The sequence below is a fragment of the Salvelinus namaycush genome, chromosome 36, assembly GCF_016432855.1.
Source record: "Salvelinus namaycush isolate Seneca chromosome 36, SaNama_1.0, whole genome shotgun sequence".
Lineage (NCBI taxonomy): Eukaryota > Metazoa > Chordata > Actinopteri > Salmoniformes > Salmonidae > Salvelinus > Salvelinus namaycush.
Window position 1 is genome coordinate 14,976,706 of NC_052342.1, and position 71,554 is coordinate 15,048,259.

At 41.5% G+C, this 71,554-nt stretch overlaps 5 protein-coding genes and 1 pseudogene across 8 annotated transcripts; 4 read left to right on the forward strand and 2 right to left on the reverse strand.

Moving 5' to 3' along the window:
• Window positions 1–854: 854 nt before the first annotated feature.
• LOC120030635 (RNA-binding protein 4B-like) lies at window positions 855–13,161 on the forward strand. 3 transcript variants are annotated; one of them, XM_038976070.1, is made up of 7 exons: window positions 855–933; window positions 7,599–8,026; window positions 8,148–8,797; window positions 8,939–10,545; window positions 12,200–12,483; window positions 12,700–12,886; window positions 13,016–13,161. In XM_038976070.1, exons 2-3 carry the CDS (start codon window positions 7,618–7,620, stop codon window positions 8,771–8,773), a joined length of 1,035 nt encoding a protein of 344 aa, XP_038831998.1. In that variant the 5' UTR covers window positions 855–933; window positions 7,599–7,617; the 3' UTR covers window positions 8,774–8,797; window positions 8,939–10,545; window positions 12,200–12,483; window positions 12,700–12,886; window positions 13,016–13,161. The 3 variants fall into 3 exon arrangements, with proteins under 3 accessions (XP_038831998.1, XP_038831997.1, XP_038831999.1); XM_038976069.1 differs by having other exon boundaries at window positions 12,700–13,161; XM_038976071.1 differs by lacking the exon at window positions 855–933 and adding an exon at window positions 1,575–1,863 and having other exon boundaries at window positions 12,700–13,161.
• A 191-nt stretch (window positions 13,162–13,352) lies between these two features.
• Window positions 13,353–28,294, reverse strand: tifa (TRAF interacting protein with forkhead associated domain). Of its 2 annotated transcripts, XM_038976073.1 has the most exons (3): window positions 27,855–28,294; window positions 26,600–27,272; window positions 13,353–13,727 (listed from the first exon to the last, which is right to left on the reverse strand). In XM_038976073.1, exon 2 carries the CDS (start codon window positions 27,205–27,207, stop codon window positions 26,605–26,607), a length of 603 nt encoding a protein of 200 aa, XP_038832001.1. In that variant the 5' UTR covers window positions 27,208–27,272; window positions 27,855–28,294; the 3' UTR covers window positions 13,353–13,727; window positions 26,600–26,604. The 2 variants fall into 2 exon arrangements, with proteins under 2 accessions (XP_038832001.1, XP_038832000.1); XM_038976072.1 differs by lacking the exon at window positions 13,353–13,727 and having other exon boundaries at window positions 26,225–27,272; window positions 27,855–28,281.
• On the forward strand, window positions 17,744–22,527 carry LOC120030634 (RNA-binding protein 4B-like). Its single transcript, XM_038976067.1, has 4 exons — window positions 17,744–18,301; window positions 18,778–19,210; window positions 19,323–19,990; window positions 20,442–22,527. Exons 2-3 carry the CDS (start codon window positions 18,802–18,804, stop codon window positions 19,961–19,963), a joined length of 1,050 nt encoding a protein of 349 aa, XP_038831995.1. The 5' UTR covers window positions 17,744–18,301; window positions 18,778–18,801; the 3' UTR covers window positions 19,964–19,990; window positions 20,442–22,527.
• Window positions 28,107–31,559, forward strand: LOC120030636 (annotated as a pseudogene).
• Window positions 31,560–40,904: 9,345 nt separating this feature from the next.
• Window positions 40,905–46,923, forward strand: LOC120030317 (RNA-binding protein 4B-like). The gene is made up of 4 exons (XM_038975676.1): window positions 40,905–40,988; window positions 42,560–42,992; window positions 43,103–43,764; window positions 44,231–46,923. Exons 2-3 carry the CDS (start codon window positions 42,584–42,586, stop codon window positions 43,735–43,737), a joined length of 1,044 nt encoding a protein of 347 aa, XP_038831604.1. The 5' UTR covers window positions 40,905–40,988; window positions 42,560–42,583; the 3' UTR covers window positions 43,738–43,764; window positions 44,231–46,923.
• Window positions 46,924–56,462: 9,539 nt separating this feature from the next.
• LOC120030578 lies at window positions 56,463–61,127 on the reverse strand. The gene is made up of 6 exons (XM_038976001.1): window positions 61,037–61,127; window positions 60,568–60,915; window positions 59,599–59,949; window positions 57,770–57,874; window positions 56,868–56,923; window positions 56,463–56,618 (listed from the first exon to the last, which is right to left on the reverse strand). The coding sequence occupies exons 1-6, from the start codon at window positions 61,125–61,127 to the stop codon at window positions 56,463–56,465; spliced, it is 1,107 nt and encodes a 368-aa protein (XP_038831929.1).
• Window positions 61,128–71,554: the final 10,427 nt, after the last annotated feature.

Below are 71,554 nucleotides of genomic sequence, written 5' to 3' on the forward strand. Positions count from 1 at the left end.
TAATTATGATGATTTTGGGAAACCGCTCAGTGATTTAATGACACTCATACGAAGGCTCTAACAATGAACTAAGCCTTAAGATGCTTTTGGGAAACTGGGCCCAGGTCATTTAATGCTTAACATTTTGGGGGATGAATAAGATATTTCTTACTGATCTCTACAGCTTCCATCCAAAAACAAATCCTATCAAATTATGTCAACACATACTGGAGAAGTTACTGACTAGCTGCAAAAAGGCAAACCCCATTTCTGCCTGAAATGTTTGAAAGAGGAGTTGGACCGTTTTTCGTGCCCAAAGATTACCATTAAAGCTAATTTCCTGCAATAAAGAAATAATTGGGGGGGGGGGTGGGTGAATCGACCTGTTCTGAATATTGGGGGAGACATGTGTTGCCTATGCTTTATATAATATGAGTGTAAATAATACAATGTTTTAACTTCAATTGTCTGAAAATGTATTATTTGTGTGTACGTATACCGAGATGTGTGAGCAATTATATTGGTTAGCACTGAGCAGAACATGAGTTTAAAAAGAAGAGCAAAATTCAGTGACTTAGGTTAACACTGGTGGCCCAATTCTGATATTTTTTTCGCTAATAGGTCTGTTGACCAATCAGATCAGCTCTGAGAAAAAGAGCTGATGTGAAAATATCTGATGTGACTGGTCAAAAGACCAATTAGTGTAAAAAAGATCAGAATTGGTCTGTCTGTGTTAACACAGCCCTGGCTTCCTGAAGATTTATTTGAAAACCAGTTTGTTGTGATTTTGTTAAATTCATTTCGTTTTACCAGTTTCTCTAATCAAACTACTTGTTTACCAGTGAATACAGACAAGGCCATTCAATCAAACCTGTTAGTGGGCGGGCCATGTCGCATTCGGTCAGAAAACTGACGTGAGGTGATATTTTGTTTCGTCGTCATCCTAGTAGTAAGGTGAGTTTGTTAGCTAATGAATGTTGCCACGGTAATGTATTCGTTATTTCGAAGTGTTTTATGTAAAAATAACTAGTTGAATTTGCTTTACATGAATTTGACATTCGTATTTGTGTCGTTATTGAGCTATCGCATGGCTAGCTAATGTTAGAGTAGTAGATTTGCTAGCTAACATTAGCCGCATAGCGGTGGATGCTGTCATGGAGTGAAGTCTTGGCTTTTTTTCGGTATTCCATAACTAGCCAGCTAACCGCTCCACTTTCGTCCGGCTTTACTACTTTGCTTGCTAGACAACAGCTTATCCGGCTTTAGAAATGTGTTGAACTTGCACATTGAACAAAGTTTGTTGGCTAGGTAGCATTTGGTAACGGTTGGGCCAGTTAGACTACGTTAGTTTGCTAATCTGGCGCACAAGATGGCGGTCAATGCAGATAATTTGTTTTGGTAGTTGAAGGAATTATTGGATTTCTTTACCCAATTATGACCATTGGATTATTTCTACGGTCATAAAACCCCGTATGAATATGGCTTAGTTTATTTACCAACGTAATTGATTACTTTTTGCAAGTTACTCACCTCTAAAATTAAGTTTGCGACAACACTTGATAAGCTAGCTAGCTCAAAAACGTACTTGTCGAATTTACATGGAAACTGCCACGACCAGAAGGAAAGAAATGGGAGAGATCGTCAGATGGACAATTAACCACAAAAGATAGTAGGATTTTGGGTACTCCTCTTCAGAATGTAACTGTGGGGGAAAATACTGCAATGGGTGATGAAAATGTGGTGAGCACGGACAACAATGCTCACAACTTGCGCCCCTCCAGAGTGATCATCGTTGGGAAAGAAATGCGGCCAAATCAGAACATTTGAGTGAGAGCCAGAGTCTTAACTCGAACAGAACTGTCAATCCAAAAAACTGATTACCAGGTGAAAAGCAGCCTTTTATTATAAAAATGTACACACACACTTGAATGAGAAAAGGCTGACCTGAGAACTGGTAAACTAAACACTAACTATAGGTCAATAACTGCTTATTGTAAAATCTACACAATGTCTCCCACAAGAACACTTTGGTAACTTTATGACCAATATATATACACTGCTCAAAAAAATAAAGGGAACACTTAAACAACACAATGTAACTCCAAGTCAATCACACTTCTGTGAAATGAAACTGTCCACTTAGGAAGCAACACTGATTGACAATACATTTCACATGCTGTTGTGCAAATGGAATAGACAACAGGTGGAAATTATAGGCAATTAGCAAGACACCCCCAATAAAGGAGTGGTTCTGCAGGTGGTGACAACAGACCACTTCTCAGTTCCTATGCTTCCTGGCTGATGTTTTGGTCACTTTTGAATGCTGGCGGTGCTTTCACTCTAGTGGTAGCATGAGACGGAGTCTACAACCCACACAAGTGGCTCAGGTAGTGCAGCTCATCCAGGATGGCACATCAATGCGAGCTGTGGCAAGAAGGTTTGCTGTGTCTGTCCGCGTAGTGTCCAGAGCATGGAGGCGCTACCAGGAGACAGGCCAGTACATCAGGAGACGTGGAGGAGGCCGTAGGAGGGCAACAACCCAGCACCAGGACCGCTACCTCTGCCTTTGTGCAAGGAGGAGCAGGTGGAGCACTGCCAGAGCCCTGCAAAATGACCTCCAGCAGGCCACAAATGTGCATGTGTCTGCTCAAACGGTCAGAAACAGACTCCATGAGGGTGGTATGAGGGCCCGGTATCCACAGGTGGGAGTTGTGCTTACAGCCCAACACCGTGCAGGATGTTTGGCATTTGCCAGAGAACACCAAGATTGGCAAATTCGCCACTGGCGCCCTGTGCTCTTCACAGATGAAAGCAGGTTCATACTGAGCACATGTGACAGACGTGACAGAGTCTGGAGACGCCGTGGAGAACGTTCTGCTGCCTGCAACATCCTCCAGCATGACCGGTTTGGCGGTGGGTCAGTCATGGTGTGGGGTGGCATTTCTTTGGGGGGCCGCACAGCCCTCCATGTGCTCGCCAGAGGTAGCCTGACTGCCATTAGGTACCGAGATGAGATCCTCAGACCCCTTGTGAGACCATATGCTGGTGCGGTTGGCCCTGGGTTCCTCCTAATGCAAGACAATGCTAGACCTCATGTGGCTGGAGTGTGTCAGCAGTTCCTGCAAGAGGAAGGCATTGATGCTATGGACTGGCCCGCCCGTTCCCCAGACCTGAATCCAATTGAGCACATCTGGGACATCATGTCTCGCTCCATCCACCAACGCCACGTTGCACCACAGACTGTCCAGGAGTTGGCGGATGCTTTAGTCCAGGTCTGGGAGGAGATCCCTCAGGAGACCATCCGCCACCTCATCAGGAGCATGCCCAGGCGTTGTAGGGAGGTCATACAGGCACGTGGAGGCCACACACACTACTGAGCCTCATTTTGACTTGTTTTAAGGACATTACATCAAAGTTGGATCAGCCTGTAGTGTGGTTTTCCACTTTAATTTTGAGTGTGACTCCAAATCCAGACCTCCATGGGTTGATAAATTTGATTTCCATTGATCATTTTTGTGTGATTTTGCTGTCAGCACATTCAACTATGTAATGAAAAAAGTATTTAATAAGAATATTTCATTCATTCAGATCTAGGATGTGTTATTTTAGTGTTCCCTTTATTTTTTTGAGCAGTGTATATATATATATATATATATATATATATATATATATATATATATATAATAAAACAAATGTAGGTTAATAATGGGATGGAAATCCTTTTGAGTTACATATCCTTAGGAAAAGCTTATATTAGCATAACAAGGTTGTTGGTTGAAGATTTTCTTTATCTCTTTGTTCAGTTAATTTCAGGGGTATTCGTAATTTACTCAAGCGTAAGGCTATTTTCCTGTATTGCAAACAGTTTAATGCAGACTTACTTTTTTACAAGAGACTCATGCTTGTTCTTCCGATCGATCTTTTTGGAAAAATCTATGGGGTAATGATATCTGGTTATCATATGGCAACAACCACTCTGCTGGTGTAGCAATTTTAAGAGGTGCATTTAAAGGGAAGGTCATAAGTCGTAAGACTCACCACTCTGGACGTTGGTTAATTTTAACATTACATTTCCACAGTGAAATATTTTTATTAGGGAATATTTATACATCCAACGACAAACAAAACAGGATATTAATTCAAGATTTTGAAGAAGAAATTAATAGAGTTATAGGTGTATTTCAGCATATCAAAATTCTTAGCTGGAGATTTTAATTCTGTATCTAATGTGATGATTGACAGATATCCCCTCCCAACAGATCCAGCATAGTTAGTCCTGAGTTTAATAATCTATGTCTTGTTCTTGGATTAGTCTCTATTTGGAGATCCAAATATCCTGATAAAAAGGACTTCACTTGGAGTAACAAGGACATGTCCAGACAGTCAAGAATTGACTTCTGGTTGATTTCTAATTCATTAGATAATTCTGTAGTCAAGGTATCAATTGAACCATCTATTCTTACTGATCATAAAGTTATATTCTTATCTTTAAATATGAATGGATCTGAAGTTAAACCTAATCGGAGTTATTGGAAACTCAATAGTAGACTGTTGGAAGATGATAATTTCAAGATGGATGCCAAAGATGTTATACAAGACAATTGGAGGAAAGGCCAACTATTTTAAGTCTTATGGGAAAGATTGGGAATTAATGAAGTATGAATTAAGACACACAGCCATGAAGAGAGGTTAAAAAAAAAAATGCTGAACTTAAAAGATTTAGGGAAGATAAACTTAAGGAAATAATTTCTCCTATCTCTATGGAGGACCTTGATGAAGAAGGAAAGGGTCAGTTATTCTCTTTACAACTAGAAATGGACCGAATGTATGAAGAGCGCAAAGGGGGCATTTGTAAGATCAAGAAGGAGATGGTTGGAGGAAGGTGAAAAAAATACTTTTACAATTTAGAAAGAAAAAATTCTGAATTTACATCTATTCATAAGCTCAATATAGATGGCAAAGAAAATGAAAACCCCAAAGAGATTTCAGAATTCTATGGTAACCTGTCCTACTAGTGACATATCTGCCTTTCTAGACTCTGTCAAAGACTGTGAAAAATTAATAGATGAAGACTTCCCAAATTCTTGATGAAATTATTTCTATCATTGAAAAAAAAAAAATTATCAGCAAGTTTTAAAAAAAAATAAAAATTAAAAAATCTCCAGGGAATGATGGCATTATCAGTGAAATCTATAAATATTTTCAGGAGGATATTATTGAATTTATATTTAATGTTTTTAGGAGGCAATTGATTTAGGGGTCCTGCCTGTTTCTATGACACAAGGCCTAATTTCTGTAATACCCAAACCAAACAAAGATTCTATGATGTTAGAAAATTGAAGACCAATCACATTAATGAACAATGATGGAAAGCTACTTGCATCCATCTTTGCAGAAAGACTTAAAGGTCTTGACCAAATAATTGACGATACCCAGTATGGTTTTATGAAGGGCAGACATGTATGTAATAATATTCGACTAGTATTGGTCTTGATAGACTACAATGAGCACATTATGGAAGATGGCTTTATTTTATTTGTTGACTTTTACAAGGCTTTTGATACAGTTTAACATTATTTTCTTTTTGAGACTCTTTGAATTTTTTTGGTTTTGGTCAATATTTTCAAAGTGTAATTAAGACACTACAATAATATTAACACCTCTGTTAAATTACTCCATGGAACTTCACAAAGATTCGACATTAGATGTAGAATTTAACAAGGATGCCCAATTTCTTATTTTATTGGTCACAAGTTATGGCACTTCATATAAATAAGGATAGTTTTAGGGGTATTCAGATACAAGACAAAGAGAAAATGTTCACAATTGGCTGACGACACCACAATTTTTTTGAAAGATCATAAGAAGTCAAAGCTATTGAGTGTATTAATGCCTTCACACATGTATCATCTCTGAATATTAGGAAATATGAATTATTTGCGTTGAAAAGATGTGACTAAAACTCAGTATGTAATATCCCTGTAGAAGATGTGATCACATATCTTGGTATTAGTTATCAAAGATAAGAAAGAAAGGGCCAACTTAAATTTCTCTCCTATTGTAGAGAGAATTGGAGAGAGATTTAACTTCTGGTTATTAAGAGATATTTCTTTATCTGGACGTGTACTTTAATCAAAATCTGAACGTCTGTCCAGATTAGTTTATACCTCCCTTGCCTTGGATGTTCCTCTGTCAGTAACTAAAATGGTTGATACTAAATTATTTAACTTCATATGGAGGAATAAACCTCATTATTTAAGAAAAGCGGTAATATGTAGCACCCAAGGTGAGGGAGGGTTGAATGCTCTGGATTTTAAGACCTCTAATATAATATTTCAGATTAAATGGATACAAAACTATTTAAGAAATAAGGATTGCATCTGGAATATCATCCCTAATTTAATATTCCAATAAATTGGTTGTCTACAATTCTTACTCAAATGCAACTTTGATATGGGTAAAATCCCTATTAAGCTTGCAAACTTTCATAAACAAGTACTTCTAACTTGGAACCTCATGTACAAACACAACTTTCCCCTCATAGGTATACAATCTGGAATAATAAAGACATAGGTTAAACAATTATTGAATAATGATGGACAACTATATGATTATCCAGAATTTATTAGAACACACAATGTTACATTCACTCCCGAGGAGTATGAAATTGTTGTTAGAGCTGTCCCTAAAGGTGCTATTCTTCTTTTAGGAGAATATAACAATACTCCAAGTGCAACTGTTGATGATTTTGTAGCCTCAATACAATTAAAAGGAATTGACATTTTATATAAAAAATGTAATAACATGTATATAAGGAAACTGTCAATATGTTACTATTCCCTCTGCTAAAATGTACTGGAATGCAGCCCTAGGACAAGTGAACTGGAATGCAGCCCTAGGACAAGTGAACTGGAACAAAGTTTCATTGTTATCTGGTAAATATTGTATATCTAATAAGGTGAAAGAAGTATCATACAAACTCATTCATAGAATCTGCCCTGTAAAGACATTTATTATACACAGATTTAAAATAGCTATTGATAACATATGTGTATTTTGTGATTGTGACCCAGAGACTCTTGACCATTTATTTTGGGACTGCTCTTATGTCAGAAGATTTTGGTGTGAGTTAGAAGATTTTATTTTAAAATAAACAACTTTTAATGTTAATTTGAAAGACTCTGATATTATGTTTTATTTTTAACCAAATGATATGGACCCTGATTTAACTTTCATTGTTAATTTGTTTATCTTTTATGGAAGATTCTTTGTCCATAAAATGAAGTGGGCTGAGAACAAAACCCTCTTCACATTATTTAAGATAGAATTGAAATATTATTTTGAAATGATCAGTAAATGTAAAAGAAATACGCACCATAAAAGTATTTAACAAATTGAAAATTAATCTTGATATGTAATACATATGTTAGGTTTATGTACTCTTGTTTGTATATTAGTTTTTTTGTATTTGTGTTAATAAAAAAAAATGTTAAACTACGTTAGCTTGCTAACTTTAGGTAACGTCTAACGTTAATCATTTCCTTTCACGTTTGCCCACTCTCACCATCATGACTTAATTTGCAGCTAACTGGTATATTGACATGCCTCTCCTCTCACAGGCTCTGCGTTGACACAAATATGGTGAAGATCTTTATTGGAAACCTCCCTAACGAGGTCGAGAAGGATGAGATCGAGGCTCTGTTTACTCAACATGGCGCAGTGACAGAATGTGCGAAGTTCAAAAACTATGCCTTCGTCCACATGGATGACCGTAAGTCTGCCACCAAAGCCATCCGCAGCCTGCACCTCTTAAAGCTTCACGGCAGGCCAATCAATGTGGAGCCAAGCAGGGGAAAGAACCAGGGTCCGGTGAAACTTCACGTGACTAACGTGGAGAAAGGCGATGAAGATGCAATCCGCACCTTGTTTGAGGAGTATGGCATAGTTACAGAATGTGCTGTTGTCAAAAACTTTGCTTTTGTCCACATGTCCAACTCCGATGAGGCCATGGATGCCATAGAGGGATTAGACAACTCTGAATACCAAGGTTAGAAACAAAGACCCTCATTTAATATTCACTATTAAACTGTTGGGAAGTCCCAATGTTAAATATGGACTATAGTTTTGTGTGTCACTGTCTGACTGGTAATCATTGTTTTCCTCTTTAGGCAGACATCTTCACGTTCAGATATCAAAAAGACGTCCCAGACGGGAGGAAGAGGATTACGGCCCCCCACCAAATAGTGGTGCATACTGGCCAGCACCTCATGGCTACCCTGCAGACAGGGGGCAGCCGGAACCCCCTCATTACAGAGGTCGCATGTCAGGGGGGTACCCTGGCCTCCCTTCACCCCCTTCCCCTAGACGAGCCCCATACCCCCCAGAGCGTGCTTATGAGTGCGAGAGGGAAAGCTACGCGGTGGTGGATTACTATGAGAAGTACAGAGCTCGCCCTGCCCCTTACGGTGGCTTCTCAGGCTATGGAGATGAGAGACGCGTTGGCTCCATACCCCCACCACCACCCCCTTCTGCCATGGTTAGGGCGCGCCTTGCGGCCTCTCTCGACCGGTATGAGCGTCACCTCCCCCCACCTCTGTCCTCCTCCTACGCCCGTGACCGCAGTCCCATCAGGAGACCCTCTCCTCCCTCCATGCCCCGCATGGGTAACGGCTACTCTTATGAGTGCTTCCGGCTCTCTCCTCTGTCCAGGCCTGCAATGTACAACCTATCACGTACCAGGGACCCCTACGCTGACAGGGTCCCTCCACTGCCTCCTGCACGCTACTCTTACTGAACGCACACTGGTATTTGACTGAAGGTGAGATATCAGAGACAGGGAATTGAGCAATGTCAAATCGTAATATGCCTTTATAAAGAATGCAGGACATTTTTCTGAACCTGAGCGCGTTCATCCATGAGTACAATGCGCTTTGACTTGTGTGGTTTGCTCTCTTTCCAGGTTTAAATTATCCGCCAAGATCGTCGTTGTCTCCTGATGCATGTGGCGCTATACCCCCTTTCGCCTGTGGCGGATTGCGTTGCGTTCACCTGCGACTTACTGGAAGACACTATTGCTTGCGGTCACTCCATACTTTAAAAAAAACGCTTTATGTCTTCGGTTTCGTCCTCTTGCTTGAATTTAACTTTTTTTTTTTTCTGCTTGATTTTGTTTGACATTTAACTTTTTGGGGCATAGGAGGAAGGCAGTTACTATTATTTATTTTTTTGCATTTCTTAGGTGTTAGTCTATTTTATTTGATGCCCTACAGCTAAGGGCTCTGTATAGGCCTAATTCTTTCCTTCATAGTGTAATGTTAATGGATGAACCTAAACTGTGACATTTATGAATGGAATATTTGAATAATAGTTAAAGCAATTTATGTAATTTTGGTAAACCTGAATGTTGCGAAGTTTGTCGATGTCTTTCAGATACTTAAAGCTGTATCTAGCTACAGTTTGAGAAATAAACCACACAATAACGTGTTAAGTATAACTTCGCTTTAATTGGTTTGGTCTTGGCTGTGGGTGGTACTTACCGGTATTCAAGACGTTTTGCGACGCAACTGTCGGCATAGTGATTTAACTTAACTACCAATGTAGATTTGATTTGTTAGACATTTTTTGCTAAATGATATGCCGATTTTTATACCAAGATACCCCAAAGCTGCGTTTATGTATCATTTTCTTTTCTTTACAGATGACATTTTGATTTCAGAGCATTTAAATAAACTGATTTGAACTATATCGCACTTTGAACTTTCCCCATCTTTCCTCGTTATTGTAGACCCTTCATGACAATACTCTTTGTAGTCAGGGGAAGCCAATATGCATCAGCACTAAATTAATCTATGCCATTTCAGTCCATTCTACTGAAAATACGTTTTAGTGTTTAGTTATTTTCAAAGTAGTGGGGGAAATTACCTACTTTATACATTTGCCATCGCAAAGTTCAAAATGTAGTCTCTTGTGATCTCTGAAAGCGCTTAATTGCTCAATGACGCTTCCCATCTCTCAACCACTAGATGCCCTACCATGTTCTTCACCGTCACTCTCTTAAATATATTTAATGTTTTGGCTTTTGCTCTTGCATTTATGACAATATTAGCCCTGGTGTTCTTAGCACCTGCTTTTTGTAGGTTGTTAGAACCATGATCTGTGGATAGGTGTTGTGGACATACTGTACTGTAGGAGACTGCTGTTCTGAGGTAAGTAAGCCTGGGTGTCTTATACTGTCCAATGAGGATATGTGGAGGTAATGTTACATTAATTGATCATTTATACAGAAGTATTTGTAAGATGCTCTGGATAAGAGCGTCTGCTAAATGACTTAAATGTAAATGTAAGTATCATTTATCAAATGTAACAGTGGATTACATGTTTTAAGAACATTCTGCCAATCCTCCTCCCCTACTTTAAATCCCATTTGACATACTTTGCCCATGCTTAGTATCTTATTTTTGTATCCTTTTCAATCCAACTGATCCCAGTCTTGTTTCTCCCGTCCTCTAGGCCTCGTGTTCTTTCCTTGCACAAGAGGTTGGTACTGAAGTGGAATTCTGCTCAAAGGTATTGTGAAATGATTTTAAGTGGAATTGTGAAATTATGTAGGTGTCGATAATTATACTAAATGTAGAATTTATTTTTAATTGTATGGACACATTTTCCCCTGCTTAGTAGACCCTTTATAATTAAACTTGTCTCCATCCTATTTCTCCCATCTTTTCCCCTCTAGGCCAATTTAAAGGCAATGCTACCAAATACTAATTGAGTGTATGTAAACTTCTGACCCACTGGGAATGTGATGAAAGAAATAAAAGCTGAAATATATAATTCTCTCAACTATTATTCAAACATTTCACATTCTTAAAATGAAATGGTGATCCTAACTGACCTAAAACAGGGAATTTTAACTAGGATTAAATGTCAGGAATTGTGAAACTGAGTTTAAATGTATTTGGCTAAGGTGTATGTAAACTTCCGACTTCAACTCTGTACATATCAGACATAGAAATACTTGAAGATAGCCCTACGGGACCATGGATTGTGCTGTTGTGAGCTTATTGGTCATGCTCCTGTCTGGGGTGTGGCATAGTGTTTCTCCTTCTGAAGCCACATTGGTTGAGTGTGGCACTGGGAAGACTTGTACTGTGGCCCTACTCAGCCTTAACCCTGCCACTCTGGTCTGCCCTGGTTCTTCCCTACACCCTTTGATCAAGTGGACCTTCCAGGGAATCTAGGACACAGGCTACAGCTCATCTCCAATAGTGATCCAGACCAGTAGAGCCACCACCAGTCTGCTGACACCACCAACTGTGAAAGAGTGGATCTCCCCTAGTGTTACCTGCTGTGGACTTGGAGCACTCCGAAACCAACAGGCAAAGGTTTGGCTTGAGTCTGCAGAGAGCTCCAAACAGGCAAAGAAGGAACATCAATCTATGGAGGGCTCTGTGACTATACTCCAATATCCAATACGGAGCTCTGGTCAGGATAGAACCAGGGGGTGTGTACAGGTTTTTCAATCATCCCTTATGGTGGCCAGCCAGACTCGCCCTCAGGCTCCTGCCTCCGCCTTTGAGACACCGGACTTACCTCGCATCTAAACTCAGCATTCTCCCCAGTGAACCTCCTGCCTCTCTTTCTGCCCATGCGCAACCCTTAACCCCTGACCACATCAGGCCAGCGACCGTCTGGCAGTTTTCGACTGATAATGACCTCCAGTCACGCCTCAGAGGTGGAGAGCATAACCTTGTCTTCACTGACACCTGGGTTCATGACTCTGGACTCCATACCTGCCAGGTGGGGGATGTGACCCTGGCTCAGTTTGAGGTGCAGGATGTTTAGTGAAGTGCAGATATCCCACGCATCCCACCACGGGCAATTGCCCAGGGAGAACTTAAGTGAGGCTGGGGAAGGTGTTCACAGTATGGGGTGTGTGGCAGGGTTGAAATTGCTGTGGGGAACTTGGAGAGAGGATTGGGTGAGTGTAGTTACATTGGAGACAAATCCTTACTTCTATTTAAGGAAAATTTTCACACTGTCCCATTGCCATTAATGCATGACAAAGTGAAAGTTTGACCTGTGGGAGTAGAGATTTGCCTCAGATGCAAGAGCAGCAGACAGGTTTAAGTTTCCTTACATTTCTCTATCTGTAACAGTGAGAGGTGTGGTGTCATTACAGCCACTAGAAGTGCTGTTTCCTAACTTCCTTTGTTCTACTTAGGTTTTGCTATGTACACGTCCTCAATGTGAGCACAGAAGAGGGGATCCCGGGTGCGGCCCTTCAGTCTGGGGTGGTTCAGAGACGTCTAGAGAAATTACAAGGTTTCTCCATTGTCCTGGGCCAAGAGGTCATCATAGAAACATGTCGCCAGGACTGTCCGACCTCTCGTCTGCATGACTATGATGATATTCCCACTCCACGGATCCTCCATCAGTCACTCCTGAAGCCTGTTGACATCACAGCCTCCTTGCTGTGCTGCTGTGTCCCTCTGTTTCTGTGTACAGGTGAGCTGATGCCCGTTTCCACTTCAGGGGCTCTTTAAGCTCACAATAAGCGACCTACTACACACCAATCAGTCGACACATTTATGGATGATTCATGTATGTTATCAAAGTATAACTGGATATTTCAGATCCAACTACCAGTCTAACAATGTTACTACATTGCAGTATTGGTTTTAATATCTTTTATATTCTTTCTATTGACCTCCCTGCCCACAGCCCTGTATACTGGGAACGAGATGCACTGCCTCTAACCCAGCTGGACCCTCTCCAGAAGAACAGCTCCCACTCTCTGGATATCTCATATGGGAGAAACGGCTACCTCATCCACCAGGCCTCTCTGTCCGACTCTGGAGTCTACCGCTGTTTCCAGGAGGGGCGGCTGAGAGGGGGTTACTTCCTGCAGGTAGATGAGCACAAACGCATTCAGGTCCAGGCCCAAGTCGTGCTGGGCCATACTGGCTTCAGAGCTCGTTGCCCTGTCTCTCTTCTCCTTCTATGCCTTAATAGTTCTATTTCTGGTTAAATTTGCCAGGCAAGAGTGGAAGAGGAGTTGATAGTCACCTAGGGATAGGGGACCTCGCCAATGTCTTCACCAACTACAAGTCCTTTCATTTGAAGTTACTATGGCCTATTGTGATTCAGCTAGGCACACAATGAATAAATATGATTGTGAGAAGATATGAGCAATTGAATTTTACATTGTTTGACTGGCTAACTAACTTCAGCTCCAAGATAGAGAAATTAGGGGTCATATCTCACATGCAGGTAGACTAAAACATATACATGTATAGACAGTTTTTCAGAATGTGCCTTTTGTCCTCACAGGTAAAATTTGTTGCTTGTACTTGCCAAAGCCTTTAACGCGATCATCAAATAAAACAGTTTATTAAAATCAACATTTACTAAACGGTGACAAAACAATATCCTTCCCCCACCCTAACCTCGTCCTTCATTGAATTCTGATACTTGCTCTTATTTGGGTATCATGAAAAAGGGTCATATTCACAAGCTTTAGTTTCACATTTTATAAAATAACGTAACATTCTGAATAATACTTGAGGAGTGGGTTATAAGGTAGAATATAAAAACATTTGAGGTACTGATAGCTTGGCGCCACATACAGTCAACATTTTGATTTAAGCTTTCAGAATGTTTAACATCAGCATTTTTCAAGAAAACTGCTTCTAGTTAAAGAGAAAATAATACAATATAATCAAAACAATATGGCTGTTATTGTAGTAAAACTAATCTATGACAAACTCAATGCACGATTGCCTCACTGGGTCCTCAGCCTGGTGCTTGTGTCCAGAGGCAACATGCGGTAACGAGCCCTGGAAGCCTGCTGGGGGTGGTAGAGCTGGATCTGGAGGCATGTCATCAGCTCCTCTGTTTCCACAGTGTGAGACACCTCCATGGTGGATCTTATGATGGCTGATGCAATTGAAGGGATGTTGTCTTTCACTTTCTGGTTCACTTGGTCTAAGAGAAAAACAGAGGAATATTCAATTGATTACTTTTCGTTATTCTGGCACTAAATAAAATAATACTAGACAAGAACAGCGCAGATAGGATGTCAGTGATGGAATGAAAAACAATTATTTCATAGGGACAATGTTCAGGGTATTTCCTTAAAGCAGTACCAAATTAAGGTGCTTTTGAAATTTGCTTTAACATTTTTTGTTATTTTATGAGACATGTCAGAATTGCATCATTCCACACACTCCGCCTCGGTCAGCATTTCTTCAGACGTCCATTGGTTGAAAGTCATTCCACTGTGCTTTGAATGTAGCCTTTTTCATAGAGGTGTTCATGTTACATATCATAATCTGCAAATGTCGTAAACACTAACAAGACTAGCTTAATTTAAGATTTTACTGATAACTAAACCATTCTGAATGTTCACTTCCAAAGTTTCTATATCTATCTTACCTGTAAAGTTGGGTAAGCTGACCGAGGTAAAGACAGATTCAGGTTGGATATTTGACGGATATTCACCTGTAGTTTTCCTTACGTCCACCAACAGCAGTTGGGGACCGTCAACATGGTGACAAGTCAAATTTTTCAAATTTCAATAGCTCTTTAACCATTACTAATAAAACGTTCAAAACTGGTTCTCGCTAACCCGATGGCAGGGACGCACATTGTGCACACTGTTTTGTCGATTTACATCTCACACTATTTTAAATGATAGAAATAGAATTTCAATAGCTCCTTGGTCATGTGACCTACTGACTTCAAACAGGGTTGAGAATGTACACTCAGTGGCCCTACACATTGCACATCCTTTAGTTAGTCGAATTTCTCACACGTTTTTAAATTCATTTAAAAAAATGCAATGTTTCAAATTTCAATTTCTCCTTGGTAATGTGACCTACTGACCTCAAACAAGGTTCAGAATGTCCACTGACTACCCTTATATATTGCACACTCTGTAGTTTGTCCATTTTCATCTCACACAATTTTACATTAATTTTATAAACATTCTAATTTCAATAGATCTTTGGTCACTCACACATTAACTTGGGCCTTTTCCCTGGGCCTTCCTGACCTCCAGGCAGGCACCCATTGACCTGGTGACCTCTGACTCCTGGCCTCTAGGCCTACACTCCCTGCCTCCCCTCTCCCTGGGCCTGAGAGTATATAGCTTACTCCCTGGAACTACAGACCTCCAGGCCTCCACACCCACTTTCCCTCCCCGGTCAACACCCCTCTCACTTGGCCTTAGAGTGTAGCTTACTCCCTGGAATTACTAAGATGTCTCCAGTCCTGCTGTCAGGAACCACGTGCACAGAGCCTGTAAAGGGTTACCAGTTGGATGTGGTTCCTGACAGCTGGACTGTAGACATCTCATTTGAAACAGGCTCTGTGCACTTGGTAACCCGCCCGCTTTTTTTCTGCTCACAGACCAAGTCCCCATTCCAACCTCCGGCCTGAGTGCCGCCCCCGAGTCCGGCCTCCCCTGCTTGGACTCGGAGTGCCCCCCGCCTTGGAGGTGTCCTTGTGCACCTAAAACAAGCTCTGTGCACCTGGTGACCCGCCCGCTTTTATCCGCTCAGAGACTAAGTATCCAACCCAACCTCCACAGCCTGAGTTCTGCCCCCAGCCCCTGAGTCTGGCCGCCCCTGCTCGGAGTCTGAGTGCCCCCCGCCTTGGGAGGCACTCACCTGCCAGAAGAGGCTATCCCGGTGGCCGAGGCCTCCCACTTATTCTACACCTCATGTCTCTTCACAGTGCCAGACTAGAGTTAAGCTCAACAGGGTCTTTCCCTGCTGATTCTGTCAAGCCCGTTCCCTTGGCTGTGGTTTCGCTAGATAGTAGGTAGGGACTGTGGGAATCTCGTTCATCCATTCATGCGCGTCACTAATTAGATGACGAGGCATTTTAAATATGCTACCTCGACTCTTAAATATGTCCTGCCGTTTACCCCTGCTTCATCGAATTTTCTCACTTTGACATGAGGGGATCACAGCCACCCCGAAGGTGGTTTGAGTGCGACCGCGAAGGGTAGCATGCTACAGTCATATCATCAAATTAACATCCATTCGAGTCACGCCCGGTGGTATCATCAGAGGCTTTTGTCTTACAAACTGGACAACAGTCGCCGCTACTAACCTTAATTAAGCGGACTTTAACACCCAATCGACATCAAGAGCCAGTGCAATACTTAAAGGCTTGAGAACCAAATACCCCTCGCAGTATCTATCGGCACCATTGACCGGGTGTCGGAAGAAGCAACAGAAAATAATCATCCCCTTTCAATAATTTGCTTTCCCAGTCAGCCCTCCTGGACAGAGGCATAGGAACCACCTTTACCAGCGCTTCATTGATATTCCTCACTTTGACATGAGGGGGTCAGTCACCCCACGGGTGATTTGAGTGCCACCGCGACAGGTGGGAACACTCCTTTTTGAATTTCATCAAGTTGACATTCAGTGATCGGTGCCCAGTGGGAACCTAGGCTTCTTCTGTCCGTTTTATGGTTCCGCAGCAAATCAATGGGCGTGGATGGTACTACCCACATCAGATGTAGGCCGCCCTCCCCAGACAAATTCCCCGGCCCAACCGACCCTGCCATTAAAGCCAATCCTTATCCCGAAGTTACAGATCTTTTTTGCCAACTTCCCTTACCTCTACATTGTTATGTGCCAAAGGCTGTTCACCTTGGGAGACCTGCTGCGGATATGGGTACGGCCCGGCATGAGATTTACACTCTCCCCCCGGATTTAAGGGCCTCACCGGACGATGCCGAAACCGCTATGATTTCCAGGGCCCCTCTCTCGGGGCGAACCCATTCCAGGGTGCCCTGCCCTTCACAAAGAAAAGAGAACTCTCCCCAGGGCTCCCGCCAGCTTCTCCGGCATCGTTCACATTACCGCACTGGATACCTCGCGGTGCTCATCTCTGCCAGTCCATGGACATTCTGAAATTTAAAAGTTAGTAAAATCATGTGAGATAAATGGACAAACTAAAGGGTGTGCAATAAGGGTAGTCAGTGGACATTCGGAACCTTGTTTGAAGTCAGTAGGTCACATGACCAAGTAGCAATCGAAATTTGAATGTAAAAAAGTGTCCTTTTGTTTACGCTCCCTAACTAATTCAACTAGGAATACAAAATGCTGCTCACATTTCCACATGTTTATTAGCTTTGGAAAGAAAATTTGTCAATTGTGAAAATAAGACCTGTGCAATGTTGTGCGCAAGTTTTCCAACATGACACTTACTTGGTGTCTGTGGCTCAAGTGGATTGAGGTTTGAAAGCGCTAATATCCAACTTGAAATGGTCTTTATCTCGGTGGTAAGAATAATTGTTTTGCCCGCAGCGTCTCAAAAGGTCAGGCTCCAGTAAAATTGTGTCCGACGATTGACCTGCTTTGTCTACTTGAACGGGTACAGCGAATTGTCTACTGACACGCCAAGTTGTGTGCCAACTATAACGAGTGTTGGAGGAAACTGGACAGCAAAACAACGGTAAGAGGACGATCGTTACGTCAGCAGCACCCCCAGTGGCAGTGACTGCTGCTTGCCTTGATCCTGTGATGGGAAATTATGTAATTTCCAAATAGCAGTAGATGCTTCGGGAACGTTTGTTTTATGCTTTTACCTTTTGAAGGCTCCCTGCAACTTCCTTGCGCTTTTCAGTAACAGGCGGGCTCATATGTCTATTTTATGACCGTGTGAGTACAGTCTTTAAAGACGCGGTATCAATTAAACCAAATAATTCTGTAATTTTAAAAAGTGTCAAATAATCTGTTTTGGGAAAGGAGAGTTTACTTCAATCGACTGCCATCTAATCAGCATGCCAAAAAAATCAGAAGCATGCCAAAAAAATCAGAAGCAGTGAAACTCGGTTGCATGCAACACATAGCCCGACAGATAATGGTGATAAAGTTTTTTATTTATTTTTTAAACGTGTTTGTGTTAAATAAAATACGGATAACAGGCAAGCTAATATAAGTAATACCATCTGAATTAGTTGGTTCGAGTAGTATAATCATATGTACCTAGCTAGGATAATAAACAACCCTACAAGCTATTTAGTTTGTTACATTGTAGCTAACTAATTCATGTTACAGACAGGTAGGTGGTCCCTATCGCTTGCCTACTCGTGTGTTGGCTACATTGTAACAACTTGAAGTGTCATTGGTGGTCTGAATTACTCAAATAAACGTAGAAGTTGTTCCATTGGTCCATTCCCAGGCTAATCAATGAACGGTTGTCTAACCAATCAGCTGTGTTGACGCATCTCAGTAGGCGCGCTTCTTTAGCACGCCGGTGTAGCCATTTTTTTCACAACCGTGAAGCAGCTAACTGATTTGAGGTAAGCGTTCCATTCAATCTTTCTTGGTCAATAGAAAATAAATAGCTACTGCTAGAATATTTGAAATTGACGCGAGGTATGAACTCTGTCTACCCGTATTGAGGAATATTCTGTTATGCAATAATCTTTTGGAGTACCGTTTCTCGAACGGGTACGCGCGTATTGGGGTGGCAAGCTAGCTAAATTAGCTAGGTAATGTAGCTAGACAACGAGATGTACAATATTCGACGCCGTTTTCTATACATTTTCATTTTTGCTTCTATAAAATTTGGACATGATCATGTTGCTGAAATAATAAACGTATCGAGGTTTTAAAACGATCGGTTTCTGTCGAAAGTGGTAACTAAGTAGCTAACATTCTACTAGATTACTAGCCCCCATGCTTGATGCCGATAACAAGTGCACCACTGTACTTAGTTTACATGACAATTTCGCTAGTTCGCATAGTCTCATTGAGCTTTCCCCCCTCACATCAGGCTTTCTACAACACTGCTTCAAGGATGGTCAAGATCTTCATTGGGAACCTCCCTCGGGAGGCAGACAAGGATGAAATTCAGGTGTTGTTCTCCCAGTACGGTGCCGTCACAGAATGCGCCATCGTCAAGAATTTTGCTTTCGTCCACATGGATGACCGTAAGTCTGCCACCAAAGCCATCCGCAGCCTGCACCTCTACAAGCTGCATGGCACGGCGATAAATGTCGAGGCTAGTCGCGGGAAGAACCAGGGAGCCGTCAAACTCCACGTGACAAACGTGGAGAAAGGCAACGATGATGAGCTCCGCACTCTGTTCGAGGAGTATGGCACAGTCTCTGAATGTGCTATTGTCAAAAACTTTGCGTTTGTGCACATGGACAACTCCGACGAGGCTATGGATGCCATCAAGGGATTAGACAACATTGAATTCCAGGGTAAGATTTTTTTTTTTTTGCTTATGATCTTTGAGAAGGTTAGACATTTAGAAATGTGGCTACTACTGGTCTTCCACCTAATCATGTTCTTTGGCATTTATTTCCCTAATAGGGAAACGTATCCATGTTCAGATATCCAAGAGCCGTCCCAGGTACGAGGAGGAAGAAGACTATCCACCACCCCCACCTGAGAGGGGTGGTTACTGGCCCCCCCGTGGCTACCCCGGGGAGAGGCATGATCCTCCACCCCCTAGCTATCTAAGAGGTCGACAGCCACCCCCTCATCACGGGTACCCTGCCCCCCCTCCACCACCCCCTCCCCCTCGACGAGCCCCTTACCCAGAGCGTGCTTATGAGCGCGAGAGGCAGAGCTATGCCGTGGTGGATTACTATGAGAAATACAGGGCTCGTCCTGCCCCTTACGGCATAATGTCCTATGATGAGAGGCGTGTAGGCTCCTTACCCCCTCCTCCCCCGCCCCCCTCTTCCATGGTCAGGGAGCGCTTCATGACCTCTGGCCTCGATCCATATGAGCGTCGCCCCCTCCCTCCCCCCCCCTCTGCGTACTACGCCAGGGACCGCAGTCCCATTCGGAGGGCCCCTCCTCCCCCCATGCCCCCCGCCGGTAACGGTTACTCCTATGAGCGTTCCCGACTCTCTCCCATCTCTCGGCCCGCGATGTACAACCTACCCCGTACCAGGGACCCCTACGCCGACAGGTTGCCACCGCCGCCAGCGGCTCGCTATTACTAAGCAGCGTACACCGGCGTTTGACTCAAGGTGAGAATAGGCCTGCGCTACAAACATTCTAATGGGAAATGGGAGGTGAAGTAGTACCTATCCTCTGTATGGAGGGTCCAAGGTCACTTGATGCGCTCTTTAGAGGGGCTTCATGCCTCAGTTCTGAGAGGAATGGTGTGACAGTCGCTCTTCGCTAAACCTCCAGATTAACTGAAATGCTTGAACTGGGAGAAAAAGCATGTGTAAGAGAGCTCTGCGAAAAATCGTAATTCTTAATCATCTCGTTGGTATATAAGCAATGATTGAGCTAAACATAAATCATGTATTGGTAAAAGTGAGGAACTCATGTAGAGTATTAATTTGACCATGTAGATTGAAGTTGCTGATGAGAATAGAACGATGAATGTAGATTGTTTATAAGTGAAACACGTGTTCGCTGCGGGTGTAACGGGCGGTTGACGTGTGTGTGTGTGGTTTGCTCTCTTTCCAGGTTTAAATATTTCAACAAGATCTGCGTCGTCGTCTCCTGATGCACACAGCAATTTACCCCCCTCGTCTGTGGCTGAGCGCGTTTCGTTCTCAGGAGGAATTGTAATGCATGCCCTCTCGTCATTTAAAACCCTTTTATTGTATTGTTTCCTCTTCTTTCTTTTTTTTTGCATTGTTTTAGTATTGTGCTTTAGCTATGTTTTTAGTCTCAGGCTCCCAGAAGCCATTTAGTTGTGCGTTTTTATTTTATGTTAACATTATTTTTGTCCTCTTGATATACTGTAACGTGTCATGATACAAACTTTTTGCTCTAAAATCTCATTTCTGAAATTTAATGATTGAAAGCTGCAACACGTTATTACGAAAAGGATGTTAATAATCGTGATTTGAATATCAACACGTGTTTCCTTTGAACAACCATGCTGGTTTAAATTTAAATCTATCGTCTGAAATGATGCAAAGTTATGGATTATGAAAAGGTAGTGCTCTGCGACAATGTACAACAGCATAATAAACCACTTCGATGGATTAGTTGGTTAATTTGTTTATGGTGGCGAGTTACACTAAGGTGGATAACGTTCTTATTTGTAATCAGGACATGATTTTAATAAAACTGAATTGTACAGGAATTTCAATAATTTTTTGGGGGATCTCTTGTTAAATCATATCGCGGATTCTTAATCTTATGATTCAATGGCGAATGATCAGTTGCTTCTCAATATACTTTACCCATTTTGAAGGGGGTTAAATGCTTGATAAAATATCAAATAACGTTATCTGTGTCCCCTCGACTTCAAGCGCTCAATCACAATTGAACTATACCGATCTGCCCCTTCACTGCCCATCAATTTATTTCAGTGTCATGGGTTTGATTGGGCTTTATTGTTATATCCCCAGTTCTCGCCATAATACACTCACTCTGGAAGCGTCTCTGGAGAGATGTTCTTGGCACCGCCTGCAGGAACCTAACCAGGTAAGATGGGAGTTGGGATCAGTTGTATGAAACTTGGGTTTAAAGATGTGATTCATTTAGGTACACAGGAGTCAGGAAAATGACACGACGTCTCTGCTTGGCATGGACACGTAATATAAATGCTTAACCTTTCCATACTAAAAATCTATATGGCTGCGTTTAGACAGGCAGCCCAATTACCCCCCCCCCCCCCCCCCCCCCACTAATTGGTCATTTGACTTTCTTTTTTTCTTTTTTAGATCTTTTTCAAAGCTGAATGATAGTGTAAAAAAAAAATGCGATTGTGCTGCCTGTATATTTTGCAGCCAAACGTCTTTTAAAGGGGCAGTCTTGGATTCTGCAACATTTTGGGATATTTAGATATAGGCTTAACCATTGAATCTCGAAGAATATAAGTTAAATGCCTGATGACCTTTAACTGTCCCACCTAAAAACACAAGTTCATCAGAGCTCCAAATATGAATCTGTTACTCCATTGTTTAAGTAATCTAATTGTGAACAAACTATAGCTTTAAAACATTGTCAAAACTATCATTTTGAGCTCATGTATGGTCAGTCCATCTATCAAAAGCTCAGTCTATGAATTTCAGAGTGGTTAGTCATCTACAGTTCTCCAGCCTCAGCTCTTAACCAAACAAGTGGCTGGGTCTTTGTTTTGAATACCAGATTGCCCTTTTAAATATAAACATGATCTTGGTTGTGGAAATGTTGTTAGGTGTCATTGTCAGGGGAAGATTTATTTTATAGATAATTCCATCCATAAGCAAGTAGGGACACAGTCTTAAGGTCAGCAGATACATATTGTTGTGGGGTTTATTCATTTAGTGTGCACAAGCAAAACATTTTGCTGTGAAAACAAGCATTTTCTAAATGGACAAGTTAATGCAGTCCCCCTCTGTTTTGGCTGTTTGGTTCCTAGTGAATGCACCCCTGTTTGAAGGTCTAGGCCACTGGTAAGTTAGAAAAGTAGAATTCATTAAGCATTCATATGTATTGTAACCCATACTGTAAATGGTTGTATTGGTTTGTATAGCTGTACTACTGAAATACTTGGTTTTATAAGAGTCCCCCGAATGTCTTTGTGTCATTTCCTAATAAAATATTTCAAACTGAACTTGTTTGTTCTAGGCTTTTGGGCGTTGTAACTGAGATTTGGTTGGGGGGGGCACCTAGTGGCCATCTTTCTTTGGGGTGGAGATTAAAAACATACAAAGTTAATTTCCTGCTATACTACACATTTTGGCATGGGGTATAGAGAAAATGTTCGTTTTAAGGAGTTTTCTGCAGTTCTACACATTTTGCAATGTTGATATCTGAGTGAGAGCAACTAATACAATCAACGAGGGGCCCCCTGGAGGTCAGGACCCCTGGGCATGTGCCCGATCAGTATTTTGGCCGTGAATATCACTAGCTAGATTAATTGTTAGCAGACATGGCTAATTGAGTGACTGATGCACAAAACTGTTTGAATTTACACCTTGTGTATTCTAACGCTCATAAGTAAATTGAGACCCTGACAGTTCCTAGCTGCTGGGGCCCCTAAGTGACTGATTATGCCTGGAGCCGGCCGTGCACCTAAGACTACAGATCACGTATAAATTCTGTTTTGGGGGGGGGGGGGTAGATTTAACTCTTTCTATAAACCCACATATAGCCATCATATGACTGGTGATGAGGTCATTTGGGTGTGGCTGTTCCTTTTGTGGACGCCTAATGCCCTATGCTGGGTAGTTGGTGTGTACATACAGATCAAAGAAGTCTAGGCATACAGTGCCTTAAATTATTCACACCCCTTTACTTTTTCCTCTTTTTGATGTTACAAATTGGGATTGAAATTAATTACATTTTTCATCAATCTACTTACAATTTTCTTCCACTTGGACAAATTATTTTAACATTTGAAAACGAAAACCCTAATATCTTGATTAGTCTGAGGGTTGAATACTTATCTATACATGTTAAAATCACATTTGGCAGTGATAACTGCTGTGAAACTTTCTGGGTAAGTCTAAGAACTTTCCACACCTGGATTTTGCAACATTTACCCATTATTATTTTCAAAATTCTTCAAGCTCTGTCAATTTGGATGTTGATCATTGCTAGACAACCATTTTCAGGTCTTGCCATAGATTTTCAAGCAGATGTAGGTCACAATTGTAACTCGGCCACCCCAGTGTAAATTTGGCCTTGTTTTAGGTTACTGTCCTGCTGAAAGGTTAATTAATCTCCCAGTGTCTGGTTGAAAGCAGACTAAACCAGGTTTTCTCCTAGGATTTTGCCTGTGCTTAGCTTCTGTTCCTTTTCATCCTGGAAAAACTCCCCAGTCCTTGACAATTACAAGCATACCCATAACATGATGCAGCCACCACTATGCTCAAATATGGAGAGTGGTACTCAGTAATGTGTTGTATTGGATTTGCCCCAAACACGACTATTTAGGATATAAAGTTAATTGATTTGGCACATTTTTTTGCTGTGTTACTTCACTAATGCACGTTTTGGAATACTTTTTATTCTGTACAGGCTCCCTTTTCACTCTGTCAATTAGGTTATTATTATGGAGTAGCTACAATGTTGATCCATCAACTGTTTTAAAGTCACCATTGGCCTCATGGTGAAATCCCTGATAGGTTTCCTTCCTTTCTGGCAACTGAGTTAGGAAGGATGCCTGTATCTTTGTAGTGACTGGGTGTATTGATACACCGTCCAAAATTTAATTAATAACTCCACCATGCTCAAAGGGACATTCATTATCTGCTTTTTTAATTTTTACCCATCTACCAATAGGTGCTCTTTGCGAGACATTTGAAAACCTTCCTGGTCTTTGGTTGAATCTGTTTGAAATTCACTGCTCGACTTACGGACCTTACAGATAATGTTATGTGTGCGGTACAGAGATGAGGTAGTCATTCAAAATTCATGTTAAACACTATTATTAGGAGTCCATACAACTTATTGTGACTTGTTAAGCACATTTTATACTCCTGAACTTATTTGCTTGCGATAACAATGGGGTTAAATACTTATTGACTCAAGACATTTCAGCTTTTCATTTTTAATGAATTTGTAAACATAAAAAAAAAAAAAACTAAATCAACTGACATTATGGGGAACTGTGCAGGCCAGTGACAACATCTACATTTTATTCCATTTTAAATTCAGGCACTAAAAACAAAATGTGGAAAAAGCCAAGGGGTGTGAATACATTCTAAAGGCACTGTGGCACAGGATGGTATGTGCTTCTCAAAACCACCACAATGATCCCACCCTTGCCCAATAAAAAGTAATCTAAAATATGTGTATTTCAAAAGATTATAAAAAATGTTAGCAGAATGTATTAGATAATAGCCAGAAAGTATTAGTGAAGGTGCTGGAGGCCAAAGGGAAAAACTGAAGAAACAGGAAAAAGTCTCAGCATACTTCCAGTCAGATGCAAATTCCTTTAGTTGTGGCTTAGCTTTCGGTCAGTCGACCTTCATCAGCGCATATCTCCCAAACAATAGTGGGACAGATAAGTACACACAGTGAGCCAGAGATAATGACAGACACCTGTGGTAATCTAAAGTACCTGATAGGGCCACTAGATGATATATCAGATGGAACAGAAAATATTAAATCATTTTCTAGTTTTGTTCTTGTAGAAAAACAAGTGTTAGTGTAAGGAACCCTTACTCTCAAAAAGAGAGCAATACACTGGGAAAGTGCCCAAAAAATGAAGAAAATGTACACTATATACAGTGCCTTCAGGAAGGAGTCACACACCTTGACATATTCCATATTTTGTTGTGTTACAGCCTGAATTCAAAATGGATTAAATATATTTTTTTTCTCATCCATCTACACACAATGGCCCATAATGACAGAGAGAAAACATCCTTTGATCATCCTTGAGATATCGTTACATCGTGATTGGAGTTCACCTGTGGCCATTACAATTGTTTGACATAATTTACAAAGAAACACCTGTCTATATAAGGTCCCACAGTTGACAGTGAAGATCTGAGCAGAAACTATACCAAGGTGTCCAAGGAATTGTCCGTAGATCTACAAGATATTTCTGGGGAAGGGTATAAAACAATTTCTAGTGTTGAAAGTTTCCAAGAGCACCGTGGTCTCCACTATATTGGCGATAAGTGAAACATGCTCTCTTACAGGTTGATCCTGTTAAAGTGTGGGATCCTGTTACGACGCTTGCTTCAGCTCCTCCAGTGAGACAGCTGACTGAAGGGGAGCGTAAAGTATTTGTACGAGCTCTGTTTCGTTGTTGTCTGGCAAGACGATCGGAGGAGCGTGAGAGGTCTGCCACCACGTTATCCCTCCCCGGAGTGAACTTCAGCTGATAGTCATACTGTCTGAGGCAGTCGGCCCATCTGTTAAACCTGAAGTGGCTTGTGGCCAGTTCTGAATGCCGACAGTAGCGTAGTGAGGGACTGGTGGTTGGTTCGAAACGTGAACAGCCGGCCATATAAGTAGAGGTGCCACATTTCGCACGTCCAGACACAGGCCAGTGCTTCTCGTTCACCCACAGAGTACCGTTGTTTAGTGGGGCTTAGGGCTCTTGAGGCGAAGGCGACGGGCCTCTCAATGCCACTCTGCAGCTGTGAGAGGACAGCTCCTAGTGCTCCATCTGAGGCATCACAGGTGACAATGGTGAGGCAGATGGGGTCAAAGTGAGCAAATTGGGCTCATATCTTATCTCACATGCAGGTAGACTAAAACATATACAGGTATAGCCAGTTTTTCAGAATGTGCCTTTGTTCCTCACAGGTAACATTTGTTGCTTGTACTTGCCAAAGCCTTTAACGCGATCATCAAATAAAACAGTTTATTAAAATCAACATTTACAAAACGGTGACAAAACAATATCCTTCCCCCACCCTAACCTCGTCCTTCATTGAATTCTGATACTTGCTCTTATTTGGGTATCATGAAAAAGGGTCATATTCACAAGCTTTAGTTTCACATTTTATAAAATAACGTAACATTCTGAATAATACTTGAGGAGTGGGTTATAAGGTAGAATATAAAAACATTTGAGGTACTGATAGCTTGGCGCCACATACAGTCAACATTTTGATTTAAGCTTTCAGAATGTTTAACATCAGCATTTTTAAAGAAAACTGCTTCTAGTTAAAGAGAAAATAATACAATATAATCAAAACAATATGGCTGTTATTGTAGTAAAACTATTTTATGAAAGAAGCGCACTGCCTGATTGGTACATGATTGTCTCATCCATCTCCATTGGCCCTTGGCTCATGAGTGGTGGGATGCCATTGGTTGAAAGGTCTGAGCCCGTGTCCATGACGGGCACCATATTTGGCACGACCATGCCCATCTCTCTGGAAGGGGGTACTGCCAGCACCCGAAACTCCACCTCAAAGCTCCCCTTCGCCTCTCCATTCTCACGGCGTATCAGCATCTCGTATTCCCCGAACCGGATCAAGGCCTTACCCGGCAGCTCTGCCCTCTCCAGGAACCCCAACTCAAACCCATTGACAGTCACACGTCCCTTCTGGCTCAGGTTCTGCACAGAAAATAGCATGTCCGGGCTGTTGGAGGTGCGGTAGGCCTGCAAGGACAGCTGCTTGCGGGAGACACGGGGGTCGGCCAGCACGAAGGTGCAGGCCTGGGCATCCCGGCCCAGCTTCACTGGGTCCTCGGCCTGGAGCTTGTGTCTGGTGTCCAGAGGCAACATGCGGTACAGAGCCCTGGAAGCCTGCTGGGGGTGGTAGAGCTGGATCTGGAGGCATGTCATCAGCTCCTCTGTTTCCACGGTGTGAGACACCTCCATGGTGGATCTTATGATGGCTGATGCAATTGAAGGGATGTTGTCTTTCACTTTCTGGTTCACTTGGTCTAAGAGAAAAACAGAGAGGAATATTCAAATTGATTACCTTGTGTTATTCTGGCACTAAATAAGTCTCATTACTAGACAGAGAATAACAGCTCAGATAGAGGGTGATGGAATGGAAAACACTTAATTATATTGCTCTAATCGATAGGAAGAATGTTCAGCGTATTTCCATGAAGCAGTACAAAATCTCAAGGTGCTTTCGATATTTGTTCTAACATTTTTAGTTCTTAGAATTGTGTCAGAATTGCATCATCATTCCACACCCTCAGCCTGTCAGCATTTCCTCTAAAACGTTCACTGACTTAAAGTAATTCCACTGTGATATGAATGTAGCCTTTTTCAAGTATACACAGGGAAACAGCTTAGGATAGACTGCTTTTTCATAAAAGTTAAAGTCTATTTTCATCAGAGAGGTGAAGAACATGTTAGATATATAATCTGCAAATATCTTCCACACTTATGTTTTTCTGAAGTACTAATAACAATACTAGGCTTGTATAACATTTGAATGAGAATCACATATCATGACATTCGTTCAAACAAAACCATTCTGAATGTTCACTTCCAAACTTGCTATATTTTACCTGTAAAGTTGGGTAGGCTGTAGGATAATTTATTTTGCTCGTAGCGTCTCGAAAGATCAGGCTACATTATACAGTAGGCTGTCTCCAACGGTTGACTTGCTTTGTTTACTAGAACCAGTACAACTGTTGTCTATTGGCGCACAAAGTGTTGCGCAAACTATAACGGGTATCGGAGGATACTGCCAGGACAAAAACAAACAGGCAGGGGGTGATCATGACGTCAGCCAGAACCAGCAGCACCATACATAGCACCACCAGTGGCAGTGAACTGCTGCTAGTCATGATCCGGTTATAGCTCGATGTTTAGGGAACGTCTGATTATGCTTTCACCTTGGCAGGTTCTATACAACTTCCTTACGATTTTCAGTAACAGGCAGGTTTATAGGGCTACTTTATGACCATGTGAGTGCAGTCGACAAAGGAGCAGTATCAATTAAACCAACTAGCTTCTTATCTGTGATGAAATTGCATGCCAAATTAACTGTTCTGGGAAAGGGGGGCTATTGTCAATCATCGACTGCCATCTGTAATCAGCATGCCAAAACCCTGAAGCAGTAAAACGAATCTTGGTTGCCTGCGACACATAGCTCTACAGATCATGGTGATAATAAAGTGAAGAAAAATGTATCTATATGTGTTCAATAAAATACGTATACCAAGCAAGCTAGTATAAGTCATGCCATTCGAAGTAGTTGGTACGAATAGTAGCATAATCATAATATTATGTACCTAGCTAGGCTAATAAACAACCTCAACTTGCCTAAGCAGTTTCAAGCTATTCACTGTTTGTTCATGTGACTGATGGTCGGTATTACGAGCCTACTCTCGGCGTTAGTAACGCTGTAACAACGTAAAATGTCATTGGTCAATTCACAGGCTAATCAAAGAACAATGGTTGTCTAACCAATCGGCTAGCATAACGCATCTCAGCAGGCGGGGTTTTTCCGTTCTTATAACGCGATGTAGACCTTTTTTTATACGAAAGTGACGTATCTAACGTTAACCGATTGAGGTAAGTGTACTATTCAATATTTCTGGTCGAGAACATCTTTAAATAACTGCTGTACTAAAACATTTGAAATTGACTCTTGCGCACGCGATGCGAGCGGTGTAGTCAGCCTGTTAGGCATGTAGCTAGAAAAAATATATACAATATTCTAGGCGTTTTATATGAATGTTTGTTTTTGGTTGCATGAAAGTTGGTTTGCTTTGACATTATCATGTTGCTGAAATAACCTCATCTGCGTTTTCGAAGTTTGAAAACGACCTGTTTCTGGCAAAAGTGGTTAGCTAGCATTCTAGATGGCTAGCCGACTTGATGCCAGACATAAGTGCACTGCACTTTGTCATGTAAACTAGCTCGCTAGCTAGTCAGAGTTTTGCTACTTGTACATGTTAGCTATTTCATAATATGGTTAGTTAGCTATCTTGTCAAGTTTGACATACATATCCAGTCAGTCATTAAGTAGTTTTAGAGGTTTTTAGTAAATGGGCCAACAACATTGTCTGGTTAAGTGGCCCTGGGGAGGGGGGTTGTGCCTCAGTCACATCATTTATCTTTCCCCCCTCTCACCAAAGGTTTTCTACAACACTGCTTCAAGGATGGTCAAGATCTTCATTGGGAATGTCCCTCGGGAGGCAGACAAGGATGAAATTCAGGCGTTGTTCTCCCAGTACGGTGCCGTCACAGAATGCGCCATCGTCAAGAATTTTGCTTTCGTCCACATGGATGACCGTAAGTCTGCCACCAAAGCCATCCGCAGCCTGTACCTCAACAAGCTGCATGGCGATAAACGTCGAGGCTAGTCGCGGGAAGAACCAGGGAGCCGTCAAACTCCACGTGACAAACTTGGAGAAAGGCAACAACGATGAACTCCGCACTTCGTTCGAGGAGTATGGCACAGTCTCTGAATGTGCTATTGTCAAAAACTTTGCGTTTGTGCACATGGACAACTCCGACGAGGCTATGTCATCAAGGGATTAGACAAGGTTGAATTCCAGGGTAAGATTTTTTTTATTTTTTTTTTAAGGTTATGCTCTTTGAGAAGGTTACACATTTAGAAATGTGGCTACTACTGGTCTTCCACCTAATCTTGTTCTTTGGTATTTCTCTTCCTAATAGGGAAACGTATCCATGTTCAGATATCAAAGAGCCGTCCCAGGTAGGAGGAGGAAGAAGACTACCCCCCCACCTCAAAGCGGGGGATACTGGCCAAGGGAGAGGCATGACCCTCCACCCCCTAGCTATCTAAGAGGTCGTCACCATCCCCTCATCACGGGTATCCTGTCCCCCCTCCACCCCCCCTACACGAGCCCCTTAACCAGAGCGTGCTTATGAGTGCGAGAGGCAGAGCTATGCCGTGGTGGATTACTATGAGAAATACAGGGCTCGCCCTGCCCTTTGCGGCATAATGTCCTATGATGAGAGGTGTGTTGGCTCCTTACCCCCGCCCCCCTCTTCCATGGTCAGGGAGCGCTTCATGACCTCTGGCCTCGATCCATATGAGCGTCTCCGCCACCCTCCTCCCCTGTCTGCGTACTACGCCAGGGACCTCGGTCCCATTCGGAGGGCCCCTCCTCACCCCATGCCCCCCGCCGGTAACGGTTACTCCTACGAGCGTTCCCGACTCTCTCCCATCTCTCAGCCCGAGATGTACAACTAGCCCCGTATCAGAGACCCCTATGCTGACAGGTTGCCACCGGCCTGCTATTACTAAGCAGTGTACACCGGCGTTTGACTCAAGGTGAGAGTAGGCCTGCGCTACAAACATTCTAATGGGAGGTGAAGTAGTACCTATCCTCTATATGGAGGGTCCAAGGTCACTTGATGCGCTCTTTAGAGGGGCTTCATGCCTCAGTTCTGAGAGGAATGGTCTGACAGTCGCTCTTCGCTAAACCTCCAGATTAACTGAAATGCTTGAACTGGGAGAAAAAGCATGTGTAAGAGAGCTCTGCGAAAAATCGTAATTCTTAATCCTCTCGTTGGCACTGCTGGTTTGTAGGCAATGATTGAGCTAAACATAAATCATGTATTAGCAAAAGTGAGGAACTGATGTAGAGTATTAATTTGACCATTTAGATTGAAGTGTCTCACAAGTTGCTGATGAGAATGGAACGATGAATGTAAATTGTTTATAAATGAAACACGTGTTCGCTGCGGGTGTAATGGGCAGTTGACTTGTGTGTGGTTCGCCCTCTTTCCAGGTTTATTTATTTCAACAAGATTTGCGTCCTCGTCACAGCCATCGTATCCTGATGCGCACAGCGTTCATCTGTGGCTGATGATCTGTGGCGCGTTTCATTCTCAGGAGGAATTGTAATGCTTAACTTCTCGTCATCAAACACTTTTATTACACTTGTATTGTTTTGGCCTCTTTTGGTTTGTATTGTGCTTTGGCTACCTTTTTAGTCTCTGGCTCCCAGAAGCCTTTGAGCCGTGCATATTTATTTTATGTTCCAATATTTTGTCTTGATATACTGTAATGTGTCATGATATAAACTTTTGCTGATAAGTCACATTTCTTAAATTTGATGAATGGAAGCATCAACACGTTTGGATGTTACAAGTAGGATGTTACTATTAGCAAATAATCGTGACTGTATATCGACTTAAATACAAACCATCTTGTGTTTCCTTGTTCAATCTGAAGTTGTGACAATGTACAACAGCATAATAAAACCACTACGATGGACTACAACAATTGACCAGTTGGTTAATTTGTAGATTATCAAATATTTGCTTATGGTAGCTAGTTACCCCAATGTGGATAACATTCTTTTTTTTGTGTCATCAGAGGACAAACTGAATTGTATAATAATCTTTTTAATTTTTTGATCTCTTAACATCTTATCGCAGATTCTTATCACAATCAGTGGTTCGATGGCAGATGATCAGTTGCTTCTCATTACATTTTAATCATTGAATCGTGATCATGTGAAGGGGGTTATGTGTCTGATGATGATAAATTAAGAATCGTCCTCTACCAATGTGAAATAACGTTATCACTTATGTCTCCCCTGAACTTCAAGCGCTCAATCACAATTGAACGATCTAAATCAACCCCTTCACTGCCCATCAATTTATTTAGGTGTCATGGGTTGGATTGTCATTGTCATGTCCCCAGTTCTCAACATATTACACTTGGCATGATGGTGTTATGAGCACCCTCGCTCTTAGAGCATCTCTGGAGAGATGTTCTTGGCACAGCCTGCAGTAACTTAACCAGGTAAAAGATGTGAATCAAGATCAGTTGTGGGTTGTATGAAACTAAGAGTTAAACGTGATGAATTTAGGTACACATGAGTCAAGGTTTTTTTTTCAATTTAGTACAGGAGAATGGCAAATTACCTCTGCTTGATTTTAGGCCGGGCGTGAACAGGTAAGTTTTTTTTTTTTTTTTACTTCCTAAACTAAAAAGCAATATGGCTGCGTTTAGACGGGCATTCCAAATGTTATATATTTTCCCCACTAATTCGTATTGTGACCAATCACATCAGTTCTTTGCACATCTGATCATTTTCAGAGCTGAGCTGATTGGTCAAAAGAATATCAGATATGGGCTGCGTGCATAAACGTAACCATTGTCAACCAAACGTCTAAAGGGTCAATCTGGGATTCATCAACATTTTGGGACTTAAGTTAATGATGTATAGGCCTAGCCATTGATTCTTGAAGAATACAACTTAAATGCCTCATGACCTTCAACTGCCCTACCCAGAAATATGTTCATCAGAGCCCCAAATATAAGCTTGTCTTACTCAATTCTTTGTAAACAAACTGCAGCTTCAAAACTGCAATTTTTAGCTCATAGATGGTCGGTCCTTGTATCAATCGCTCCGTCTATGAATTTGAGTGGTTAGCCTCGATTTCTCAAGCCTCATCACCACTTCGTTGGTTAACAGCTAGGGGGGAGTCTTTAAATAAAATCCCAGATTGCACTTTAAACATACAGTGCATTCGGAAAGTATTCTGACCCCTTGACTTTTTTCACATTTTGTTACATTGTAGCCGTATTCTAAACTGGATAAAATATATATATATTTTCTATCAATCTACACACAATACCCCATAATGACCAAGCGAAAACAGGTTTTTGGAAAGTTTTGCAAATGAATAAACAAGAGGAATACCTTATTTACATAAGTATTCAGACCCTTTGCTATGAGACTCGCAATTGAGATCAGGTGCATCCTGTTTCCATTTATCATCCTTGATGTTTCTACAACTTGATATTAGTCTACCTGTGGTGAATTCAATTGATTGGACAGAATTTGGAAAGGCACACACCTGTCGATAAGGTACCACATTTGACAGTGCATGTCAGAGCAAAAACCAAGCCATGAGGTTGAAGGAATTGTCCGTAGAAAGCCGAGAAAGGAGAAGAGTACCAAACATTTTCTGTGACATTGAAGGTCCCCAAGAACACAGTGGCCTCCATTCTTAAATGGAAGAAGTTTGGAACCACCAAGACTTCCTAGAGCTGGCTTCCCGGCCAAACTGAGCAATCGGAGGAGAAAGCCTTGGTCAGGGAGGAGACCAAGAACCCGATGGGCACTCTGACAGAGCTCCAGAGTTCCTCTGGAGATGGTTGTCCTTCTGGAAGGTTCTCCCATCTCTGCAGCCTTTGTGGTAGAGTGGCCAGACGGAAGCCGCCACTCTTCAGTAAAAGGCACCTAGGACTGACCATGAGAAACAAGTTTCTCTGGTCTGATGAAACCAAGAATGAATTCTTTAGCCTGAATGCCAAGCATCACGTTTGAAGGAAACCTGGCACCATCCCTACAGTGAAGCAAGGTTGTGGCAGCATCATGCTTTGGGGATGTTTTTCAGCGGCAGGGACTGGGAGAATAGTCAGGATCAAAGGAAAAACGAACGAAGCAAAGTACAGAGATCCTTGATGAAAACGTGCTCAGGACCTTAGACTGGGGTGAGGGTTCACATTCCAACAGGACAACAACCCTAAGCGCACAGCCAAGACAACGCAGGAGTGGCTTTGGTACAAGTCTCTGAATGTCTTTTAACCCGATCGAACATCTCTGGAGATACCTAAAAATAGCTGTGCAGCGACGCTCCCCATCCAACCTTACAGAGCTTGAGAGGATCTGCAGAGAAGAATAGTAGAAACTCCCCAAATACAGGTGTGCCAAGCTTGTTGTGTCATACCTAAGACTCGAGGCTATAATTGCTTCCAAAGGTGCATCAACAAAGTACTGAGCAAAGGGTCTGAATACTTATGTAAATGTGATATTTCCATTTTTTATTTGCAAAAAATGTCAACCTGTATTTGCTTTGACATTATGGGGTTTTGTGTGTAGATTGAGGGGGGAAAACTTCATGAATTTTAGAATGAGGCTGTAATGTAACAAAATGTGGAAAAAGTCAAGGGGTCTGAACTCTTTCTGAATGCTCTGTGAACATGTTGGTTGTGGAAATGTTTTACGTCGTTGTGAAGGATTCATATTTGTTTTAAATATATACTGAACAAAAATATAAACGCAACATGCTACAATTTCATCGATTTTTACTGAGTTTAACAGTTCATATAAGGGAATAACTCAAATTAAATTAATTAGGCCCTAATCTATGAATTTAACATAACTGGGAATACAGATATGCATCTGTTGTTCACTGATACCTTTAACAAAAGGTGCGTGGATCAGAAAACCAGTCCGTTTCTGGTGTGACCACCATTTGCCTCATGCAGTGTGACACATCCCCCTTCGCATTGAGTTGATCAGGCTATTGATTGTGGTCTGTGAAATGTTGTCCCACTCCTCTTCAATGGCTGCGCAAAGTTGCTGGATATTGGCGGGACCTGGAACACGCTGTCGTACACGTGATTTCAGAGCATCCCAAACATGCTCAATCGTTGACATGTCTGAATGTGCAGGCCATGAAAGAACTGGGAAATTTTCAGCATCCAAGAATTGTGTACAGATCTTTGCGACATGGAGCCGTGAATTATCATGCTGAAACATGAGGTGATGACTGTGGATGAATAGCACGACAATGGGCTTCAGGGGCTCGACACGGTTTCTCTCTGCATTCAAATTGCCATAGATAAAAGGCAGTTGTGTTTGTTGTCCCTGGCTTATGCCTGCCCATACCATAACCCCACCGCAACCATGGGGCACACTGTTCACAACGTTGACATCAGCAAACAGCTAGCCCACAAGATGCCATACACAAGGTCTGCGGTTGTGAGGCCGGTTGGACATACTGCCAAATTCTCTAAAACGACGTTGGAAGTGGCTTATTGTAGAGAAATGAACATTCAGTTCTCTGGCAACAGTTCTAGTTGACGTTCCTGCAGTCAGCATGCCAGTTGCGCAGTCCCTCAACTAGAGACATCTGTGGCATTGTGTAGTGTAACAAATCTGCACATTTTAGAGTGGTCTTTTATTTTCCCCAGCACAAGGTGTACCTGTGTAATGACCATGCTGTTTACTCAGCTCCTTGATATGCCACACCTGTCAGGTGCATGGATTATATTGGCAAAGGAGAAATTATCACTAACAGGGATGTAAACAAATTTGTGCCCAAAATTTGAGAAATAAGCCTTTTTTTTGCGTGTATGGGAAATGTCTTGGTCTTTTGTTTCAGCTCATGAAACGTGGGACCAACACTTCACATGTTGTTTATATTTTTGTTCAGTGTAATTCCGTCCATAAGCAAGCATGGACAAAGTCTTAAAGTCAGCAGGTACATATTGATTTAGGGGATGTATTCATTAGTGTACACCAAAGCGAAACATTTAGCGACGAAAACAAGCGTTTCTTATTGTACAAGTTAATGCTACTGAGTCCCCCTCTGTTTTGGCCCGTTTGGTTCCTAGTGAATGCACCCCTTTGTTTGAAGTTCTAGGCCCCTGGTAAGTTAGAAAAGTAGAATTTATTAAGCATTCATATGTATTGTAACCTATACTGTAAAATAGTTGTATTGGTCTGTACAGCTGTACACTCCCCCCTAATAAAATATATTTAAAAACCATGATCTTGTTTGTTCACTCAGGGTTACTAGTGCCCTTTCCAAATGAGGGTACTGTACATAATGTTGGAAGGCTGGCCACACGAGACTACAGATGTGTTTACAGATCATGTATAATTTCCGTTGGGGGGTAGCCTACAGATAATCTATCGTTTTCTATAAACCCATATATATCCAGCTGAGATCCTTTTGGTTTGGCTGTGGTGTGTTCCCTTTATGGAAGCCTACTGCCCTCTGCTGGACAGTTGATCTACACGCCGATCAAAGAAGTCAAAACATAGCTGTATGTGCTTCTCAAAATCCCCTTGCACCACAATGCTCCCACTCTTACCCAATAAAAAGTAATCTAAAACATCTGTATGTATTTAAAAAGATTGTTGCAAGTGTTAGCAGAATGTATTAGATAAAAGACAGAATCTATTAGTGAAGGTGCTGGAGGCCAAAGGGAAAAAGTCTCAGCATACTTCCAGTCAGATGCAAATGTCTTTAATTGTCGCTGAGCTTTCGGTCAGTCGACCTTCATCAGAGCATGTCTCCACAAACAATAGTGGGACATATACAATGCCTTCGGAAAGTATTCAGACCACTTGCCTTTTTCCACATTTTGTTATGTTACAGCCTTATTCTAAAATGGGTTAAATAAAATAAAAATCCTCAGCAATCTGCACACAATACCAAATGACTAAGCGAAAACAGTTTTAGATTTTTCTTCAAATGTATTCAAATAAAAAAAACTTATTTACACAAGTATTCAGACCCTTTGCTATGAGACTCAAAATTGAGCTCAGGTGCATCCTGTTTCCATTGATCATCCTTGAGATGTTTCTACAACTTGATTGGAGTCCACTTGTGGTAAATTCAATTGATTGGACATGATTTGGATTTGATTTCGGATTTGGCACACAACTGTCGATATAAGGTGCCAAAGTTGACAGTGCATGTCAGAGCAAAAACCAAGCCATGAGGTCGAAGGAATTGTCCATAGCGCTCCGAGACAGGATTGTGTCGAGCCACAGATCTGGTGAAGGGTACCAAAACATGTATGCAGCGTTGAAGATCCCCAAGAACACAGTGGCCCTCCATCATTCTTAATTGGAATAAGTCTGGAGCCACCAAGACTTCCTAGAGCTGGCTGTCCGGCCAAACTGAGCAATTGGGGGAGAAGGGCCTTTATCAGGGAGGTGACCAAGAACCTGATGGTCACTCTGACATTGCTCTAGAGTTCCTCTGTGGAGATGGGAGAACCTTTAAGAAGGGCAACCATCTCTGCAGCACTCCACCAATCAGGCCTTTATGGTAGTGGCCAGACGGAAGCCACTCCTCAGTAAAAGGCCATGACCACCCACTTGGAGTTTGTCAAAAGGCACCTAAAGACTCTTGACCATGAAAAAGAAGATTCTCTGGTCTGTTGAAACTCGTTGACCTGAATGCCAAGCATCACATCTGTAGGAAACCTGCCACCATCTTAACGGTGAAGCATGGTGATGCTTCACTGTAGGTGATGCTCCAGAGCGCTCAGGACCTCAGACTGGGGCAAATGTTCACCTTCCAACAGGACAACGACCCTAAGCACACAGCCAAGACAACGCAGGAGTGGCTTCGGGGCAAGTCTCTGAATATCCTTGAGTGGCCCAGCCAGAGCCCGGACTTGAACCCAATCGATCATCTCTGGAGAGACCTGAAAATAGCTGTACAGCAACGCTCCCCATCCAAGCTTACAGAGCTTGAGAGGATCTGCAGAGAAGAATGGGAGAAACTCCCCAAATACAGGTGTGCCAAGCTTGTAGCGTCATACCCAAGATCACTCGAGGCTGTAATTGCTGCCAGAGGTGCTTCAACAAAGTACTGAGTAAAGGGTCTGAATACTTATGTAAATGTGATATTTCTGTTTTATTTTTAATAAATTAGCAAAACTTTCTGCAAACCTGTTTTTTCTTTGACATTATGGGGTATTGTTGTGTAGATTGATGAGAAAAAAAACAATTTAATCAATTTTAGAATAAGGCTGTAACCCAACAAATGTGGAAAAAGTCAAGTGTTCTGAATACCTTCCGAAGCCACTGTAAGGCCACACAGTGAGCCAGAGATCATGGCCGCAACACCTGTGGTAATCTAAAGTATCCCAAAGGGTCACTAGATGTCATATAAAATGGAACAATTAAATGTCAGTATAAGGAACCCATACTCTCAAAAAGGGAGCATTACAGCTGAAAAGCACCCAAAAAAGAAAGCAAAGGAAAACACATATAGAACACTATACATAGTCCCTTCAGGAAGTAGTCACACACCTTGGCAATTCCACATTTTGTTGTGTTACAGCCTGAATTCAAAATGGATTACCTGGATTTTTCTCTCTCACCCGTCTACACACTATAATGACAAAGCAAAAACATCTTGTTTTAGAAATGTTATCAAATGTATTGAAAATGAAATACAAAAATATCTAATTTACATAAGTATTCAAATCGAACTTTGTCACATGCGCCAAATACAACAAGTGTAGACCTTACAGTGAAATGCTTACTTACAAGCCCTTAACCAACATTGCCTTTCATGAAGAGTTAAAATATTTTCCCAAAAAACGTTAAAAATAAATAAATAATAACTAACACAATAACGAGGCTATATACCAGTACCGAGTCAGTGTGTGGGGGTACAGGTTAGTTAAGATAATTTGTACATGTAGGTAGGGGTGAAGTGACTATGCATAGAAAATAAACAGCGAGTAGCAGCAGTGTACAAAACAAATGGAGGGGGGGGGGGCAATGTAAAGTGTCCGTGGCCATTTGATTAATTGTTCAGCAGTCTTATGGCTTGGGGGTAGAAGCTGTTAAGCAGCCTTTTGGTCCTAGACTTGTATTTGGCACATGTGACAGTTGGATTTGATTTTTTTTATTCACACCCCTTTGCTATGATACTCCAAATTGAGCTCCGGTGCATCCAATTTCCTTTGATTTGCCCTGAGACGTGGCTATAGCTTGATTGGAGTAAACTTGTGGGCAATTCAATTGTTTGGACATGATTTAGAAAGAAACACACCTGTCTATATAAGGTCCCACAATTGACAGTGCATGTCATAGGAACTTTGGTTTGGAAAGAGACGGCGCCTGTATGGTGAAGTCAGATATAGACAGACTTGTAAAGTCGGCTAAGGAACAGAAGTTGGGTTTTGGAGAAACGCCTTCAGTGTGTGCTTTGTAAGCCATGCAGCTGGGCAATAGAGTGGTGAACGGATAGACATGGCAATGGACAGCAAGGTAGAAGAGCTGAGTGTGTGTTGAGGAAGAATCTGGACCAGTAGGAGTGACATTTTTGGTGAAAGTGTCTTGGGCAGTGAAAAAAAGTGGAGGAGGATGGGTTAAGGGTGAGGGATCCTGAGAGGATCACAGTGAGTAGTAGATTTGTGCTGGTATAGAGGGATAGAGTAACGATTGAGTTATGTTTCAGTAAGGTTGGCTTCTTAGCGCTCATAGCAATGGTTATCAACTGTACCGCAGAAATGGAAAGTAAATCGCAGAAAATAGATGTTGTGGTGGCAGCTGCTGAGAAGTATTTGGGTATATGAGATTTGACTTCAGAAGTGTTACAGGGTTTGTTGAGTTGTGGTGTCCCATCCTCCCAGGCTGTTGGTATGTATGGGCAGGAGCAGATGGGGTCAAAGAAGTGGTTTGCCTCTACTTCAACTCCAATGCGGTGGAAGTGTCGACCTACTGTTCACTCCTCTTGGTGGTCAAATGCAGACCTTTCTACCTCCCGAGGGAGATTTCAGCTGTTATCGTGAATCTTGTATACATTCCACCTCAGGATAAGAAAATAACAAGCTGGCACTTAAGAAACTGTACAAGGCTATACACAAGCAAGAAAACCTACACCCAGAAGCTGCTTTTCTGGTTTCCGGCAAATTTAATTACGCGTCACTAAGACACGTGATGCTCAACATCCATCAACACGTCTCCGATGCCACTAGGGGCGATAAAGCTTTGGGGGTGAATGTAGTAATGCAAGTAACAGAGAACTCCTTTTGAAGTTTTAACACTTTTTTTTTGTATATCCTGGCGAGGTTTAGAGAGCTCAATTTGGTCTGCCTCTTCCACACAGGGTGGAGTAAGCCCTGTCCAGAAAACATTGTTTCATATTGACAGCTTTATCAATAAAGTCCTCTGTCGAATGACACACGACTGAGCCTATAGAACTGGCTCTTGGGTAAACCTTTTTTAAGGGCACTAGGATGAGTGCTACTTGCTAGGAGAAATGCGTTTGTCAGTCTTTTCCTGATACAGAGTGGTGATAAGTTCCCCATTCACATGCCCAAGAATGGACATGCTTATGGTCGTATTCAATAAAGAACTTCAGGTCAGTGTTCATAATATTAAAAAAGGAAGTGGATTCATGTTTTTGCTCAATGCCAATCCACACACAGAGCATATCATCAATATACCTGAACCATTTGAGGATCTTGGAGAAGGAAGGGTTCCTGGTCTCATCCTCGATAAACTTTGTCTCAAAATAGCCCACATAAATTGGAATAATTAGGGGCAAAGGTGGAGGCCATCGCAACTCCACTAACTTGAAGGGAAAATTATTTTACAAAGGCAAAGTAGTTGAGCTTGAGAACTAGAGAAGACAATTCACAGATTAATTCACTTAGTGGTGACATTTCACGTTCCTGTTGGTAATATCCCAGTGCATCTAAGGGAAAGGCCGATACCTTGTTAGTTTTACAACTGAATGCATTCAACTGAAATGTGTCTTCCGCATTTAACCCAACCCCTCTGAATCAGAGAGATGCGGGGCTGCCATAATCAACATTCACGTCTAGGCCTTTTTCATGACAGAAATTCTTGTACAGGCTCTGTAGATCAAATGTAGCCCGCTATTGTGTAGCAGAATGTATTAGTAAATTATGGTTATCTCATATATAAACACATTTTTACAATTCACTGACATAAATTGTAGAAATGTACGGTGTTTAGACACAAATATGACTTCGTGGCTGTGTTAACTAGTGACGACCGAAACTCATGCCTACCGCCCAACACTGCTTGTCTAACCAATCAGCTTTGACGAAGCATCTCAGTAGGCGGGATTTATCCGCTTCTTAGAACGCTGGTGTCGCCATTTTTCTTGTGTGACTGTGGCAGATTGAGGTAAGAGTCCCATTCAATCTTTCTTGGTCGATAACAAAAATGTAAATAACTATACTAAAACATTTGAAATCGATCCAAATTGTATATTAATGTAATGCCTACCAGTACTAAATAATATTCTCAGTGTTTTGCAGTAGCAAAATTTGTTTTTAGAGTGCCCCTCTTCTCGGACGGACACGACGACGTGTGAGCTGGGTGGCAAGCTAACGTTAGCAGCTACGTAGCTTAGCAATTGCTCTATCTAGCTGCTATCTAGCTAGACAAGATGTACAATATTTTTCGCCGTTTTCTAGGCATGTCTGATTTCGGTCGCATGAAAGTTGTTTTGCCTTGGCATTATCATGTTGAGGAAATAATACGCGGCTTATCTGCGTTTTCGAAGTTTGAAAAAAAGACCGGTTTCTGGACAAAGTAGTTAGCTACCATGCTAGACAGCTAGCCACTTAATGGTGAGGAGGAGGAGTCTACCGTTTCCCGGACGCGAATTCATCATACATTTTCTATATTCAGGGTTCACTCAAAACATAATTTTAAGCTTTGTTTTACTATTAACAGTTAGTTGATTGAGGTTGTATATTGAGGTTGTATATCGATTTTTCTCTCAAGTATGCCATCTGATATATTCGTTTGTCTTTTTGCCGCCAGTTCCTTATTCAGAGGGGTTGGGTTAAATGCGGAAGACACATTTCAGTTGAATATATTGTTGGACAACTGACTAGGTATTTCCCTTTCCCTATCAGAGCATTACAACTAGGTTTAGGGTCTCCTGAATTGGCGCACATGCGCACTAGGCCCGAGCTCGTTTAACCCTTTACCGTCTAAGCTAGCTGAACTATGCTTGTTTTCGTCCACATTGTCAAACTTCATAAATATTGCACCCTCAACTTTTTAAAACGGCTTTACTAGTTATACATTCATATAACTAAGATATTCCATGGAAAGAAACTTAAATGGTGTATTTTGTTGAATAGTCATGACTGGTTTGACATGTTGTATGATGATAGTGGTGAAGGATATCATTTACATTGCTACTTAACACGGATCCAAGTTACGTTTTGAGATCCATTGGCATAGGGTTAGCTGGACTGGACTTTTCTGGCTGGTCTTGGTACTGTGGCAACGGGCAGCCTCTCCTTGCTTGGCTCGACTAAGATATGTAGTGATTTTGCCAATAGACACAGTCATGTACCCTTAACATTTTTTCAACGAACTAGGGTATTTGTTGTTTAAATCAGACTTTTAATATAATGAGTTATTTGACAAGAAGAAACCCAGGGAAATAGATCGCATTGAATACAATGAATGGCTAAATTACTTCCGCTCTGTCTATTGTTAATGCCCAAAACCAGTGTACTGCACTTTGTAATATTAATTAGTTAGCATCTACAAGTAGGTAGTAAAGAAATGTGATGATAATGTGGTTAGCTATGTAGTCATATTTGAGATGCATATCCAGTCAGTTAGTAATTTGAAAGATTTTTAGAAAATGGACCAACAACATTGCCTGGATAAGTGGCCTGGGGGGGGGGGGTCTTGTCTCATCATTGATATTTCCCCCCCTCTCACCTCAGGCTTTCTACAACACTGCTTCAAGGATGGTCAAGATCTTCATTGGGAATGTCCCTCGGGAGGCAGACAAGGATGAAATCCAGGCGCTCTTCTCACAGTACGGTGCCGTCACAGAATGCGCCATCGTCAAGAATTTTGCATTCGTCCACATGGATGACCGTAAGTCTGCCACCAAAGCCATCCGCAGCCTGCACCTCTACAAGCTGCATGGCACGGCGATAAATGTCGAGGCTAGTCGCGGGAAGAACCAGGGAGCCGTCAAACTCCACGTGACAAACGTGGAGAAGGGCAACGATGATGAGCTCCGCACTCTGTTCGAGGAGTATGGCACAGTCTCTGAATGTGCTATTGTCAAAAACTTCGCGTTTGTGCACATGGACAACTCCGACGAAGCTTTGGATGCCATCAAGGGATTAGACAACGTTGAATTCCAGGGTAAGATTTTTTTTAAAGGCTTATGCTGTTTAAAAGCTTACACATGAAAACATTTGCGTACTTCCGCTCTTCCACCTAATCATGTTTTTTGATATTTCTCTCCCTAATAGGGAAACGTATCCATGTTCAGATATCAAAGAGCCGTCCCAGGTACGAGGAGGAAGAAGACTACCCCCCACCTCAAAGGGGGGGATACTGGCCCCCCCGTGGCTACCCCGGGGAGAGGCATGATCCTCCACCCCCTAGCTATCTAAGAGGTCGTCACCCACCCCCTCATCACGGGTACCCTGCCCCCCCTCCACCACCCCCTCCCCCTAGACGAGCCCCTTACCCAGAGCGTGCTTATGAGCGCGAGAGGGAGAGCTATGCCGTGGTGGATTACTATGAGAAATACAGGGCTCGCCCTGCCGCTTACGGCATAATGTCCTATGATGAGAGGCGTGTAGGCTCCTTACCCCCTCCTCCCCCGCCCCCCTCCTCCATGGTCAGGGAGCGTTTCATGGCCTCTGGCCTCGATCCATATGAGCGTCGCCCCCTCCCTCCTCCCCCGTCTGCGTACTACGCCAGGGACCGTAGTCCCATTCGGAGGGCTCCTCCTCCCCCCATGCCCCCCGCCGGTAACGGTTACTCCTATGAGCGTTCCCGACTCTCCCCCGTCTCTCGGCCCGCGATGTACAACCTACCACGTACCAGGGACCCCTACGCCGACAGGTTGCCACCGCCGCCACCGGCCCGCTATTACTAAGCAGCGTACACCGGCGTTTGACTCAAGGTGAGAATAGGCCTGCGCTACAAACATTCTAATGGGAAATGGGAGGTGAAGTAGTACCTATCCTCTGTATGGAGGGTCCAAGGTCACTTGATGCGCTCTTTAGAGGGGCTTCATGCCTCAGTTCTGAGAGGAATGGTCTGACAGTCGCTCTTCGCTAAACCTCCATATTAACTGAAATGCTTGAACTGGGAGAAAAAGCATGTGTAAGAGAGCTCTGCGAAAAATCGTAATTCTTAATCCTCTCGTTGGCACTGCTGGTTTGTAGGCAATGATTGAGCTAAACATAAATCATGTATTGGTAAAAGTGAGGAACTGAGAGTAATAATTTCACCATTTAGATGGAAATATTTCAAGTTGCTGATGATAATTGAACAATGAATGTAGATCGCTTATAAATGGAAACATGTTCGCTAGTGGTGTAACAGGCGCTTGACTTGTGTGTGTGTGTGGTTTGCTCTCTTTCCAGGTTTAAATATTTCAACAAGATCTGCGTCCTCGTCACCGCCGTCGTCTCCTGATGCACGCAGCGATTTACACCCGTCTGGTTGAGCGCGTTTCGTTCTCCTGCAACACTCTCAGGAGGAATTGTAATGCATGACCCCTCGTCATCTAAAACACTTTTATTACACTCGTATTGTTTTGGCCTTTTTTGTTTTGTATTTTAGTATTGTGCTTTAGCTACATTTATAGTCTCTGGCTCCCAGAAGCCTTTTAGTCAGTCGTTTTTATTTTATTTTACGTCCTTGATATACTGTAACGTGTCATGATACAAACTTTTGCTGTTAAATCAAATTTCTGAAATTTGATGAATGGAAGCTGCAGCACGGTATTATGAAAAGGATGTTATTAATATCAAATAATCGTGACTGTATATCGACTTGAATACGAACCATCATGTGTTTCCTTTGAAATTAAACCACCACGTTTGTTCAATCTACGTCTGAAATTATGAGAAGTTATGGATTATGAAAAGGTTGCGCTCTGCGACAATGTACAACGGCGTAATAAAACCACTACGACGGACTACAACAATGGACTAGTTGGTTAATTTAATTAGACAAATATTTGCTGATGGTAGCTAGTTTTACTAAGGTGGGTAACGTTCTTGTTTGTCATCACAGAGGACATGATTTTAGTAAATAAAATAAACTGAATTGTATAGTCATTTGGATATTTTTTTTTTCTCTTGTTAAATCAGTCGTGTCACAGATTCTTATATCACTATCAGTGATTCAATGGCGGATGATCAGTTGCTTCACAATATACTTAAACCATTGAATCGTGATCGTGTGAACGGGGGATATATGCTTGATGATAAATTAAGAATCGTCCTCTACCAATGTGAAATAACGTTATCGCTTATGTCTCCCCTCGACTTCAAGCGCTCAATCACAATTGAACTATCTAAATCAACCCCTTCACTCCCCATCAATTTATTTAGGTGTCATGGTTTGGATTGATAGGGTTTTATTGTCATGTCCCCAGTTCTCACCATATTACACTTGGCATAACTGTTCTGAGCACCCTTGCTCTGGAAGACTCTTTGGAGAGATGTTCTTGGCACAGCCTGCAGTAACCTAACCAGGTAAGATGGGAATCGGGATCAGTTGTGGGTTGTATGAATCAAAGGGTTAAAGATGTGATGAATTTAGGTACACAGGAGTAGAGGTGTTTTGGCCAAGAGGTGTTTTCTGAATTTAGTACAGGGAAATGGCAAACAACCTTTTGATGTGTGTGCTTGATTTATGCCAGGTGTGGACAGGTAATATAGTTTTGTTATTCCTTTCCAAACTAAAAAGCAGTATGTCAATCAAATGTCTTTTAAAGGGGCAATCTGGGATTCGTTAACATCTTGGGACTTATATTAATGATATATGCCTAGCCATTGATTCTTAAAGAATATAGCTTTAATGCCTCATGAGCATAGATAAGCTGTCCTACCCAAAACATGTTTCCAGCCCCAAATGTAAGCATGTGACTCCATTGTTTGTAAACAATGTTTAATTGTAAACAAACTATAGCTTCAAAGGCTGGTCAACTATTATTTTGAGCTCATAGATAGTTGTTTCAATAGCTCAGTTTATGATTTTCAGTGGTTACATTTCTCCAGCCCATCCCTCAGCTGTTAACCAAACAATTGTCGGGGGGTTTGTTATTTGAATCCAAGATTGCCCTTCCATAAACAAGCAGGGACCAAGTATTTTCAGGTCAGCAGGTTCCTAGTGATGTGTGGTTGTATTTTTTGTTGTGTGCATATAAGAAAAACGAAAACGAGCGTTTATTGGACAAGTAAAGGTTAGTGAGTCTCCCCGTGTTGGACATATTGGTTCTTAGTGAATGCGCACCTGCGTTCAATGTTCTAGGCATCTGTTAAATTACAAATGTATGATTAATTGAGCATTCGTATGTAGTAAAACCTATACTGGAAATGATTATATTGGTTTGTACAGACTGTCATTCCTACTATCCGGTGCCTTTTGGTCCTCATAACTTTAAAAAACGTGTTTGTGTGTGTATATGTATTTTATCAGAAAGCACACGTTTGACTTTCATAAAATATTGGTCAAACTCGGGCACTAAAATCCCTGTTGTGTTCATGATCCCATACAGTCCATCGCATAATCCTAACAGGGTGGCAATTTGGAGCATAATTTAGCCATAGCTCTGGATGATTTGAGATAGCATAATCGTGAACACTTAAAGGATTTTAACTTCTTTATGAAATGTTTTTTAAAGATTTTGAAATTTGATAAATTTTCTCATTTAGCCTAACAAAGGAAATGTATGACTAGCATAATGAAAAATGCATAAAACCGAGTGTTTATATTTATTTACATTTGGCACAATTGTTTTCCCCCACAAAACGGGATGTCCTGAACGTGGTTGTGGGAAGGGCATGTTTTCTTAACGGAGAATTACTACATACTAAGGGTGAAAAGTGATATCGGGGCACACAATTTTAAATTCAATAGTTTATATTTCTCGTAGAAGTTGAATAACACCTGGGGTGGCATAAACGCCTACATCCACTGAAAAAAAGTGTTAAAAATGCGTAACATTCCCTTTCAAGATCTATATTTTTGTGTTTTTAAGGAAAGGACCCCTGACCTTAATCCCCCTCCCTGATTGTTTCATTTCCAAATAAAATACTTAAAACCATGATCTTGTTTGTTCACTCTGGGTTGATAGTGCCCTTTCCAAACAAGGGTACTGTACATACAATTTTGGGAGGGCTGGCCACACGAGACTACAGATGTGGTTACAGGTCATGTATAATTTCTGTTGGTTATTAGCCTACCATTTTTATAAACCCATATTTAGCCATTATCATATGACTGACTGGTGATGAGATCATTTTGGTGTGCCTGTGGTCTCGGGTTCCCTTTGAAGCCTACTGCCCTCTGCTGGGTAGATGGTGTACATAAAGTTCAAAGAAGTAAAGACAGCTGTGGCTGGCACTGGATGGTATGTTTCTCAAAATACCCTTACTTACACCCCAACACATGCTCCCACTCTTACCCAATAAAAAGTAATCTAAAACGTATATATTTCAAAAGGTTAGTAAAAATGTTAGGATAATTTTATTTTTTATCGCATGCTGTATATTTGAACAATATTTACGGACGTGCATATTTTATAATGCACTCACATAATTTGCTTTATAAAACTGTAAAATTAGTATCTCAGTCCCACTCATAATGACGTCTCACCCCAGAGTAAACCACGTTCATTGTCCTTTCGCTTATAGTATGTTCACATAATCTAAACCCAGAGGCCATCGCAAGATTTAAGGAACGCTTGCGAAACAAACAGAACAGACAGGGGTTTGAGAGGTCAATGAGAGAAGTGAAAAATTATTCCTTACTTTAAATTTCTCAATCTAAAGGCACAACCTAGATTCGGTCCATATCTTAACTAGTTGAACATCAAATTACTCCAACCTCGTGAAAGTGACGAACTGACACGTTTACATTTTCGTCAATAACTTTATATCAAAGTAGTGCCTTTGATTTGACGGCTTGCTCAGTTCGGGCGAGAAGACCCGTTCGACCTGATGACGTGTTTCTACACATTAGTTTTGCTATACAAAGTCGCCATAAATGTGGTGAAGGACTGAATGGAACGCAATCATCAACCAGATTGGCAACTAGTTCATTGCATCCGTCTTGGAGCCCAGTTTCATAATATTACCATATGTCCCAGCTGCTTGCCATAGTTTTGAAGTAATCATGGAAAAACAGGCCTTATTAGGGCATTTTTCACCCTGCCAGCTCCTATTAGTTCTATTGAGCACTGTGGCACCAACTTGCCTTCCGAACGTTCTATTCCCAGTTTATTGTTCTACATCACAATGCCTGCTTTGCTATTGTTGGCAATGAGACCTGCCCACGTTGCTGGTAGTTCAAATGTAAACAACAGCAAAACATTACTCATGGAACTCTTGAGGTCGTCCCATTGTTTACTATAGGGAAATATAGGTATGTCTGTCTATTTTGCCAAATATCTCGCAATGTGTATATTTGGATTTTTTCAAGTCGGACACCATTTTAATCATAATAGTCTCCTCTTTCTAATTACATAAGGTTGGGTAGCGTACTCTGCTATTATCGATCGCTAGACCAGAAATGGTCAAAAGTTGCCATTTTAGTTCCCTATTTCCTCGTTATGCAGACATAAGCACACTTGGCACCATCGAGGTGCGGATGTTTACTTTCTACACGAGTTGATATTTTGCAGTTTCTTCCAAAGAACCGATTGTAGTGGTAAAATAAAAGGAGATAACATTTTTTTTAGGCTAAATGGAATTCTAAGTGTCACTCCAGTCAAAACAGGCTCTGCGAACGTTCGATTCCATTCATTTGCTATTGCCTCGCACTAGTGTTCCAGTTTAGCCAATGATCTTTTGCCATTTTTCAGCCTTGGGTGAATTATGACTCGTTCTATTGTCCAGCCTACTGCTAAACGCTAACTCCCATTCGTGTAAACTGGTTAGCCTAGCTAGCATACAGAAATTGGTGGTCAAATTAGTTTTTAACTGTAATGCAGTTGATTGGTAACGATGACATGAACATATGTTGGGGTTGACGTCCATACAGGCATTATACTATTTTTACCACAACAGTGTGAAAAACACATAAACAATAGCCTAAATTTAGGCTAATTTAGCTGGGGGGCAATGAGGTGTCTCAGGATCAGGCCTATCCCCCATGCGTTTCCATGGCAATTCCATTGTTTTTGTTGAGTTCGACTGACCCCTTTACCAAATATATCGCAAACAAGTGTGATCGGTGATTTCTATTGGAGAAGCAGTTTTAGCTTATCTTCATACTGTACTGTCTGCCTGTGAGTCAGCTAGCTGATTGAGGCAAGTGTCCCATTCAATCTTTCTTAGTCGATATTTTGTTGTAAATAACTACATTAACGTTTTAAATCAACATGAAGTCTATATTTAAGCAATAAGGCCCGAGGGGGTGTGGTATATGGCCAATATACCACGACTAAGGGCTGTTCTTATGCACAACGCAACGCAAAGTGCCTGGATACAGTCCTTAGTGGTAGTATATTGATAATATACCACAAAACCCTGAGGTGCCTTATTGCGATTATAAACTGATTACCAACTTCTCTGTCGACACTCCACACTGTCCTTTCCCACCTGTACAAAAGGAACACCTATGTGAGAATGATATTGATTGACTACAGCTCAGTGTTCAACACCATAGTGCCCTCAAAGCTCATCACTAAGCTAAGGACCCTGGGAGTAAACACCTCCCTCTGCAACTGGATCCTGGACTTCCTGATGGGCCCCCCCCAGGTGGTAAGGGTAGGTAACAACACATCTGCCATGTTGATCCTCAACACGGAGGCCCCTCGGGTGCGTGCTCAGTCCCCTCCTGTACGCCCTGTTCCCTCATTACTGCATGGCCAGGCACAACTCCAACACCACCATTAAGTTTGCCGACGACACAACAGTGGTAGACCTGATCACCGATAACGATGAGACAGCTAATGTGGAGGAGGTCAGTGATCTGGCCGTGTGGTGCCAGCATAACAACCTCTCCCTCAATGTGATCAAGACAAAGGAGATGATTGTGGACCACAGGAAAAGGAGGACCGAGCACACCCCCCATTTTCATCATTCAGGCTCACCAGATCTTTCATCTCTATCAGATTTTCCATCACATGGCCATTTCCATCCATCTGTTTCCCCCATAGCTTGTTGTGGGCATTCAAATCCCCACACAACATTACCTTACTTCTATCCTGGCCCTCCATTTCCAGAACATCCAGGTCCAATACGGATTCCAAGTCCAACACGGATTATAGTAGTTCACTACCACTATCACCCCTCCTCTCAACCACACCTCCACCACCACACATTCCTGTTCAATACCTTTACCTAGCATCCTGTAAGGAAGTCTTTGCTTCCCCCCCTTACTACGACCATAACTGTAAGGAAGGCTTTGCCCCCCGTACTACCACCATAACTAAAATCCAATAATACATGTCTCCACCCTCGGCTGATTGAGGTAATCTCGAACCTCTTCCCATGTCAATCCTGTCATTCTCAGATGTCTCCCAACTGCTTTCACTATGAGCTGAATCCTCTCTGTTTTAGATTCTACTTTAGCAGTGCTATTGATAGCTCCTGCTATGAACGTCACCTGCTTTCTCTTATCTATGTATACCATATCGCCGCTCACCTTCTCCGTAATCCCCGATCTAGATGCTCCTACCCATCTCTCCCTTGAACCTGTATTTCCCTGGACCTGGACCACCCTCACTGCCTCAGCATATGACACCCTTCTCTCAACTCTCACTTGTAGCACCTCCACTGCCTGCTTCATTGCCTCACACCCACTATATGTCACACTATGAGCACCCCCACAGCTGCAGCACTTTGGTTGTACACCGTCCCAACACTTCCCAAGCTCATGCTCCCCTCCACACCTGGCACACCTCTTTTTCTCTTTACAGACTGTTGCCACATGCCCAAACCTCTGGCATGTATAACATCTTAAAGGCTTCGGTACATAAGCCCTCACCTAATAACTCATATATCCTATGGTTACTTTATTTGGCAGTACCCTGTCCTTAAAGTGTAACAGAATAGATGTGCTATCTACCCTAACTCCACCCCTTGTTACTTGCAATCTTTGAACATTCACTAGAACACCTCTCAAGTTGTTGTTTACCTCTTTAGTGTTAACACTCACAGGAACACCTGTTATCACCCCTTTAATCCACTGCCTCACCGCTTGATCAGTCCAGCTGCTCCACACCACCTTACACTTCCCTATTTGCTTCACTCTGAGAGCTTTTTCCCTCTGCTCCATGTCCTTACAGAATACCAACAAGCTCCCATCTCTTAACACTTCAGCATTGACAACTTTCCAAATCAACTATTTTATCACAGCCGTCAACCTTATTGAACTCATCGCCCCCCAACTCCCCTTCCTCCCTAAACTTCAGAATCACTTTATGCTCCTCCTCACCTCCATGCTCCCCTTGCGACTTATCTGTCCCTTCCTCGGCACACTCTATCTCCGAACTGCCACTAGCATTGGAAACTATGTTGCTCTCCTCAAACTTTTCTGCCTCCATAGACCTCTCGCTCCCCTTCAAATTCCTACTCCCTTTCTTTCCCGTCTTCTTTTTCTCTTTCTTACTCCCCCTTTATTTGTACCACTATGCTCCATACTTGCTTCACTTTCTTCTCCATCACTATCTCCTACCATCTCTGACCCAGTCACGGCACAGCTATAAAGTTTGATTGCTGTTTTATCAACGATTGATCGCAAGCCACAGCTTTTAGCCTCTCCCTCACTTTTGTCCCCTACTCCTCTCGCCCGGTTAGCTAGCTAGCTATCTATAGTCAGTAAGTAATTTAAAGGTTTTAGTAAATGGGCCAACAACATTTTCTGGATAAGTGGCCCTGGGGAGGGGGGTTTTGCCTCCTAGTCTCATCATTTGATCTTTTCCCCCTCTCACCTCAGGCTTTCTACAACACTGCTTCAAGGAGGCAGACAAGGATGAAATCCAGGCATTGTTCTCAAACTATGGCATAAGGGAACAATGAGCAAATAAGAGGAAATCTGTCATTTCGATTAAGACATTAATGAGCGAGCTAAGACAGACATAGCAAATATAACTATTTGTTCAGCACTTTTAAAATGTACAGCAACAGAAATCAGAAAATGGGCCGTTCTTACAGTATTTTCCCTGTAGACCAAGTCAGAACCGTAGGATAAATAATGGGGGCACGTAAGCAGACAATGAAAGCTCTTACAATATTTGATGATGACATTTCTCTAAAACAGGCTATAGGCTACATGTGCACCACCAAGTCAAAACAATAGACAAATTTTTAGGGTGAGGCACATGGGCTACTAACAGCTTACTACATAACATACACTTAGTATTACTTTCTTAGCTACAGTATACATATCTGGCATATTATATAATTTATGCAGCATTATACAATACATTTTTGGACTCCCCTTGTTGGGCTGTGCTCACTTGAACAGGAAGATGGTGTGACGGTCCTTCTTGTGGGCAAATTTTGTCATCAAAGTTTGGCATTCTCTGGATTTATGGTTCTTTCAAGACAACTGGGAACTCTGAAACAACAAAGTCAAATTATGATGTCAGTGATTTTCAGGTCGGAGCTCTAGAAAGAGGCCAGTGTTACCGACTTGGAATTCCGAGTTGGATGTCTCGTTTTTTTCAGAGTTGCCAGTTGTCTTGAACTCACTGAAGTCTGAGATTTCCCAGTTCCAAGTTTCCAGTTGTTTTGAATGTGCCAGAAGTCATGCTGGATTGACAGCATGGCCAATGTATTCAACCTTTTCTGGCCCATGGTGTTGAATGTTTATCCTTTTAAGCTTGGAAAGAGACCCTTAAACTCAGACTTGAACCACACATCCAATCCACTGAATAGCAGGCTAGTGATTGCTTTGCAACGCTTGCAGTTAGCCACTGATTCCTTCCAAATCACTCATTGTTAAATTTGCAATTTCCAACTTGTTTATGGCCGATGAGCACCGATACGTTTTATCTATAAATTGTCTTCATATGACAAGGATTGGCAAGGATTTGCCAGTAGATTGTCAACTTGATTCATGATTATGACTGCTTGTCTAGCTTGCTAGCTAAGATTTTGAAAGTATGATGTTGACATGATCAGTCCAATCAAAGCTACGGTAGATATAACGTGATTGGACATTTTATTTGTAGCCAATGAGCTTGAGCCTTCTTGGATGGGCACTTCTAATGTAAATCTATGGCAGCACCCAAGGGGCTTGAATTTTCAAGCTCTCGCCGTAGATTTTGCGGTGACATAGTGTCCCCATGAGACAGAACACTGAGCCAATCACTGCGCAATTAGAGAAGATTACCAACCCCTACGCTCTATTTTTTCCGCTGGCTGCCCCACCACCACCACAGAAAGCACTGAGCTGAAACACCTGCATTTTGCAGCTGCCTTAATCAAGAAAGGAAAAAAGAGACCATGTTGGTATATGGCTTTATTAAGTCAATGTTGTTGTTTGTAACATTGTTTGCAAACTGATATGTGACACGTATTAATGACAAAATAACATGCAAAACAGGCAACAACAAAACAAAATTTTGTCTGAGGTCCTGAGTGCTCTGGAGCATGTTTTCATCAAGGATCTCTCTGTACTTTGCTCAGTTAATCTTTCCCGATACTGACTAGTCTCTCAGTCCGTGCCGCTGAAAAACATCCCCACAGCATGATGCTGCCACCACCATACTTCACCATAGGGGTGGTGCCAGGTTTCCTCCAGACATGACACTTGGCTTTCAGGCCAAAGACTTCAATCTTGTTTTCATCAGACCAGAGAATCTTGTTTCTCATGGTCTGAGAGTCTTTTGGAGCCTTTTTGCAAACTCCAAGCGGGCTGTCATGTGCCTTTTACTGAGGAGTGGCTTCTGTCTGGCGACTCTACCATGAAGGCTTGATTGGTGGAGGGCTGCAGAGATGGTTGTCCTTCTGGAAGGTTCTCCCATCTCCACAGAGGAACTTTGGAGCACTGTCAGAGACCATCGGGTTCTTGGTCACCTCCCTTACCAAGGCCCTCCCCCGATTGCTGAGGTTGGCCGGGCTGTGTTCTTGGCGACCTTTAATGCTGCAGACATTTTTGGTACACTTCCCCAGATCTGTGCCTTGACACAATCCTGTCTCGGAGCTCTAAGGAGAATTCCTTCAACCTCATGGCTTGGTTTTTGCTCTGACATGCACTGTCAACTGTGGGACCTTATATAGACAGGCGTGATCCTTTAAAATCATGTCCAATCAATTGAATTGACCATAGGTGCACACCAATCAAGTTGTAGAAAAATCTCAAGGATGATCAATGTAAACAGTCTCATAGCAAAGGGTCTGAATACTTATGTAAATAAAGTATCTCTGTTTTTTATGTTAAAATGAAATTGAAAAAATTACTAAACCTGTTTTTGCTTGTCATTATGGGGTATTGTGTATTGATGAATATTTTTTTTATTGAATTAATTTTAGAACAAGGCTGTAACGTAACAAAATGTGGGAAAAAGTCAAGGGGTCTGAATACTTTAAGAATGCGCTGTATATAGCCATTGATTCTTGAGGAATAGAACTGAAATACCTCATGACCTTAGTTCTACTGTCCTACTGAAAATATAAGCTAATCAGAGCCAAATATATTTACCCCATTGTTTTTAAACAATGTAATTGTGAACAAACTATAGCTTCAAAATATGGTCAAAACTATAATGTTGATCTGAGATGGTCAGTCAAAACCCTTGTCTTTGGATTTCAGTGGTTACATTTCTCCAGACCCATCCCTCAGCTGTTAACCCCCAAAAAAGTGGTGGGATCTTTGTTGTTTGAATCCCAGATTTCCCTTTAAATAAACATGATTTTGGTTGAAATTTTGTGTGGTGTGATTGTGAGAGGTGTTTTAGATATGATTCCATCCATAAGCAAGCAGGGACCAAGTATTTTCAGGTCAGCAGATTCATATTGATGTGGGGGTGTATTCATTAGTGTACACAGAAGCAAAACATTTTGCAACGAAAACAAGCGTTTGTCATTAGACAAGTTCAGGTTCGTGTTTCTGCACATTTGGTTCCTAGTGAATGCACCCGATTCGATTTTATAGGCCCCTGGTAAGTTACAAAAGTATACTGAACAAAAATATACATGCAACAATTTCAACTATTTTACTGAATTACAAATGAAATAAAGAAATCAGTCAATTTAAAAATAGATTAGGCCCTAATCTATGGATTTTACATGACTGGGCAGGGGCGGAGCCTGGCCCACCCACTGGGGAGCCAGGCCCAGCCAATCAGAATGCGTTGCCCCATAAAAGGGCTTTATTACAGACAGAAATACTCCTCAGTTTCATCAGCTGTCCGGATGGCTGGTCTCATGATCCCACAGATGAAGAAGCAGAAGCTGGATGTGGAGGTCCTGGGCTGGCGTGGTTACATGTGGTCTGCGGTTGTGAGGCTGGTTGGATGTACTGCCAAATTCTCTAAAACGACGTAGGAGGCGGCTGATGGTATAGATATTAACATTAAATTCTCTGGCAACAGCTCTGGTGGACAAATCCTACAGTCACAGCATGCCAATTGCATGCTCCCTCAACACTTGAGACATCTGTGGCATTTTGTTGTGTGACAAAACATTTTATTCCTTTTATTGTAGCAACACAAGGTGCACCTATGTAATCATCATTCTGTTTCATCAGATTCTTGATATGCCACACGTGTCAGGTGGATGGATTATTTTAGCAAAGGAGAAATGTTCATTAAAAGGGATGTGAACAAATTTGTGCAAAAAATCTGAGAGAAATAATCTTTTTGTGTTTATGGAATATTCCGGGATCTTTTATTTCAGCTCATGATACATGGGCCCAACACTTTACATGTTGCGTTTATATTTTTGTTCAGTATATAATTAATTGAGCATTCATATGTATTAAAACCTATACTGTAAATAGTTGTGGCTGTACTTTTGAAAACTTGGTTTTAAAAGTGAGACTGTAATAACATATTTTAAACCACAATCTTGATTGTTCACGCTGGTTTGAGTGTCCTTTCCAAACAAGAGTCGAGATAATTTATAATTTCCTTTTGTGGGTATCTAGAAACCCATATAGATGGCAAATACCATCCTACTATATTGTATCAGGTCCCATGTGGCTCAGTTGATAGAGCATGGTGCTTGCAATGTCAGGGTTGGTTGTGGGTTTGATTCCCATGGGGGGGACCAGAATGAAATAGTATGATAAATGTATGCACTCACTACTGTAAGTTGCTCTGGATAAGAGTGTCTGCTAAATTACTAAGATGTAGCTAGCCATCATCATATGACTGAGTGGTGATGAGTTCCTTTTGGTGTGCCTGTGGTCTGTTCCCTTTGTGGAAGGCTACTGCCCTCTGATGGATAGTTTGTGTACATACAGATCAAAGAAGTCGAGACAGCTCTGGCACAGGATGGCACGTCCTTATCAAAGTCCCCTTACACACACACACACACACACACATCACATGCTCCCTCTAATAGTCATCTTAAATATAGATATATTTTAACGTTTATTAAAACATTTAGCAGAATTTCTGTTAATTATGTTCACAGCATATTACTTTTACAATGCACTCTAAATGGCATTATAAAATTGCATTATAAATCATGAATCCCAGTTCCACTCATGATGACCTCTCACCCCAGAGTAAACCACATTCATGTCTGTCGCTCTGGTCTGTCTCTCTGGTTCTGCTCTCCTCTTGGTCTTCCTCGAGGAGAAACTCATGGCAGCATAGTTCATCTCCTCTCCCTCATCTCTCTGTAGATGAGAATTAGTCAGATAGTCTACCTCACAAGGTAGAGTGCTGTGTACAGTTGAAAAAAATGTGTGAAAGTGAATTACAATACTGGGCTGCTAGCCATTTTCATTTAAACGATACAATGCAATTTTGTGGAAATATATTATTTTGTTCTTTACACAAGTTGTCACATCCTTTTCAGATGTAATGTTATTTTTAGTGTGATAAATTGTTCATAAAGGTTTAGGTACACAGGTAACATCATCTACCTCCTTGTCAGGACAGGAAGGTGCTGTAACACCACTTTGAGGCTGTTGAGGCAAACCTGCTTGACAAAAATGAGAATTATTAGAACAGTGTGCATTTTGGGGACAGGATGTGCCAGTGCCACTGCCTTCTCTATAAAAATGTAACTATAGCCTAGAAGCTATACCCGGTGGATTTATTAAAGGCCTAGTGCTGTCAAGAATATGATTTTCCTCTGTTTTATATACACTGAGTGTACAAAACATTAGGAACACATGCTCTTTCCATGACATAGACTGACCATGTGAAAGCTATGATCCGCTATTGATGTCAGTTCTTAAATCCACTTCAATCAGTGTAGATGAAGGGGAGGAGGCAGGTTAAATAAGGATTTTTAAGCCTTTGAGACAATTGAGACATGGATTGCTTATGTGTGCCATTCAGAGGGTGAATGGGCAAGACAAAATATTTAAGTGCCTTTGAACAGGGTATGGTAGAAGGTGCCAGGTGCGCTGGTTTGTGTGTGTCAAGAACTGCAACACTGCTGGGTTTTTCACACTCAACAATTTCCTGTGTGCATCAAGAATGGTCCACCACCCAAAGGACATCCAGCCAACTTGACACAACTGTGGGAATCTTTGGAGTCAACATGGGCCAGCATCCCTGTGGAACTCTTTCGACACCTTGTTTAGTCCATGCCCCGATTAATTGAGGACGTTCTGAGGGCAAAAGGGGGTGTAATTCAATATTAGGAATATTGAGATAAAAACCACTAATTCATTCACACTCTTACTTAAAACACCCCTCAATCACTTTCATGGTTATTATTGCCGCAACATTTTACCGTAATGATCCTCACATTGTATGTAATCATATTGGAAAGGTATGTGAATGAAAACACAATATGGCCTTAATGATACAGAACCTTTCTTCCTTCTCACACAGATGAGGAGGACAACGACGGCGATCAAGCTCAAGATGTTGGATACGATTAGAGCCAGGAGCTTGGTGTCCACCAGATCAGCAGGGCCTGTGGTTTAAATTAAGCTGTTGATATTAATTCTCAGTTAAACAGATATACATTACCAGTCAAAAGTTTCTTTATTTTTACTATTTTCTACATTGTAGAATAACAGCGAAGACATCAACACTGAAATAAAACATGGAATCACGTATTAACCAAAAAAGAGCTAAACAAATCAAAATATATTTTATATTTGAGATTATTCAAAGTAGCCACCCTTTGCCTTGATGACAGCTTTGCATACTGTTGGTATTCTCTCAACCAGCTACATGAGGTAGTCACCTGGAATGCATTTCAATTAACAGGAGTTCCTTGTTAAAAGTTAATTTGTGGAATTTCTTTCCTTCAATCAGTTGTGTTGTGATAAGGTAGGGGTGATGTAGAGAAGATATCCCTATTTGGTAAATAGGGTCCATATTATGGCAAGAAGTCCATATTATGGCCAAGTCCATATTATGGCAAGAACAACTCAAATAAGCAAAAATAAATGACCGTCCATCATTAATTTAAGACATGAAGGTCAGTCAATGCGGAAAGTTTCAAGAACTTTGAAAGTTTCTTCAAGTGCAGTCGCAAAAACCATCAAGCACTATAATGAAACTGGCTCTCCTGAGGACTGACACAGGAAAGGTAGACCCAGAGTTACCTCTGCTGCAGAGGATAAGTTCATTAGAGTTAACTCCACCTCAGATTGCAGCCCAAATAAATGCTTCATAGAGTTCAAGTAACAGACACATCTCAACATCAACTGTTCAGAGGAAACTGTGTGAATCAGACCTTCATGGTCGAATGGATGCAAAGAACCACTACTAAAGGACATCAATATGAAGAAGAAACTTGTTTGGGCCAAGAAACACAAGCAATGGACATTAGACCGGTGGATATCGGTCCTTTGTTCTGATGAGTCCAAATGTTATATTTGTGGTTCCAACTGCCGTGTCTTTGTGAGAGAGTGGGTGAACGGATGATCTCTGCATGTGTGGTTCCCACCGTGAAGCATGGAGGAGGAGGTGTGATGGTTTGGGGGTGCTTTGCTGGTGACACTGTCAGTGATTTATTTAGAATTCAAGGCACACTTAACCAGCATGGATACCACAGCATTCTGCAGCGATACGTCATCCCATCTGTTTTGGGCTTAGTCGGTCTATCATTTGTTTTTCAACAGGACAATGACCTAAAACACACCTCCAAGCTGTGTAAGGGCTATTGACCAAGAAGGAGAGTGATGGAGTGCTGCATCAGATGACCTGGCCTCCACAATCACCCAATCTCAACCCAATTGAGATGGTTTGGGATGAGTTGGACCGCAGCATGAAGGAAAAGCAGCCAACAAGTGCTCAACATACGTGGGAACTCCTTCAAGACTGTTGGAAAAGCATTCCTTGTGAAGCTGGTTGAGAGAATGCCAAGAGTGTCCAAAGCTGTCATCAAGGCAACAGGTGGCTACTATGTTTAACACTTTTTTTCTTACTTTATGATTCCATATGTGTTATTTCATAGTTTTGATGTCTTCATTATTATTCTACATTGCAGCAAATAGTAAAATAAAGATAAACCCTTGAATGAGTAGGTGTGTCCAAACTTTTGACTGGTGCTGTACATGTTACATTTGTAAGCTTAGCCTTACACCCTTTAACAATTTAGAGTTGCATCAGCACATTTATTTTAGTTTGATTGCTCTTGAATTATGACAGGTACAAATCTAAATTCAGAGTTTAAAATCAAAATACCTCCAACATCCAGCTTGGTCCCGTTCCCAAACAGTATTTCCCCACATGAGGCCACAGCACAGTAGTAAGTCCCAGCATCAGAGAGGCTGAGGTTCCTCTTGGGGAGGTTGTAGACACAGCTCTGTGTAGGAGACCCAGCCTCAGGGCTCTTCTCACACTGACCACTCCTGTCTCCATGGGTGTAAATGATTCCTGGATGGGATTCTCCTGAGCCATGTCTGAACCAATAGACACTGTGATCTCCTGAACAGGTCTTAGTGTGTACTGTACAGTTCAGAGTCACAGAGTCTCCTGGCTGGACTGACTCAGGCACAGGCTGCTGAGGAAGATGCTGGTTCCTGGAATCTACATCTTTTACACAATAAAACCAAGGTTCTAGTAAATGTTTGTTATATTACAATAGAACCGCTTTGAGAGCCTGATAGTCACATGTTAATAAATTTACACTGAGTGTACAAAACATTAACAAACACTTGTTTTTTCCATGACATAGACCGACCAGGTGAATCCAGTTGAAAGCTATGATCCCTTATTGATTTCACCTGTTAAATCCACTTCAAACAGTGTAGATGAAGGTGAGGAGACAGGTTAAAGAAGGATTTTTAAGCTTTGAGACATGGATTGTGGGGTAAGACAAAATGGGCAGTAGGTGATAGTAGGTGATGATAGTAGGTGCCAGGTGCATCGGTTTGAATGTGTCAAGAACTGCAACACTGATGGGTTTTTCATGCGCAACAGTTTCTCGTGTGTATCAAGAATGGTCCACCACCCAAAGGACATCCAGCCAACTTGACACAACTGTGGGAATCATTGGAGTCAACATGGGCCAGCATCCCTGTGGAATGCTTTCGACACCTTGTAGTCCATGCCCTATGAATTGAGGCTGTTCTGAGGGCAAAAGGGGGTGCAACTCAATATTAGGAAGATGTTCCTAATGTTTTGTACACTCAGTGTATATATGTTACTTACCCCCATACATCAGAAACACACCCTTCCCGAAGATCATGGCATCGTAATCGCGTGCAGCACAGTAATACATCCCCATATCTGATGGTCTAGCATCTGAAATAGTCAGCACAAAACTGGTTCCACTCTTCATTGCCGTAAATCGGGTGTTGTTGATAAACTCTCCAAAGAACTTTGCAGTGTTGGAGTGAGTGTAAAGAGACAGCATCAATACTGGGGCTTGTCCTATTATTATCTTGATCCAGTTGTAGTAGTTGCCATCTTCTTCTGACATGAGGCATTCCAAATTAACTCTGTCTCCAGACAGGAAAGACTTTAAGACATCGCTCTGGCTGATTTTAGCAAGAGACCCTTAAAAATAATAAAACATTCATGACTTACTTTTTCTTACTAACTTTTTACAGGTTTTGTCTCAGCTGCTTCTAATCAGACTTGAACCCTAACCTTACACGCTAAGTTAGATCAGCCTTACCTGTTTTAAACATCAGTAAAAATATGAGAAACAGTTGGGTTATTGTATAATTCCTTCTCTGATGATAGCATCTCATGTGTAGACTAGTCATCCTGTGTGTCAGATGAGAGTGAGAATCAGAGGGTTATGGGTGTCTTTTTATACTTGGCTTGGGTGATGGTCCACAAGCCTGATTGGCTGCTCTGTGAACTGTAAAGACACGTAACAGGACAACTTTACCCTCCCCTCTGACCTTTTTCTGTCCTCATGTTACACAACAAGTTTCAATTTTCTTCAGAAAAGCTACCGAGATATACACACCATATGGACCATATGAAACATCCTGGTCCTCATTTCAGTTCTTTAATTTCACTTTTTTACAGTAATACGACATGATTATGATTGGCAAGCTCCTATCTAGTCACTCATAGATGTATCAGTAGCATTAACATTATTCATCAGAATGACAACTGCTTATGAATGCCTTCTCCAGTACTTTAATTCAAGAGTCTTGGACATTGCGGCAAATTATTTTCTATCAGACAGAAACAATACTATTCATGCACTTTTTTGGTGATATTGTATGATTGAATGCATACATTGAGGAGTGTTTCCACTTGTCCTTACATGATTTATCATTCCATTGATCTCAAAGTGACCAATGTAGGCCCTCACCAACAGGGGGAATCTTGCTCTATGCTCCCTCAAATCTACTCTTTAGCTTACACCTATAAAGGTACTCCTTAATTATTCTATACTCCCAATACTTTCTCCAGTTATGCCATTTGTAACATACTATTTCATCTTGAAGATGAAAGTCATGACAACAACAGGTCGTGTTCTGTAAACATGTGGGATGAGTGTTGTTCAGACGGAGGGTTTGGTGAAACTGGGGGTGGAGACCTTGGTTCCATCTGAAAGAGCACCATATTCCCTACAGCAGGGTTCCCCATCTGGCTTTATTTGGCCCTCCAAGTTTTCTGAGCAATAAAAAATAAAATTAAAACTGTGTGGAATTGTCATTGTTGGACAAAAAACAGTAAAAAAAACGCCAGGAAATCAGCTCCAAGTGATTTTCATTTATGAAATCTGTTCCCAAGTATTCCCATGCATAATAAAGGGACACGACATGATCGTATAAAAATATAAGCAACGTTTGAAATGATTATGTTTTAGTCAAACATTATATCTGTTATGGCTTCTTTCGGTTAATTTGTACTCTACAAATTATTTGTAATTATGTTCCACCCTCCGACCATCCGCTCAAGAATATTTGGCCCGTGGCTGAACCTAGTTGATGATACCTGCCCTACAGTACATAGTGCACTTCTTTTGACCAGGGCACATAGGGTGCCATTTTGGAAATACATTTGTCATTTGGTTGATGCTTTAGGTAGATAACGGTTTTGGTAAAAGTAAACTAAGCCTTGATAAGTGCATGGCCTAACTGCACCCTGCTGTCCTAATAAACAATGAGGACATGAAAACAGTAGGCTAGAAGTGTAAGAGGTCAAATTACAGCTGTGACATTTGGTTTTCAACTTCATCTGAATCCCTCTGTTCAGAACAAATACAGAAATTGAAAAAGTGTATGATGACCAAAGACATCACAAGGCTCATCACAGGCCTTAGAAATACAATGAGTCAAATTATCTGTATGCAAATCAAACTGCATTGGTAGCAAACTATAACACATAAAACACAATGTCACAGGAAATATGAGGTGTGAAATCAAAAGTACCTAAGAAAGAAACGTTTATGCCAAATGTGGAAAGGCATGATGTCTGTTTGTTTAGTTGTTGAGTGGAAACTTCTGACCACATAGATCTTTGTATGAGGTGTGTGTTGTTTTCCATCCCTGTTCATAGCAGCGAGGTGACACTGACCACAGGCCGAGGATGTAACGTCTGCAGCGAATGCATCAGATGAGAGTCTGCAGAGAGCATTGACACCTGCTTCTGTACACTCAACATTACAGTAGTATGTCTATTGTTCATGGATGCATTCACTCTGCATGCAAATACATCATGGATGCACTAGGACTGAAGGAGGCCTACAAGTGCTCAAAGTGTTCAAGATGTTGCATACAACACATTTATGGTATTTTGAACATCAGGCACTAAAGTACAGTTATTGTAATAAAAAGCAGATGGCGGTGTGCAGGTGTCCCAAACATCAGGTGTCCAACATACACTATCATTGTACATGATGCATTCAATTAAATTCAACTGTATTATGATAACAACAGTAGATAAATGTTTGTCTTTATTTGTACTCCTCCCACGTTGTGCACACATCTAGTCTAGAGCCTGGGGTAGTTCGGTTTTGGTTTTGGTCAGGTATTTATAGTCTGTCAGTATGGATGGAAAGAGATGTGGGGCCTGATTGGTGAGAAGAGATTGTGTGGTTTAGAGAGAGGAGAGAGAGCGGGAGAGAGAGAGAGAGAGAGAGAGATAGTTGACTAGAACAACAGATCAGTGTGGTGAGAGATGAGAGCTCCAGGTCAGTCTTCCTGGGGTTCAGGTTGCTTGTCTTCAGCAGAGAGAGATAATGGAATATACCTAGGCCTATCAGTGATAACATTATACACACAAACTATAAAAAAAGTGTTTTGTACAAAGTTTTATTTATTTATTGGTTATTTCCCCTTAAATATACAGTACAGTACATTACCACAATTATTCAGAGTTTGGTTAAAGGGCCCAGTTTGTGATAGTTTTGTTGGAGTTTGTGTCCTAATACTTATTTTAATATTATTTACACAGAATTTGATATTTGTCCCGGCCTGTGTCATCTTTAATTTTAAGAGATGGTGATATACTGGGAATCAATTCTACAGTTGTTCTTAAAAAAAAAAAAAAGATTCCACTGCCTCTCAGACAAATGTTATCATGAGAGGTCCAGTGTTGTTCACCTCAGCATAAGAAAATCTCAATTGCATACTCCTCAAGTTCTCTCCCCTCACCTCCTTCTCAAAGCCATTTGGATGAGAAAGCCAGAGGTTCCTCCCCTCTGACTTTGTCCTCCAATGGGTTTTGAGAAGGAGAGAGGACGCGAGGAATATGCTATTGAGATTCTCCCTAGGTCTCCCTCAACACTGAGCTGCTCCTTCCTGTCTCCCACACTACAGGAAGTGATGCGTTGCTCACTGCTCCCTCCTACTCTACCTCGGGCCCCAACCATGATGCCCGTCACAAGAGGATTTTTGACTACTTGGAATAGCGGGGGGAGAGCACAACAACAACAGTCAACTCTAAAACAACTATTCAATATACACTGAGTGATCAAAACATTCAGAACACCTTCCTAATATTTAGTTGAACCCCCTTTTGCCCTCAGAACATCCTTATGTTCCTAATGTTTTGTACACTCAGTGTATATTTATTCGTCGGGGTATGGACTACAAGGTGTCGAAAATGTTCCACAGGGATGCTGGCCTATGTTGACGCCAATGCTTTCCACAGTTGTATCGAGTTGGCTGGATGTCCTTTGGGTGGTCTTGATGTACACAGGAAGCTGTTGAGTCTGAAAAACCCAGCAGTGTTGCAGTTCTTGACACAAACCGGTGCGCCTGGCACCTACTACCGTATCCCGTTCCAAGACACTTAAATATTTTGTCTTGCCCATTCACCCGCTGAATGGCACATATACACAATCCATGTCTCCATTATCTCAAGGCTTTAAAATCCTTCTTCAACCCTCTAGAGTTTTAAGATGGTCTTACCAAAGATAATTTAGCTATTTGATTTTAAATTTTAAGAGCCCTTTTAGGTTTCGCAGCCCATGCAAAAAAAAAAGATATTTCTATCTTAAACACAGGTTTTGATGGGGATTTTTGTATTATGTTAAACTAGATTTCCGCAGTGGCCGGAAATTGTAGGCTAAGGGTTAACCTTTCTCCTCCCCTTTAGCTACACAGATTGAAGTGAATTTAACAAGTGACATCAATAAGGGATCATAGCTTTCACCTGGATTCACCTGGTCAGTCTATGTCATGGAAAAAGCAGCTGCATTAGTTCTTCATCAGTGCTACACTGAAATCAACATTAAAACATTTAGACATGATCTTGTGGCAGCGTACACAACATGTTCCATCTCCATTATTAGACCTTTAGCTGTCTTCTTATTCCTTGTCCTCTTCTGACTGAATCTCAACGCTGTGTAGTTTAGAGAGTCTGGGTCCTGACCCAGATCCTGTAGAAAACAAATAATAATATTACACAAAACATGCAAATACTGTATCAACAAAACAGACACTTCTAAAAAATAGCTTAGTCCAAGTACTGTTATCATTAGGTCATGTACACAAATCGAGTAAATATAACATTTTCTATTACCTGGCTATTTTGTGGTTGCAGTTGAGACACGATATCTGAATAAGGAAAGAGTAATTTCAGTCAGTACACAAACAGTTATTCAAACATTCATGTTACGTTGTGTATCGTTGATGTTATGGGGCTATTTTTCCTCCACTGGTCCTCAGATCCGTGTTAAGGTCAACATCATGAACGTTATCAAGTACCAGGACTATTTTTAGCCAAAAACCAGGTTGCCTCTGCCATAGTCTGCCTCTGCCAGGAGGCATTAAAGAAATGGTTAATTCACCACAAAAAAAATATAATAATTGTCTCTGGACTTGAACACCATTGAAAACCTGCAGTTTTAATCGAAGAAGGCAGTCCATAAGCGCAGATGAAAGGAATCAAGGTTCTGGAAATATTCTGTCTGTAGGAATGTTCTTAGATCCCTCATTATATGTCCTCCAATCTTATAAAACATTTTATAAAAAGGCTCAGTGTCGTTATCCTCGCCATGGGAGGATGCTGGAGTATTGAAAACAGGGGTGCCAATAATTATGACTTGTTACACAAAATCTATTTCTCTGATCAATTGTGTTTGTATAAAATAATGTAATTTTCACAGTATTTGAATGATTTGTTTTATACTACCTTCTTTGCTCATCGTTATCAAGGGTGACAATTTTGGAGGTGACTGTATAAGGCTTGTAGTCCTCTACTGTACCTGTGTTTAGTCTGTTTGAATCTCGTCTGACCTTGAGGACCAGGATGAGGATGATTATCAATAGAACAGCAGTTACAACACCCAGGATCACAACCAATAGGAAGAGGCTCATGGTTCCATCAACCTTTCCTAAGAGACAGACAGTTTCATTACAATGTCCTATTAGATCAGAGGTGTCAAACATATGGCCGGATCCGGCCCGTGGATGGTTTGAGTTTAAATAAGAAAAATAAAACATTTAACCTACTGGGAAAACTGGTTGACTCAACGTTGTTTCCACGTAATTTCAAGCCAAAAATTCAGTGATGATGTTGAATCGACGTGGAAAACTTATTGGATTTGAAAGAAGTCAAACTTAAGAGAATGACATGGTAAAATGTTTTGTTGATTTCATGTTGAATTCACATTAGTTGACAATTCAACCAAGTGAAAATCAAAACTAGACCGAACTGATGTCTGTGCCAGTGGGACATTTCTTAAACTAAATTGAAGCTGTCTAGGAATGATAATGGATGTACATATATACAGTCTCTTCACTCTGTTCATCTCACTAACTATCACCGAAATGAAAGCTAGACAGTCAGGGAGCATCGGAATTTTTAAAAATGATGGATAGAGGGCACATTTTGACAGCGAGGAAATATAACACATTTTCAGTGCTGCCCTCCGGACCTCAGTGAAAACAGTACGTGGCCCCCGGGGGAAAATTAATTTGACACACTTTTACAACTATAAAAATTATTGGGGTTGTCCTTGGGCTTTCTGTGGGCGCGAACCCTGGCTTTGTCGCTGTCCTCCCTTTTTTCCTTTCCCTCTGCCACCAAGGAAGGGTTTTGCATCCTTTCATGTCCTCCCAAGTCCAAAACTTCCTCAACTCATGTTCACGCTGCTTGGTCCTTTGTTGGTGGGATATTCTTTCACGTACGTGAGGAGAGACGGACAAGGCGCAGCGGATGTTGAGTTCCACATATTTATTATAAAGTGAAACTTAGCAAGAACAAAACAATAAATTAATAAACTAACAATGAAACGTGACTACGTGGTGCACATGCACAAAACACAAAATAATATTCCACAAACACAGGTGGGAACAATAACTACTTAAATATGATCCCCAATTAGAGACAACAATTACCAGCTGCCTCTAATTGGGAATCATACAAATCACCAACATAGAAATAATAAACTAGAACCCCACATAGAAATAATAAACTAGAATACCCCCCAGTCACACCCTGACCTACTACACCAGGGGTGTCAAACTCATTCCACGGAGGGCCTAGTGTCTGCAGGTTTTTGGTTTTTCCTTTCAATAAAGCCCTAGACAACCAGGTGTGGGGAGTTCCTAACTAATTAGTGATGTTAATTCATCAATCAAGTACAAGGGAGGAGCGAAAACCCGCAGACACTCGGCCCCCCGTGGAATGAGTTTGACACCTGTGTACTACACCATAGAGAAACAAATGCTCTCTATGGTCAGGGCGTGACAACCGGTTACACTTTCATTAACTGCTGATTAGATTAATACATATTTTTAAGCGTTACATCAAAATACCTAACATACACTGTGTCCAAAATATTATCAACACCTGCTCTTTCCATGACATAGACTGACAAGGTGAATCCATTTGAAAGTTATGATCCCTTATTGATGTCACCTGTTAAATCCCCTTCAGTCAGTGTAGATGAAAGGGAGGAGACAGGTTAAAGAAGGATTTTAAAGCCTTGAGACAATTGAGACATGGATTGTGTATGTGTGCCATTCGTAGGTTGAACGGGCAAGACAAAAAATGTAAGTGTCTTTGAACGGGGTATGGTAGTAGGTGCCAGGTGCACCGGTTTGTGTCAGGAACTGCAACGCTGCTGGGTTCTTCACGCTCCACAGTTCCCGTGTGTATCAAGAATGGTCCACCACCCAAAGGACATCCAGCCAACTTGATACAACTATGGAAAGCATTGGAGTCAGCAGGGCCAGAATCCCTGTGGAATGCTTTCGACACCTTGTAGAGTCCATGCCCCGAAGAATTGAAACTATTCATAAGGCAAAAGGGGGTGGTGCAACTCAGTATTAGGAAGGTATTGTTAATGTTTTGTACACTCAGTGTATATCAAAATCCAGATAAATAGTTGAAAACATACCTTGAACCTTTAGAAACGTTGCATTGACAAAGACCATGTAGCTTTGTGGAAACATTCCGATGAATCCACGTGTGTGATTTTGAGGAAGCACACAGGCTCTGATCCGTTGACTTGTTTGAACCAGGCTGTGTGTCCCTCAACCATTGAAATATTCGAGCACTGCAAGGTGATGGTATCCCCAGTACGAACCACTATAGTCCGAGACTGAGTTACCAAACCTGAAACACATAAGAACTAAGTTAGTGATTGCAGCAGTTTATATTACATGTCCTTTTAAAAACAATGAGCACCAGTGCATGCTGTGCTAAACATCTGGTAAGATATGTAGCTTCTATGACGGATGCATTAAATCTTTAACATGTGTAGCTTACTTACTCAATCCATAGACCAATAGAGCTGGTATATAGGTTCTCACCATTATGTGTTTAGATCTGTTCTGCCTCGTCTGGCTGTGAATCAGAGAATATCTCTTAATTCACTCTGAGATCAGACTGAGTCAAGGGGGATTTCAGTGGTAGGGGGCGTTGTAGTTGGCATTGGACCACAATGTCTACAGAAAGCAGAAGTGATACTCCTACAGAGGTTTTATGTGGAATGTAAAAATAGAAGTATGTGTTTGTGAAATACATCAGCTCTGTTAAAAGAACACTCAAGAAAAACAATTGTATTTATCACAGTGATTAACCTCTTGAGCCTATGGGGGCGCCATTTCGACTTTGTAAAAATGAGTTCCCAAATTAAACTGCCTCGTACTCAATTCTTGCTCGTACAATATGCATATTATTATTACTATTGGATAGAAAACACTCTCTAGTTTCTAAAACCGTTTGAATTATTTCTCTGAGTGAAACAGAACTCATTCTGCAGCACATTTCCTGTCAGGGAGTGAGATTTCAGAAATCGAGGTCCCTGTTCTGAGGTCAGTTTATAAGTCCCCATGTAAGCCATCGGGCTACATGCACTGCATACGTCTTCCTCTAGATGTCAGTAAGCGGTGAGAATTTGAATGGAGTGGATTGCGCAATCTGGGACCTTATATAAGACCGTGGAACGGAAGTACCGTCCTTTTCAACGGTGCGCCTGGCGCAAGAAGACATCACAATGGCGTCCTGCAAACGCTTTCGTTTTAGTAGTTCTATATCTCCGGTCATGTTTTTATTCGTTATAGGTGTTAAAGACATCATAAGGTAGTTAATTTAAACCGACTTATAGCAGTTTATAGCAGTTTATTGCGATTTTCTGGGATTTCTTTGTCATGCGCTTTCACGAGTTGGACACTTCTCCAGTGGGTGGCTATCGTTAGCTGCTATTTCGACAGGAGAAGAGGACATCTTTCAACCAAAAAACGATTGTTCTGGAGAAAGGACACCTTGCCCAAGATTCTGATGGAAGCTCAGCTAATAGTAAGCAGTCTTTATGCTGTTAATTCGTACTTATGTTGACAAATGTCAAATAATAATTCCGCCATGAATTATGGTGCGGTCTCGCTTTAGCGCACGCTGTATTGCGCAGTAACGTTAATTTTAAAAATCTAACACAGCGATTGCATTAAGAACTAATTTATCTTTCATTTGCTGTCCAACTTGTATTTTTTAGTCAAGTTTATGAATAGTTTTCGATTAGAATAGGTGCCTCTCCAAGATGGCGCCGGACAGATTGCTTGACGTTTTGGCCACTAATCACATTGTATAACCACGATTTGTGCCGCTAAATATGCACATTTTCGAACAAACTCTATATGCATTGTGTAATATGATGTTATAGGACTGTCATCTGAAGAATTCTGAGAAGGTTAGTGAAAAAATTAATATCTTTTGGTGGTTTATACGTTATCGCTATGTTTGACTTGAATCAATGCTGTTGTGATGTTTGCTATTGTGGTAAGCTAATATAACGCTATATTGTGTTTTCGCTGTAAAACACTTAGAAAATCTGAAATATTGTCTGGATTCACAAGATCTGTGTCTTATTCTAGTCGCTTTGGTGAGAGTTGTGATGGTGGCTGCAATGGTAAACTATGATTTATACCTGAAATATGCACATTTTTCTAACAAAACATATGCTATACAATAAATATGTTATCAGACTGTCATCTGATGAAGTTGTTTCTTGGTTAGTGGCTATTTATATCTTTATTTGGTCGAATTTGTGATAGCTACTGATGGAGTAAAAAACTGGTGGAGTAAAAAAAGTGGTGTCTTTTGCTAACGTGGTTAGCTAATAGATTTACATATTGTGTCTTCCCTGTAAAACATTTTAAAAATCAGAAATGATGGCTGGATTCACAAGATGTGTATCTTTCATCTGGTGTCTTGGACTTGTGATTTAATGATATTTAGATGCTAGTATTTACTTGTGACGCTATGCTAGGCTATGCTAGTCAGCTTTTTTACTGATGGGGGTGCTCCCGGATCCGGGTTTGGGAGGAATTAGAGGTTAAGGTGTAACATTAAAACAAAGTAAGTAATATGCCACACCAACATTAGACAACTATACAGAAAAAAATTGAAAATTGCTGAAATAAGAAAATCTAATCAATGATGGAGAATAGTCAGATTAACTGATCATTGGCACAAACATGGTGGTGTAGCAGGAAGATTGGCGTAAGAGGTTGTGAGTTCAAATCCCAGGTGAGGACATGAATAATAATTATAGTATGAATGAACATGCACAATGTACTGTACATGTTTCAAGCAGACAACCATAGTCCCCAAGAACGCAAAGGTAACCTGTCTAAATGACGATCGTCCCGTATGCTTTGAAAAACTGGTCATGGCTCACATCAACACCATCATCCTGGATCCACACCAATTTGCATACTGCCCCAACAGATCCACAGAGGACGCAATCTCTATTGCACTTTCCCACCTGGATAAAAGGAACACCTACGTGAGACTGCTGTTTATTGAATACAGCTCAGTGTTCAACACAATAGTGCCCTCCAAGCGCATCACTAAGGACCAGACCGCAAGGCGCAACAGAGGGTAGTGTGTATGGCCAGGTACATCACTGGGGCCAAGCTACTTGCCATCCAGGAACTCTATAACAGGCTGTGAAAGAGGAAGGACCGAAAAATTGTCAAGGACTCCAGCCACCCAAATCATAGACTGTTCCCACAGCAAACGGTACCGATGCACCAAGTCTGGAACGAATCGGACCCTGAACAGCTTCTACCCCAAGCCATAAGACTCTTAAATAGTTAAATACAGTACCTAATTTATGAAATAGCTACTCAGACTATCTGCATTGCAGTGACTTTTTTCAACTCATCACATACGCTGCTGCCACTGTTTATCTGTTGTTTTATTCCTAGTTATATGTACACATACAGTTGAAGTCGGAAGTTTACATACACCTTGGCCAAATACATTTAAACTC

Bases quoted from the DNA above. Each gene is read 5' to 3' on its own strand.
- LOC120030635 (XM_038976069.1), top strand. From the start codon at position 7,618: ATGGTGAAGATCTTTATTGGAAACCTCCCTAACGAGGTCGAGAAGGAT. The intron at 8,027-8,147 runs GTTAGAAACAAA...TTTCCTCTTTAG, and splicing joins AGACAACTCTGAATACCAAG to GCAGACATCTTCACGTTCAG.
- LOC120030634 (XM_038976067.1), top strand. From the start codon at position 18,802: ATGGTCAAGATCTTCATTGGGAACCTCCCTCGGGAGGCAGACAAGGAT. The intron at 19,211-19,322 runs GTAAGATTTTTT...TTTCCCTAATAG, and splicing joins AGACAACATTGAATTCCAGG to GGAAACGTATCCATGTTCAG.
- tifa (XM_038976073.1), bottom strand. From the start codon at position 27,207: ATGGAGGTGTCTCACACCGTGGAAACAGAGGAGCTGATGACATGCCTC.
- LOC120030317 (XM_038975676.1), top strand. From the start codon at position 42,584: ATGGTCAAGATCTTCATTGGGAATGTCCCTCGGGAGGCAGACAAGGAT. The intron at 42,993-43,102 runs GTAAGATTTTTT...TCTCCCTAATAG, and splicing joins AGACAACGTTGAATTCCAGG to GGAAACGTATCCATGTTCAG.
- LOC120030578 (XM_038976001.1), bottom strand. From the start codon at position 61,127: ATGACTAGTCTACACATGAGATGCTATCATCAGAGAAGGAATTATACA. The intron at 59,950-60,567 runs GTAAGTAACATA...ATTGTGTAAAAG, and splicing joins TGTGTTTCTGATGTATGGGG to ATGTAGATTCCAGGAACCAG. The intron at 56,619-56,867 runs GTAGATGATGTT...TCTCATCTACAG, and splicing joins CTTCCTGTCCTGACAAGGAG to AGAGATGAGGGAGAGGAGAT.